This window comes from Salvelinus alpinus, chromosome 29, assembly GCF_045679555.1.
Source record: "Salvelinus alpinus chromosome 29, SLU_Salpinus.1, whole genome shotgun sequence".
Classification (NCBI taxonomy): domain Eukaryota; kingdom Metazoa; phylum Chordata; class Actinopteri; order Salmoniformes; family Salmonidae; genus Salvelinus; species Salvelinus alpinus.
In genome coordinates this window covers 38,411,949-38,482,523 of record NC_092114.1, presented here as the reverse complement: position 1 = coordinate 38,482,523, position 70,575 = coordinate 38,411,949, and the positions used below count along the sequence as shown (strand labels likewise).

At 42.2% G+C, this 70,575-nt stretch overlaps 5 protein-coding genes and 1 pseudogene across 8 annotated transcripts in view; all 6 read left to right on the top strand.

The window, feature by feature from the left end:
- Positions 1-693, top strand: part of LOC139558476 (uncharacterized) — a 7,695-nt pseudogene extending 7,002 nt beyond the window's left edge.
- LOC139558687 (tenascin-like) overlaps positions 1-5,750 on the top strand; it is a 26,673-nt gene extending 20,923 nt beyond the window's left edge. Inside the window, exons 7-17 of the mRNA XM_071373999.1 lie at positions 706-828; positions 928-1,071; positions 1,528-1,647; positions 1,926-2,078; positions 2,223-2,365; positions 2,485-2,617; positions 2,728-2,879; positions 3,313-3,409; positions 3,972-4,133; positions 4,330-4,493; positions 4,629-5,750. Coding sequence (XP_071230100.1) covers positions 706-828; positions 928-1,071; positions 1,528-1,647; positions 1,926-2,078; positions 2,223-2,365; positions 2,485-2,617; positions 2,728-2,879; positions 3,313-3,409; positions 3,972-4,133; positions 4,330-4,493; positions 4,629-4,727 — 1,490 coding nt within the window. The 3' untranslated portion in view covers positions 4,728-5,750. The remainder of the gene's footprint in view (positions 1-705; positions 829-927; positions 1,072-1,527; positions 1,648-1,925; positions 2,079-2,222; positions 2,366-2,484; positions 2,618-2,727; positions 2,880-3,312; positions 3,410-3,971; positions 4,134-4,329; positions 4,494-4,628) is intronic.
- An 8,990-nt stretch (positions 5,751-14,740) lies between these two features.
- On the top strand, positions 14,741-24,389 carry LOC139558685 (proteasome subunit beta type-7-like). Its single transcript, XM_071373997.1, has 8 exons — positions 14,741-15,208; positions 22,416-22,509; positions 22,625-22,722; positions 22,889-23,029; positions 23,285-23,400; positions 23,643-23,701; positions 23,785-23,936; positions 24,056-24,389. Exons 1-8 carry the CDS (start codon positions 15,144-15,146, stop codon positions 24,165-24,167), a joined length of 837 nt encoding a protein of 278 aa, XP_071230098.1. The 5' UTR covers positions 14,741-15,143; the 3' UTR covers positions 24,168-24,389.
- A 1,364-nt stretch (positions 24,390-25,753) lies between these two features.
- Positions 25,754-30,610, top strand: LOC139558686 (histone H3-like centromeric protein A). The gene is made up of 5 exons (XM_071373998.1): positions 25,754-25,863; positions 28,612-28,783; positions 28,974-29,095; positions 29,740-29,814; positions 30,042-30,610. Exons 2-5 carry the CDS (start codon positions 28,657-28,659, stop codon positions 30,168-30,170), a joined length of 453 nt encoding a protein of 150 aa, XP_071230099.1. The 5' UTR covers positions 25,754-25,863; positions 28,612-28,656; the 3' UTR covers positions 30,171-30,610.
- Positions 30,611-31,116: 506 nt separating this feature from the next.
- LOC139558684 (LIM/homeobox protein Lhx9-like) lies at positions 31,117-35,942 on the top strand. 2 transcript variants are annotated; one of them, XM_071373995.1, is made up of 7 exons: positions 31,117-31,256; positions 31,543-31,675; positions 32,517-32,719; positions 33,015-33,123; positions 34,135-34,264; positions 34,342-34,556; positions 34,744-35,942. In XM_071373995.1, the coding sequence occupies exons 2-7, from the start codon at positions 31,550-31,552 to the stop codon at positions 35,110-35,112; spliced, it is 1,152 nt and encodes a 383-aa protein (XP_071230096.1). In that variant the 5' UTR covers positions 31,117-31,256; positions 31,543-31,549; the 3' UTR covers positions 35,113-35,942. The 2 variants fall into 2 exon arrangements, with proteins under 2 accessions (XP_071230096.1, XP_071230097.1); XM_071373996.1 differs by lacking the exon at positions 31,117-31,256 and having other exon boundaries at positions 31,437-31,675.
- A 3,106-nt stretch (positions 35,943-39,048) lies between these two features.
- LOC139558963 (uncharacterized) lies at positions 39,049-62,570 on the top strand. Of its 3 annotated transcripts, XM_071374507.1 has the most exons (18): positions 39,051-39,532; positions 40,913-41,185; positions 41,284-41,577; positions 41,695-41,979; positions 42,967-43,020; positions 43,361-43,405; positions 46,838-46,876; positions 48,366-48,404; positions 48,589-48,666; positions 53,351-53,623; positions 53,722-54,015; positions 54,133-54,417; positions 55,409-55,462; positions 55,803-55,847; positions 59,265-59,303; positions 60,793-60,831; positions 61,014-61,091; positions 61,578-62,570. In XM_071374507.1, the coding sequence occupies exons 1-17, from the start codon at positions 39,469-39,471 to the stop codon at positions 61,088-61,090; spliced, it is 2,277 nt and encodes a 758-aa protein (XP_071230608.1). In that variant the 5' UTR covers positions 39,051-39,468; the 3' UTR covers position 61,091; positions 61,578-62,570. The 3 variants fall into 3 exon arrangements, with proteins under 3 accessions (XP_071230606.1, XP_071230608.1, XP_071230609.1); XM_071374505.1 differs by lacking the exons at positions 60,793-60,831; positions 61,014-61,091; positions 61,578-62,570 and adding an exon at positions 59,596-60,777 and having other exon boundaries at positions 39,049-39,532; XM_071374508.1 differs by lacking the exons at positions 59,265-59,303; positions 60,793-60,831; positions 61,014-61,091; positions 61,578-62,570 and adding an exon at positions 58,039-58,595.
- The last annotated feature ends 8,005 nt before the right edge of the window (positions 62,571-70,575 follow it).

Here is a 70,575-nt window from a genome sequence, read left to right as displayed (position 1 = left end):
GAGGTCTCAAATGGTATTTGGAATCATTATGGCAGAATTCTGCTCACTCATGGTTGAAAATCTGTTGGTCAACACATTTCTTATTCCTTAGAAATTATCCTTATCTTGCTTTATCTCTCCTATTCTTGCATTAAAATAATATGGGGTATGTATTTGTTATCAACATCTCTTCGATTTTTCTTGTCTTCTGTTATAACCATTTAAACTTTTCTCTTTCCTGCCAACTTCTTTTTTTTTCAGGATCAAAAGACCAGCTCAACATTAATATCTCATCCTTTTCCCTTGCTGCTTTCCAGGGTCCAACATCTGCATTTAACAGTGACACCTTTGTCTGTTTTAGTATATGCTGTACTGTGTATACTGTATATATGTTTGCACTGTACATATATACCCAAACTCAATGGAGCACTAATAATAACAGCGTGAGTAAACAAGAAAAGTATGAGTGCACCTACATTTGAAGGTATATTGATCTTTCTTCTCCTCACATGTAGTATGACTTACCTCAAGTCTCCATTTTCTCTTTCTCAAATATATTCTAGCTCTGTTTCCATGTCCATCATTTTTCTCTTGATACTTTTCATTCTTTCTTTTTCTTACAGTTTTTATTTGTTTTCATGCGTCTTTCTGTCTGTGTTCGTCTCTCTATCTTTTGTTTCTCTTTTTCGCTCTCAATCACACTTAATATTCCCGTGCCATGCCCAGGTCCAGAGCCTCCCTCGGGTCTTGTCTTCAGTGAAGTGACTGAGACGTCTCTCTCTGTGTCCTGGACCAAGCCAAAAAGTCCAGTGAGTGGCTTCAAGGTCACCTACACTAACACACAGGAAGGTAGGTGCTTACACTAAAGTCCTGGGGGTCAAAATCCTGGCTGTTGAGTCACGTCAGTTCATTGTGCATTCACATCGGAAGTTGCCCGTTCTATTCCAGGGGAGCCTCTCTCCGCAACGGTGGACTCTGGGGATTCCACTCTGGCACTGTCAAAGCTCTCTCCAGGGTCCTCCTATGAGGTCAGTGTGATATCCGTCCTTGGACTGGACGAGAGCGATGCAATCAAAGACCTGGTTATGACACGTACGTTTACTTCAGTCATACTGTTGACTTTCAATTTTAGGATTAATGCTAATTTACAGGAAGTTGTCAGATTATAAATTATAGGAAGTTAGACTATCAACAGCCACTTTAATTTGGTCCTTGGTGGTGTCTTGGTCAACGAATTTAAGTTAAGCATTAAAAACCACATGTATTTTTTGTTTTGTTTCTTACTTTCGTGTGTATGGTGTTTCCTCTGCATTTTATATGGGGTCTGTGTTCATAATTGTTCTAGCAGGTGCAGGATCTGGGAAAGATCTGTGCATTTTCAAATTTTCTCAAAGGCTCTATTCTGGAGCTGATTCAACTTCAATTTCAAAATACTTTTTTAGCAAGAATGAGATTCAAATCTAATGATATATCGAAAGGATTTGATTTCACATTGTGATAACTAACTTTCTCTTGCCTTCATTTTTTTCAAACCCAAACCGATCTCAGTCCCTGACCCTCCGAGGGATCTCCGGGCCATTAATGTCACAGACACCAAGGCCTTGCTGCTATGGCGACCAGCACTGGCAACAGTCGACCGTTACGTCATAGTGTATGGCTCTGAAAAAGGTAAGGGGTATCAGAAGTTGGATATCCATTACAACAATACCCCGTGGGGCTTTTAAAAGCTCAAGCCGTATTAGAGTCTTTCCTTTCCAGTTGGAGCTTTCACACAGGCCACAGGCAAGATGAGATCATAGTGTTTGTATTGGACAGTCAGTTTATGACCACCCCAACAGCATTACAATATAAACACTGAGAAATAAATTAAATCCTGCTGCCTACCTCTCTCCCCTGCCACTCATCTGCTCTCTCTCCGCTGCTTACTTGTTTCTGTGTCAACCAAGGGTCAGATGATGCCGAGATCACTGTATCGGGCAATGCGGCGGAGCAGCAGCTGAAAGGCCTACAGGGCTCCACTATGTACACCGTCACAGTCACCAGTCAGCTGGGCAACCTGGACAGCTCTGCCGCCATCACTGTCTTCACCACCACCGGTGGTCAGTCCGCACACACACCTTCTCAAACTACCCTAATGCTTAAACCAATCAACTCACCCGAGACCGAGCAGAAAAGGAAGGCTGATGTTTTCATTTCATTTGACAACTGAGCTTCTTGTGATTGTGTCCATGTCCATCTGGCAGGATCCAGGGGAGACGGGGAAGTCCCGCGTGACCTGAAGGCCAGTCAGGTGACTCCTCGCTCAGCGCTGTTGACGTGGAAAGCACCCTCTGCCGCCGTGGGAAGCTACAAGCTGACCTATCAAACGGAGGGACAGGAGATGCAGGTGAGGAGCACTGAGTAAAAGGTGGAGACAGACACACATTCGATTTTATTCAGGACAGTAAATTAGGACAAAATGCTACAAACTCTGGTCTAGACAGATGACCTATTTCTTCTCAACAGGAGGTTACCATTGACTCCACAGTAACAGAGTTCAAATTGATCAGGCTGCATCCCATGTCCAAGTACACCGTGCAGCTACAGGGGGAGAGGGGAGGGAGCTATACTGCTAAAATTTCCACTGAGTTCACCACAGGTAAGTGGTCAAATATATTTGACTTTATAAAGAAACTTTACAAAACGAAATACATACATCGAAAGCACAGTTTCATAAAGTTAAGCTCTCTCTTTGATTTTGTATGTCAGGGAATCTCCGATACCCCTTCCCAAGTGACTGTTCCCAGGAGCTGCTAAACGGGATACATGAGTCTGGAGAGGTGGAGATCTTCCCCAAGGGAAGGCAGGGAAAACCAGTGTTGGTCTACTGCGACCAGGTGACTGATGGAGGCGGCTGGACGGTAAGAGAAGATGATTGTGTCAGGGACCATGTGTCTATACTGTTGGTGAAGGGAGAGATTGCTATTTAAAATGTATTCAGATGTAGACAATAGATTTAGCATAAGTAGTGGCAAATGTAATACATTTGACTGCATAATAGCTATGTCCCTTAAAGGAAAATACCACTCAAAAACTATCTTTTGCTATTTGGTATTTCATTAGTTGATACAGTCCCAAAATGTTTTGCATGTCAGCAATCAAGTTTTCAAGATATCGAACTTTCAAAATAAGTTTATCTTGAAGACATTTTGGGACTGGATCAACATTGGACTAATCAAATACCAAATACAAAAATAGTTTTGGAGTGGTATTTTCCTTTAACTGACATGAGAGGGAGTTAACGGTTGGTTATGGATGGTATATGTCCGCTGTATGAGCGTGTGTGCTTTACAGGTTTTCCAGAGAAGGATGGATGGGAAAACTGACTTCTTCAGAGGCTGGAAAAACTACAGCAAAGGTTTTGGAGAACTGAGTGGGGAATTTTGGCTGGGTGAGAGTCATTCGTCACGCTAAGTTTGTTTTCACCCACTTCAGCAGCAGTGCACCAGCATTACATCACACAGAACTGTTAGAATGACGGCGCAAAAGCTACACTATGTCACTTTTACGTAAACAGTGTAAGCCCTCATGACAGATCAACTCTGTAAATAGACCCGTTGCTGGGCAGATAAATTAAACAGTATAACGCCAGATGAGAAGGATCAATTTAATGTGGAAATTTATGGCAAGACGGTAGGAAAAAAGGGACTACTGGCACTATTGGTGCACAAACAGAAGGACAACCAAGAGCAGTAGCAGAGGGCCTATCACTCTTCAAAACCCTTTAACTTTTTTTGAGCGATTGGCTGAGCATTAACGCCAGTAGCGCACTATCCACTATTCATTCTAACATTGAGAGGCATCATGCTAATTTCTACTGTGTAGATCTGATGAAAATAAGTCTTCAGCGCCCCCTAGAGGCAACACATATAGTTTACTTCAGGAGCTCGGCAGTGAGCAGTTTTTTGTGTGCTCTAACGCCTTGTTTCCCACTCATCTCTGTCCATCTATAGGTAATGAGAACCTACACAATCTAACCAGCATGGCACCAATGACCCTACGTGTGGACCTCCGTGCAGGGGACGAATCAGCGTTTGCCAAGTACTCTGCATTCACAGTGGACACTGTTAGAAGGAACTATGCTCTCAAAGTGTCTGGGTACAGCGGTACAGCAGGTATGAACAGAATCTGTCCACTGAAAATGATTGACCTCTTATTGTGCATACTTCCACATTATCATTAAACCCGTCGCTTATTGTTTTCTCATTATCCCTCTATTCCACACCTACTGTTTCCCTCCTCACACCTGCCATCTGTCTTTCCACTCTACTTCCCTTTTCCCCTTCCTTCCTGACTTTTTCGTCCTTGTAGGTGACTCTATGAGTTACCACAACGCGCGCATGTTCTCTACCAGAGACAGAGACCCCACGCCTTTCATCACCCGCTGTGCCATGTCCTATAAGGGGGGTTGGTGGTACAAGAACTGCCACGAGGCCAACCTTAATGGCCTCTACGACACCAGTGTCAATCACCAGGTAATGCCAGCCAACTTCATACCTCATTTCACTATTTCAGAGTCTATATCACCAAAGTAATCTAAGGCAACTATTCCAGAACAATCAATTACAAGTTCGGGGTGGTTTGCTAACTGAATTGTCTCTGTGTCTCAGGGTGTGATCTGGACTGCCTGGAAAGGCAAGGACTTGTCCATCCCTTTCACTGAGATGAAGCTCCGACCAACATCTTTCACCCCTCCAACTCAGGGATAATGACAAAGTGGTGGACAGAAAATGAGAAGGGGGGAGAGGCACAGTTTATGAACACACACACACATCCAGGTAACTGCTGAAATAAAGGAAACACCAACATAAAGTGTCTCGATAGGACGTTGGGTCACCACGAGCCAGAACAACTTCAATGCACCTTCGCGTAGATTCCACAAGTGTCTGAAACTCTATTGGAGGGAGGTAACACCATTCTTCCATGAGATATTCCATAATTTGGTGTTTTGTTGATGGTGGTGGAAAACGCTGTCTCAGGCGCCGCTCCAGAATCTCCCTTAAGTGTTCAGTTGGGTTGAGATCTGGTGACTGAGACATACACACACACACCCCCTTTAAACCCTCAATTTTCTTTTGAGACCCCTCTTTCAAAGTTACTGAGATCTCTTCTTCTAGCCATGGCAGCCAAATAATAGGCAACTGGCTATTTTTATACCCTAAGCATGATAGAATGTTAACTGCTTAATTAACTCAGGAACCATACCTGTGTGGAAGTACTTGCTTTCAATATACTTCGTATCCCTCATTTACTCAAGTGTTTGCTTTATTTGGGTAGTTACCTGTACATAAGCACACAAGCAAACACACACTCAGTCATGCATGCATACACAGTACTTGCACCTATTAGCTAGTTTGAAAATTTCCCAATGCCTTGCTCTCCAGACTAAAGCAATTAGATTTTTTCAAATGTATAGAGGACAGTTATCTGTATGTTATATTGTACAGTTTCTAGATTATCTTTGAGATTTCCCTTTTCTTTTTTACTCTTAAGTGTTGTGGCACCCCTTGTGTAAGCTGTAAAAATGTATGCACTGTCCCCTGGCTATGACGGTACAACTGTGGAAATGAGCGGTGAATAACGGAGATTTCTGTTTGTACTTGACTGGCAATTATCGAGTTTTGGTATTTGTCCTTTGTTTGTCTTATTTTGTAGTTATATGTCCTGTATTTTCGGTTGCCCCAATTCTCAAATGGTAGCTGCTACACTAATAAAATAATGGTGGAACATGGGCAGCAGAAGCACTGGGTGTTCCGTTTTATGAGCAAGTACTGTACGTAAGGGAGGTTTTCACTGATATAAGCTAGGTGATAGAGTTGGAGGCCTTGAAGATAAACTGTGCAGTGACAAGGCGTGACAATACAGAGTTATTTTTGACGTTGAATACCCAACACTCTACCAAACTCCCCAAATATTCCCAATGCATTGCCAAAGATGACACCTACAGCACTTTTACTCAAATGAAACAGTACCACTACTACAAGGCAATTCATGTCCACAATCAGATCTATTTGAACATTCTATTATTACATATACACTGAGTGTACAAAACATTAGGTACGCCTGCTCTTTCCATGACATAGAGTCTATGTCATAGACTTACCAGGTCACTTGTTAAATCCACTTCAATCAGTGTAGGTGAAATGTCAGAATAATAGTAGAGAGAATGATTTATTTCAGCCATCACATTCCCAGTGGGTCAGAAGTTTACATACACTCAATTAGTATTTGGTAGCATTGCCTTTAAATTGTTTAACTTGTGTCAAACGTTTCGGGTAGCCTTCCACAAGCTTCCCACAATAAGTTGGGTTCATGTTGGCCCATTCCTCCTGACAGAGCTGGTGTAACTGAGTCAGGTTTGTAGGCCTCCTTGCTCGCACACACTTTTTCAGTTCTGCCCACAAATGTTCTATAGGTTTGAGGTCAGGGCTTTGTGATAGCCACTCCAATACCTTGACTTTCTTGTTCTTAAGCCATTTTGCCACAACTTTGGAAGTATGCTTGGGGTCATTGTCCATTTGGAAGACCCATTTGCGACCAAGCTTTAACTTCCTGACTGATGTCTTGAGATGTTGCTTCAATATATCCACATAATTTTCCTGCCTCATGATGCCATCTATTTTGTGAAGTGCACCAGTCCCTCCTGCAGCAAAGCACCCCCACAACATGATGCTGCCACCCCGTGCTTCACAGTTGGGATGGTGTTCTTCGGCTTGCAAGCCTCCCCCTTTTACCTCCAAACATAACGATGGTCATTATGGCCAAACAGTTTTATTTTTGTTTCATCAGACCAGAGGACATGTCTCCAAAAAGTACTATCTTTGTCCCCATGTGCAGTTGCAAACCGTAGTCTGGCTTTTTTATGGCAGTTTTGGAGCAGTGGCTTCTTCCTTGCTGAGCGGCCTTTCAGGTTATGTCGATATAGGACCTGTTTTACTGTGGATATAGATACTTTTGTACCCGTTTCCTCCAGCATCTTCACAAGGCACTTTTCGCACCAAAGTACGTTCATCTCTAGGAGACAGAACGCGTCTCCTTCCTGAGCGGTATGTCGGCTGCGTGGTCCCATGGTGATTATACTTGCATACTATTGTTTGTACAGATGAACGTGGTACCTTCAGGCATTTGGAAATTGCTCCCAAGGATGAACAAGACTTGTGGAGTTCTACAAAAAAAATTGAGGTCTTGGCTAATTTCTTTAGAATTTCCCATGTCAAGCAAAGAGGCACTAAGTGTGAAGGTAGGCCTTGAAATACATCCACAGGTACACCTCCAATTGACTCAAATGTTGTCAATTAGCCTATCATTTTCCAAGCTGTTTAAAGGCACAGTCAATTTAGTGTATGTAAACTTCTGACCCACTGGAATTGTGATACAATGAATTATAAGTGAGATAATCTGTCTGTAAACAATTGTTGGAAAAATTACTTGTGTCATGCACAAAGTAGGTGTCCTAACCGACTTTCCAAAACTATAGTTTGTTAACAAGAAATTTGTGGAGTGGTTGAAAAACGAGTTTTAATGACTCGAAGCTAAGTGTAAACTTCCGACTTCAACTGTATGTACTGTGTTCCATTTAATTTTGTAGACTGAGTTTTAATATTTCATTCTATCAGATTGATACCATTATGACAAAGACCTTCCATTGTTCACTTCAATGTTCATGCAATGTTCCAAGCACACACATTTCCTCAAACTGGTACACATTTCCTTCAGATCCACCATGCTGAGGAGGGGGAGAAAGGTAGGATTTTTAGGTTGTAGAATTATCAAATAAAAAAATTGTAGAAAACATTGATATTACAGAAAATTCTTAAACTATTATCGTTTATTTATGTACTGCTAATGTAAATACGATAAGCTTGTGTTTACAATGTGTACACATTTCTCAGAATACACAGAAGAGAACAAGAATCCCGGCTAAATCTACTGAGGCTCCCAGGTAATGACCTCTATTTCTACCTAACACACACACACAGACAGAGTCCATCTTACCTGGTTATATGGTCAGCTCTTCACAGGGATGCTGTAACACCTCAGGTGGAGATTCCTGTATCAAACCAGGTTTATGATCAGCAAGTCCAAGTGAGGCCAGTGGTGAACCCTGTAGTGACCCTATTGCAAAAGGTAAAAGGTATCCACATTTTGTTATGTTTCAGCCTTATTCTAAAATCGATTTAAAAAAGAATTCTCATCAATCTACACACAATACCCCACTTCTGCAAATGTACAAAAATGTAAAACAGAAATATTGAAATACTCGACATGTTGCTCAGGTGCATCCTGTTTCCATTGATCATCCTTGATGTTTCTACAACTTGATTAGAGTCCACCTGTGGTAAATTCAATTGATTGGTCATGATTTGGAAAGGCACACACCTGTCTATATAAGGTCCCACAGTTGACAGTACATGAGCTCAGAGACGATAGTGTTGAGACACAGATCTGGGGAAGGGTACCAAAACATTTATGCAGCATTGAAGGTCCCCAAGAACACAGTGGCCCCCATCATTCTTAAATGGAGGAAATTTGGAAGCACCAAGACACTTCCTAGAGCTGGCCGCAAAGCCTAACTGAGCAATCGGGGGAGAAGGGTCTTGGTCAAGGAGGTGACCAAGAACCTGATGGTCACTCTGACAGAGCTCCAGATTTCCTCTGTGGAGATGGGAGAACCTTCCAGTTTGACAACCATCTCTGCAGCACTCCACCAATCAGGCCTTTATGGTAGAGTGGCCAGACAGAAGCCACGCCTCAGTAAAAGGCACATGACAGCCCGCTTGGAGTTTGACAAAGGGCACCTAAAGGACAAGATTATCTGCTGATGAAACCAAGACTGAACACTTTTGGCCTGAATACCAAGTGTCACATCTGGAGGAAACCTGGCACCATCCCTACGGTGAAGCATGGTGGTGGCAGCATCATGCTGTGGGGATGTTTTTCAGTGGCAGGGGCAGGGAGACTAGTCAGGATCGAGGGAAATATGAACGGAGCAAAGTACAGAGAGATCCTTGATGAAAACCTGCTCCAGAGCACTCAGGACCTCAGACTGGGGTGAAGGTTCACCTTCCAACAGGACAACGACCTTAAGCACACAGCCAAGACAATACAGGAGAGGCTTCGGGACATGTCTCTGAATGTCCTTGAGTGAACCAGCCAGAGCCCGGACTTGAACCCGAGCGAACATCTCTGGAGAGAGCTGAAAATAGCTGTGCAGCGACGCTCCCCATCCAACCTGACAGACCTTGAGAGGATCTGCAGAGAAGAATGGGAGAAACTTCCCAAATACAGGTGTGCCAAGCTTGTAGCATCCTGTCCAAGAAGACTCTAGGATGTAATCGCTGCCAAAGGTGCTTCAATAAAGTACTGAGTAAAGGGTCTGAATACTTATGTGTCACAGCTGTTGAATGAAGTGGACCAAGGTGCAGCGTGATGACCGTACATTTTCTTTTTATTAGAAATGACGCCGACAAAACAATAAACAATACAAAACAAACCGTGAAGCTTAAGGCTAAGTGCCACAAACAAAGTTAACTTCCCACAAAGACAGGTGTCATGTTTTGTCATTGATCATCATGTCTTGTCCCTGTGGTTCCCTCTGCTGGTCTTATTAGGTTCTTTCCCTCTTTCTATCCCTCTCTCTCTTCCTCCCTCTCTCCCTCTCTCGCTCTCTCTCTCTATCGTTCCGTTCCTGCTCCCAGCTGTTTCTCATTCTCCTAACTACCTCATTTACTCTTTCACACCTGTCCCCTATTTTGCCCTCTGATTAGAGTCCCTATTTCTCCCTCTGTTTTCCGCTTCTGTCCTTGTCGGATCCTTGTTTGATGTTCGCTGTTCTGTGTCCTTGTTCCGCCCTGTCGTGTTTTTGCCTTCTTCAGATGCTGCGTGTGAGCAGGTGTCTATGTCAGCTACGGCCTGTGCCTTCCTGAAGCGACCTGCAGTCTGTGGTCGCGTCTCCAGTCGTTCCTCTCTACTGACGAGAGGATTTCAGTTTCCTGTTTTGGATTTACCTATGATAATATCCAGGAGTATCATTGTTTGTTTAAGACTGGAATAAAGACTCTGTTTCTATTAAGTCGCTTTTGGGTCCTCATTCATCAGCATAACACAGGTGGGAAAAAGGGCTACCTAAGTATGGTTCTCAATCAGAGACAACGAAGACAGCTGTCCCTGATTGAGAACCTTACCCGGCCAAAACATAGGAATACAAATGAAGAAACATAGAATACCCACCCCAACTCACACCCTGACCAAACCAAAATAGAGACATAAAAAGGATCTCTAAGGTCAGGGCGTGACATTATGTAAATGTGATATTTCTGTTTTCTTTATATACCTGTTTTTGCTTTGTAATTATGGGGCATTGTGTGTAGATTGAGGAGTGAAAAAAAACGATTTAATCCATTTTAGAATAAGTCTGTAACGTATTAGGTCTTTTAGGAGTCTAATGTGTTACATAAGAATAATATGTTAAGAGAGTGACAGGATATTCATTCGTATAGCAATCGACAACAACCATGTACTTTCTAAATCCCTGTCAGTTATTGAATTAATTGCAGCAAGCCGTTGCCAACCCATTTGAAGCTGCTAGGCGACATGGCTACAACGTGGACAAATTAGAACAAGTAACCGGAATAACACCCTTCTGGCTCAATGTGGCAGAGAGATTGATCAATGATGTATGCAGGATTACAAGTCTAAAAGATCCCTGTAGATCTCTCTGATTTCACTTCAATTCAAGATGCTGGCGATCAGAGAGGCTTTAAGCAGTGGGAGGTCTACACAACGGACGAGTTTACCTTGATTGTTGGCCGTCTGACTGGGCTCGTCCTCCATAACCTCATGGATAATTTCACGAAGGAGCGCAGGGGGACATCAGTAAGCACGAGTGTCTGACAGACCTGGGTATCAACATGGACGTTTGCAATTTTCTTTGTGGATGGGCGAATTTTGTAGTTAGCATCACCGTAGTAAATGGACAGGGGCCCTTAGTCCTTGGGGCCCTTAGTCTCCAAGAGCCACAGTGAGGTAGCCAGTAGCACACAGAGATGCCCCAAACTGCAGCAGGGACAGAAAGAGATCACAGGTTTATGGTTCCTTTACCAATTAGTCCCGTACACATTATTATTAGTATGTCCAATTATTAACAGTATGGGTGTTAAGATTTGCAGTTGGCCTAAATATTGCAAATTGTCCTTTCTGGAAGCTCTTTTTTGTCATGCTACTGTTATATTACTACATTAGAAATATTTGGTATTTTGTGTTGATTGGAAACTGTTGCCCTCAATGTAGTTGCACAATGGCCTAGTGGAATCACTCTTTCACATGTTTTTCAACTAAACAGTAGCCTGTGAACACTGTGGACACTGTTGCACATGGACAGCTCCCAGTGCTGAATTGCCAAACTCAGAATGTAGACCTGCTTCAACATTAATGAGCTACTAATTGTAATTCTGGAGCAGGGGAAGGAACTGAACATAAAGAGACATACATCAGTGTGGTGTCTTCTGCTTCACGTTCCTTATCAAGCCACTAGAGCAGGGGTACTCAACTACTATTTGAGAAGGTCCAGTGATACACATTTCCTAGATGACAAATGTCCGGATGGATATCGTCCTATATCGGCGCTGTGGTACAGCATGCTCTCAATGGACATCCTGTGGACCCTTAGGGGACAGGCTGAATTTCTTCAACCTCCTGAAGAGTCGCTGTCGTGCCTTCACCACGGTGTCTTTGTGGTTTGACCATTTCAGCTCCCAGCTGATGCGTACGCTTAGGAACTTTAAGTTTTTGACAGTCTCCACGGTGGCCCCATTGATGAGAATGGGGCGCGCCCAGCCTGGTTCCTCCTGAAGTCCACAATCAGCTCCTTTGTTTTGCTGACGTTGAGGGAGGGGTTGTTTACCTGGCACCACGCCATCAGTGCCTACCTCCTCTCTGTAGGCCATCTCGTTGGTAATCAGGCCTACTACTGTTGTGTCATCAGCGAACTTGATGGAGTTGGAACTGCGTGAGGCCATGGAGTCATGGATATACAGGAGGGGACTTAGGATGCACCCCTGTGGGGCCCCCGTTTTGAGGATCAGAATCGAGGAGGTAATGTTGCCTACCTTCACCACTTGGGGACGGCCCGTCATGAAGTCTAGGACCCAGTTGCATTGGGAGGAGTTCAGACCCGCGAACTTTGTGGTGAGCTTAGAGGGCACAATGGTATTGAAGGCCAAGATGTAGTTTATGAACAGCATCCTCACATGCATTCCTTTTTTCCAGGTGGGTGACGGTAGTGTGCAGTGCAATGGCGATACCGTGGATCTGTCGGTGCGGTAGGCGAATTGGAGAAGGTCTAGTGTGTCAGGGATGGAGAAGGTGATGTGGTCTTTGACTAGCCTCTCGAAGCACAGGCAGACAATTCTGGATTATTTTTTCACCAATTGGTCTTTTGACCAATCAGATCAGCTCTGAATAAGATCTGATGTGATTGGTCAAAAGACCAATTTGTGGAAAAATATCAGCATTTGGTTACCTGTATACACGCAGCCAGAGGGGACACATTTTCCCATTTGACCAGTAGTGGGGTATTGTCCTAACCACACAAATAAACCACACCCTAGCTACACATACAGTGCTTTCAGAAAGTGTTCATACCCCTTGACTTATTACAGACAGAATTCAAAATGGATTCAATATTTTTTTTCTCAACCATCTACACACAATACCCCATATTTTTATAAATGTATTGAAAATGAAATACAGATATCTAATTTACATAAGTATTCACACCCCTGAGTCAATACATGTTAGAATCACCTTTGGCAGCGACATGAGTCTTTCTGGGGAAGTCTCTAAGATCTTTGCACACTTGGATTGTACAATATTTCCCCATTCTTTTCAAAATTCTTAAAGTGCTGCCAAATTGGTTGATCATTGCTAGACAACCATTTTCAAGTCTTGCCATAGATTTAAGTCAAAACTGTAACACGGCCACTCCGGGACATTCACTGTCTTCTTGGTAAGCAAATCCAGTGTAGATTTGGCGTTGTGTTTTAGGTTCTTGTCCTGCTGACGGGTGAATTTTTCTCTCAGTGTCTGGTGGAAAGGAGACTGAAACAGGTTGTCCTCTAGGATTTTGCCTGTGATTAGCTCAATTCTGTTTCTTTTTTTTTTAGCTTGAAGAACTCTCCATTCCTTAATGATTACAAGCTCACCCATAACAGATTCAGAGGGGTTGGGTTAAATGCGGAAGACACATTTCACTTGAGTGCATTCAGTTGTACAACTGACTAGGTGTCTCCCTTTCCTTTTCCCATGATGAAGCCACCACTATGCATGAAAATATGGAGAATGGTACTCTAATGTGTTGTATTGAATTTTCCCAAAACATGACATTTTTTATGCAGTATTACTTTAGTGCCTTGTTGCAAACAGGATGCATGTTTTGGAATATGTTTTATTCTGTACAGACTTCCTCCTTTTCACTCTGTTAATTAGGTTAGTATTGTAGGGTAACTACAATGTTGTTGATCCATCCTCAGTTTTCTCCCATCACAGCCATTAAACTCTGTATGTGTTTTGAAGTCACCATTTGCCTCATGCTGAAATCCCTGAGCGGTTTCCTTCCTCTCTGGCAACTGAGTTCAGAAGTACACCTGTATATTTGTTGTGACTGGGTGTATTGATACACCATCCAAAGTATAATTAATAACTTCACCATGCTGAAAGGGTTATTCAATGTTTACTTTTGTAATTTTTTAACCCATCTAGCAATACATGCTCTTTGCGAGGCATTGGAAAACCTCCCTGGTTTTTGTGGTTGAATCTGTTTGAAATGCACTGCTTGACTGAGGGACCTTACAGATTATTGTATGAATGGGGTACAGAGAAGAGGTAGTCATCCAAAAATCACGTTAAACTCTTATTGCACAGAGTGAGGCAAGTGAGGGAAAAAATCTCAACTTAATCCATTTTAAATCAGGCTGTAACACAACAAAATGTGGAATAAGTCAAGGGGTGTGAATATTTTCTGAAGGGACTGTATACCTGCTATGAATCCAAGTCTCCTGAAATATGGGGCTTTCTCCTTGGACTTCTCCCTGCGCAGGATGTTGTTTCCCATGTGTTTCTGCTACCAAACAGGAGAACTGACGCCCATCCTCCCCTGAGCAACATGAAGACCAAGTGCGAGAAAATAGAATGAAAGTTCCCTTTACCCTACATATAATTATGTTGAGAAACTGTTTTGTATTTTAAACTAATACTAAACATCCAGCATATTTACACTGGCCTTGTCATTTCCATAATATGTTCCACACTCCACAAACTGATAATGGTGCAAATGGCCTAGGATATGCCATTGATAGCCTACTGATAGTATGACCGTAGAGGACATTACTTTTTTTTACACGCCATAGACATGCATATAAAAGTAGGCCTATTCACACTCCACCTGTCTTCATTGCTTCTTTCGTTTTATTTTCTATAATGCAATACCTTTTGCACCAATTATGCAGCTGTTCATTTTCCAAACAGATGGTTGTGAACCTACAACGTTAGTGCTATTTGGTATCCTTCGGACATCTCTAAACTTAAGCCGTACCCTAGCCGTAACCCTTACCTAACCTTAACCATAACCCTTAACTAACCGTAACCATTTTAAAACATCCGAGTTGGGACGGCCCAAGGATCCCGTTCCTATCAGCCAACCAGCCATTGAGAATCCATTTTGTTCGGTTTTGACAAGATGGTATACAGCTGGTCAGATTTGACTTTTCGTAGTAGGTTAGAACTTACGCAGCAGGTTAGGAGAATTAGGTTAATGTTAGGAAATGGGTTGCAAAAATGCAACAAAAAAACTACTTTTGACGTTTACTTAACAAAAGCTGTATCCCTTCTAGCCATTACCCTTTTGTTCTCCCTGACCTATACGGTATTTTGATTCGTCTGAGGCTATGATGTGTTAAAATTGAAAGTGAAAGAGTTCTCCCCACTAAACGCTGACACATTTAGCTAACACAGTTTACCTTGACAGCGTTTAACAAAGTAATAGGGGTAGAAAAGTAAAGTGCAGTAAGCTGTCTCACCTTTCACAAGGGGTCTCGGTTTGTGGATTCGTTCGCCCATCTTGATTGAAGATGCTCAATAATTCTCGACCTTGCCAACCTCAAAGCGCTGGTTTTTCCTTCGAAAACACTCGCAGGTGAGTTCATTTCTCTGAGGCCAACATGGTAATTTGAGAAACATTTACTGCAACAACGAAAACATCTTTATAATAATAAGGGCTGTCAACTTTTTAAGAAAGCTTGGAGTGACTTTCATTGCCCTCTAGCACAACCCCTAGACAGGTTTTACAGTTCTAAAGCTAATTTCCTGCAATTCTACGTATTTTGACATGGCTTAGGCCTACTGTATGACCAGGGTGGAAAAGAAAAGAAAACCACAGGTCAGGTGTATTCAAGATGCTTTGAACATTAAATAAACACTCAATTGTATAACTTTGTTACTTTGAGATCTTTGGGATTACATTTAAAGTATCCTAATATTTTTTTTAGGTGGTTTGACACATTATTCAGACAGTAATGAAATGAGATGAGGAGACAGGCAAATGGGAGAAACCGTTGGAAGCAGGGACTGTCTGTTCTCAGATGGAAAGTACGTGACATGTGCCAGGGAGTGTTACCACCACACCAGGGTTCCCCAACTGGCGGGCAAAATTTGGCCCGGGTGTGGTTTTATTTGGCCCCCCAAGTTTTCGGTGCAAAAATAAATAAACATTTGTGTGGAATTTTCATTGTAGGACATAAAAGACTGTAAAAATATCAGGAAATCCTCTCCAAGTTATCTTAATTTAAGAAATCTGTTCCCAAGTATTCCCCGCATAATAGAGAGACACGTGATCGTATACAAATGTAAGCAAGGTTTGAAATTATTATGTTTTAGTCAAACGTATCTGTTTGGGCTTCTTGCTGCCAGTTCGCAGTCTACAAATTATTTGTAATTATTTTCCGGGCCCCTGACCATCCGCTCCAGACAAAAATCGGTCTGAGGCTGCATCTAGTTTTTTATCCCTGCACTACATTAACATGTGCACAATATTAAAATGTCAAAATATATTTGAGGCCTGGAGCATTTAATATCCGATGCTTAATTTGTAGGACTTATTCAAAACTGTCCATGAATGCTTGCAAAAATACATAGCCTCATACTTCATTTTCAAACACTCAAGTAGGCATATTAGATTTCAAATATGTGATTACACTGGCATAGTTACACATCAGGTTCCCCTACCAAACTTCCCTGCTAAAACATACTGGTCTCTGTCTACTGCCCTATCGTTGTCACAGCCTTAATGCCAATCACCAAACGAGGGGACAAATGCAAGTGTGGATTAAATCGACTTTAGTAAACACTGTCAAACAGATGCATTCTGTAATAGGCACGGGAGTAACGCCTTGAATACACCGATAGCGTTATTGCATTTTGGTACACGAGAAGTACATTTATTTCCAATGGAATGCTGCGTTTGCCTTGCAACATTGTGTTGCAGAGGCAGTTGCGGTGCATTCTGTGTGGTGCTTACGTTGGATATATTGAACATATACATAAAACTGTATGCATAGACGGCTTGACAGAAAAGGTAGTAAAAGGTGAATGTTAAACTTTTGTTGCACACATATCCAGATGATGCTGCGTACCATTTAGCGCAATGAAGCTGTCGGTGTGATAGAGGCGTAACAGCAACCTAATTTTGTTGGCATTGTACATAAAACAGTGCTACTGTGCTGCTCTCTCCATCCAGCTCCACTCTGCTCTTGATTAATCCTCTTGATCCCTTACATAACTAGACCAATCATCTTCTTCAAAGTGCCGTGGCTCACAGTGCTGTGATAGAACAATGATAGAGGTTCCGCTCGCGATGTTAAATTGCAGGCGCAGATACTCCGATTTCAAAACGATTTGGAGCACAGTTGAAAAGTCAACGCACTGACTAGGCACTAACTAGTCAGGACGTGACTATAAAAATAAAAGCAGTACTTTTCAATGCGTGAGATATGAGGTGTGGCGTCTTAGCATGAGAAGAGGGTCAAATGCGTCACACGGCCAATGCGTGAGAGTTGGCAGCTCTGTTTAATAAGATGTTATGTTTTTCTACCACAGTGTTGTGACAGATCTTGAGGTCTTGAGGTGGATGTGAGGGGCTCGAGTCAAGACCCAATTCATGCACAATTAAAGGGCAACTCCACCACTTTTCAACCTAATTTTCATTATCTCCAGCACAATACAAGTGTCAACCAGAGGAGGCTAGTGGGAGGCGCTATAGGACTACTGGCTCATTGTAATGGCATGACTAGAACTGTATCAAACATATCTCAACCACATGTTTGACCCAGTTCCATTTAGTCTATTCCAGACATTACAATGAACCCTTCCTCCTATAGCTTCTCCCACCAGCCGCCTCTGTATTGTCAACATATGTGAAAACAGCACATTGGTACGTTTTGTCTGAAAAAAATATAACGTAAAAAAGTTCTACCCGATGACATCGAAAGTTGAAACAGAGATTCACCATGACGTGGGGAGCAAGAATACCCTCCCTTGGGCTAGAAACTCATTGCAGGTTTTGAAAATCACTTTTTTACTTTTAACCCTGCCCTGTGATTAGCAATGTTTTAGGACCTTATCTTTTTAACCACATATCATAGAAACGTGTTGTTTTCACATACAGTGACTACCTCATGAAGCTGGTTGAGAGAAGACTGTGCAAAGCTGTCATCAAGGCAAAGGGTGGATACTTTGAAGAATCTCAAATATAAAATATATTTTGATTTGTTTAAAACATTTTTGGTTACTACATGATTCCATATGTGCTATTTCATAGTTTTGATGTCTTCACAATTATTCTACAATGTATAAAATATTACAAATAAAGAAAAAGCCTTGAATGAGTAGGTGTGTCCAAACTTTTGACTGGTACTGTATGTAGACACTGGTTTTGTGCAGGAGATGAATGAGGTTGAAAAGTGGCGGAATTGTCCTTTAATTACTGTGCCTGTCTGAAATTGTTAAAGAAACTGATATAAAATGTCATTTATTCTGAATATGACACATTTTTGTAAAATTGTGAACCTACAGACAGATTACTAAGAATATAGCACAGTTTAAAGCAGGTTAATTACTGCAAGCCTACATATTGTTACCATGTAAATGCATAGTTTTAGCAGAGACTGTAGAGGAAGCTTTCCTGAATAATCTCTGCTTTTAGTAGGCTTAGGTTTAGAGCCCGACCGACATGTTTTTTGGGGTCCAATTCCGAATGTTAAACTTATGATACCAATATATCTCCTGACATACTATTTTACAGCAGGGAAATTAAGAAGTGCAATTTTTCCACGCTGAATTTTCATAAATTGCCATCCAAACAAGCAATTATCCAATAACTATGCTTCAAATGTTGATTTCATACTTTGTGACAATAATGGCACATCATGAGAATGGCCGCGAGTGTTCAGATGAGCATGAAATTACATTTACATTTAAGTCATTTAGCAGACGCTCTTATCCAGAGCGACTTACAAATTGGTGCATTCACCTTATGATATCCAGTGGAACAACCACTTTACAATAGTGCATCTAACTCTTTTAAGGGGGGGGGGTTAGAAGGATTACTTTATCCTATCCTAGGTATTCCTTAAAGAGGTGGGGTTTCAGGTGTCTCCGGAAGGTGGTGATTGACTCCGCTGACCTGGCGTCGTGAGGGAGTTTGTTCCACCATTGGGGTGCCAGAGCAGCGAACAGTTTTGACTGGGCTGAGCGGGAACTGTACTTCCTCAGAGGTAGGGAGGCGAGCAGGCCAGAGGTGGATGAACGCAGTGCCCTTGTTTGGGTGTAGGGCCTGATCAGAGCCTGAAGGTACGGAGGTGCCGTTCCCCTCACAGCTCCGTAGGCAAGCACCATGGTCTTGTAGCGGATGCGAGCTTCAACTGGAAGCCAGTGGAGAGAGCGGAGGAGCGGGGTGACGTGAGAGAACTTGGGAAAGTTGAACACCAGACGGGCTGCGGCGTTCTGGATGAGTTGTAGGGGTTTAATGGCACAGGCAGGGAGCCCAGCCAACAGCGAGTTGCAGTAATCCAGACGGGAGATGACAAGTGCCTGGATTAGGACCTGCGCCGCTTCCTGCGTGAGGCAGGGTCGTACTCTGCGAATGTTGTAGAGCATGAACCTACAGGAACGGGTCACCGCCTTGATGTTAGTTGAGAACGACAGGGTGTTGTCCAGGATCACGCCAAGGTTCTTAGCACTCTGGGAGGAGGACACAATGGAGTTGTCAACCGTGATGGCGAGATCATGGAACGGGCAGTCCTTCCCCGGGAGGAAGAGCAGCTCCGTCTTGCCGAGGTTCAGCTTGAGGTGGTGATCCGTCATCCACACTGATATGTCTGCCAGACATGCAGAGATGCGATTCACCACCTGGTTATCAGAGGGGGGAAAGGAGAAGATTAATTGTGTGTCGTCTGCATAGCAATGATAGGAGAGACCATGTGAGGATATGACAGAGCCAAGTGACTTGGTGTATAGCGAGAATAGGAGAGGGCCTAGAACAGAGCCCTGGGGGACACCAGTGGTGAGAGCACGTGGTGCGGAGACAGATTCTCGCCACGCCACCTGGTAGGAGCGACCTGTCAGGTAGGACGCAATCCAAGCGTGGGCCGCGCCGGAGATGCCCAGCTCGGAGAGGGTGGAGAGGAGGATCTGATGGTTCACAGTATCAAAGGCAGCCGATAGGTCTAGAAGGATGAGAGCAGAGGAGAGAGAGTTAGCTTTAGCAGTGCGGAGCGCCTCCGTGACACAGAGAAGAGCAGTCTCAGTTGAATGACTAGTCTTGAAACCTGACTGATTTGGATCAAGAAGGTCATTCTGAGAGAGATAGCAGGAGAGCTGGCCAAGGACGGCACGTTCAAGAGTTTTGGAGAGAAAAGAAAGAAGGGATACTGGTCTGTAGTTGTTGACATCGGAGGGATCGAGTGTAGGTTTTTTTCAGAAGGGGTGCAACTCTCGCTCTCTTGAAGACGGAAGGGACGTAGCCAGCGGTCAAGGATGAGTTGATGAGCGAGGTGAGGTAAGGGAGAAGGTCTCCGGAAATGGTCTGGAGAAGAGAGGAGGGGATAGGGTCAAGCGGGCAGGTTGTTGGGCGGCCGGCCGTCACAAGACGCGAGATTTCATCTGGAGAGAGAGGGGAGAAAGAGGTCAAAGCACAGGGTAGGGCAGTGTGAGCAGAACCAGCGGTGTCGTTTGACTTAGCAAACGAGGATCGGATGTCGTCGACCTTCTTTTCAAAATGGTTGACGAAGTCATCAGCAGAGAGGGAGGAGGGGGGAGGAGGGGGAGGAGGATTCAGGAGGGAGGAGAAGGTGGCAAAGAGCTTCCTAGGGTTAGAGGCAGATGCTTGGAATTTAGAGTGGTAGAAATTGGCTTTAGCAGCAGAGACAGAAGAGGAGAATGTAGAGAGGAGGGAGTGAAAGGATGCCAGGTCCGCAGGGAGGCGAGTTTTCCTCCATTTCCGCTCGGCTGCCCGGAGCCCTGTTCTGTGAGCTCGCAATGAGTCGTCGAGCCACGGAGCAGGAGGGGAGGACCGAGCCGGCCTGGAGGATAGGGGACATAGAGAGTCAAAGGATGCAGAAAGGGAGGAGAGGAGGGTTGAGGAGCCAGAATCAGGAGATAGGTTGGAGAAGGTTTGAGCAGAGGGAAGAGATGATAGGATGGAAGAGGAGAGAGTAGCGGGGGAGAGAGAGCGAAGGTTGGGACGGCGCGATACCATCCGAGTAGGGGCAGTGTGGGAAGTGTTGGATGAGAGCGAGAGGGAAAAGGATACAAGGTAGTGGTCGGAGACTTGGAGGGGAGTTGCAATGAGATTAGTGGAAGAACAGCATCTAGTAAAGATGAGGTCAAGCGTATTGCCTGCCTTGTGAGTAGGGGGGGAAGGTGAGAGGGTGAGGTCAAAAGAGGAGAGGAGTGGAAAGAAGGAGGCAGAGAGGAATGAGTCAAAGGTAGACGTGGGGAGGTTAAAGTCACCCAGAACTGTGAGAGGTGAGCCATCCTCAGGAAAGGAACTTATCAGGGCGTCAAGCTCATTGATGAACTCTCCAAGGGAACCTGGAGGGCGATAAATGATAAGGATGTTAAGCTTGAAAGGGCTGGTAACTGTGACAGCATGGAATTCAAAGGAGGCGATAGACAGATGGGTCAGGGGAGAAAGAGAGAATGTCCACTTGGGAGAGATGAGGATCCCAGTGCCACCACCCCGCTGACCAGAAGCTCTCGGGGTGTGCGAGAACACGTGGGCAGACGAGGAGAGAGCAGTAGGAGTAGCAGTGTTATCAGTGGTAATCCATGTTTCCGTCAGTGCCAAGAAGTCGAGGGACTGGAGGGAAGCATAGGCTGAGATGAACTCTGCCTTGTTGGCCGCAGATCGGCAGTTCCAGAGGCTGCCTGAGACCTGGAACTCCACGTGGGTCGTGCGCGCTGGGACCACCAGGTTAGAGTAGCAGCGGCCACGCGGTGTGAAGCGTTTGTATGGTCTGTGCAGAGAGGAGAGAACAGGGATAGACAGACACATAGTTGACAGGCTACAGAAGAGGCTACGCTAATGCAAAGGAGATTGGAATGACAAGTGGACTACACGTCTCGAATGTTCAGAAAGTTAAGCTTACGTTGCAAAAAAATCTTATTGACTAAAATGATATAGTACTGTTGGCTGGTGAAATAGGCTAGCTAGCAGTGGCTGCGTTGTTGACTTTGTTTGAAAGTGTAGCTGGCTAGGTAACCTCTAACTGGCTAGGTAACCTCGACAATTACTCTAGACTACACAATTATCTTGGATACAAAGACGGCTATGTAGCCAGCTAAGATCAAACAAATCAAACTGTTGTACTGTAATGAAATGAAATGTAATACTACCTGTAATACTACCTGTGGAGCAAAGCGGAATGCAACTACTCGCTCCAAACCAAACCGGAAGTGCGTATCGTAGAGGGAGAGGCAATAGAAGTGTTGTTTCTTGTATTATTGTCTTTTGTGTCTTTAGAGGACTGCTTCACCTTAATGTCCCCTTTCCCTTTTCTTCTGTCCTTATTTTGTCCCACTTTGTCCCTTCTTTGTCCCTTCTTCTCTTCTGCCAACTAGACACTCCTTGTTAGCTAGCTAGCTTCTTTCAGGAATAAATTCCCTATTTTCGTTCAATTTATTGAATATCGGTTATCAGTGGAGTTATCGACCGATATAGCGTTAAAAGGCCAATATCGGCAGATAATATCAGTGACTCGATATATCGGTCTGGCTCTACATAGGCTAACACAATGCCAGTTCCTCTAAATATACCCAACATTGCATAAAAAGTGCTCACTTTGCAGGAATGCTGTGTTGGAAGGGAATTTGTCTGAGCTTGGTTACAGTTCTCCTAAGGCAAGGAAGACTGGAACCACCATCGCTGGCATAGTCTTCAAGGTGAGAATCAGTCATTACACATTTTCCGCTTACTGTGATGTAGCTGTTTCAGGGTTGAGCTCAGCACAATCAATACCCTAAGTATGATTATACTTTGGGTTTCCTCCCTCCACAGGATGGGGTGATACTTGGAGCTGACACAAGAGCCACTGATGACATGGTGGTAGCTGACAAGAATTGCATGAAGATCCACTACATTGCACCTAACATTTAGTAAGTGCCACAAAGAATACACCTCGTACAGTATAATAGTGTAGCTTGTGTAACCCCTATGTAGATCAGCATCAGCCCCTGCACAATGGTAGGCACAGACTGGGGCTTTTGTTGAAGTCTATTTGAGCCACCATGCTTCACCCACTAATCTCCGTTTTTATTGTAGCTGTTGTGGAGCAGGTGTGGCTGCAGACGCAGAAGTCACCACTCAGATGATGTCATCCAATATGGAGCTGCACTCACTCAGCACAGGACGCCCTCCCCTTGTTGTCACGGTTACCCGACAACTGAAACAGATGCTCTTTAGGTGAGCGAGAGCATGAATGAGTCTGTGACGATGGGAAAATAAGACCACTACAGTGGCCACTCTCATAACACGGTTTGAATGCTGACAATCCAGTTACTTAATCCAGACCATAATATAAAATAACAGACACAGCAGTGCCTTCGTCAATGATAGCACATCCCTCATTTGATTACAACAACCAGTTTTTATCAAGAACATATTGATGATGCTGTTACATTGTAGCGCTCTACACCTGAATTGTGACTTCCGCTCCAGGTACCAGGGACATATTGGCTCCTCTCTGATTGTTGGAGGTGTGGATGTGACTGGCGCTCACCTCTACAGCGTCTACCCACACGGATCCTACGACAAACTACCATTCCTTACCATGGGTATGCTCTCCATTAGTTTATCTAGTCAATTCTTGACTCTGTCATTTATGGAGATTTTATTTTGCACCATCTGTCCGTGTTTCAGTTCATCATAATCACAGATAGTGTTGTCTGTATTGTTTGTCTTTGGTAATCGTCTATTGCCATCAAATAACTTATCTGGGCCGTGTGAAGAGCTTCTAATGGTATGAAGTTGTATTGAAACATTAGATAAGGTAACATTACTGCCGTTGTTTTTACAGGTTCAGGAGCAGGTGCAGCTATTTCAATATTTGAGGACAGATACAGACCAAACATGGAGGTGAGATGCAGTTATTCTCATTGAACAGTTGTTCATTTCATAAAATGTATTGCTCACCTGTCTTAACTGCCTATCTTGCTCAGCTGGACGAGGCTAAAAAGCTGGTGCGGGATGCCATTGCTGCTGGGATTTTCTGTGACCTGGGCTCTGGCAGCAACGTGGACCTGTGTGTCATCACCCAGGCAGGGGTTCAGTACCTTAGGGGCTATGACCAGCCTGTCCAGAAGGGGAAAAAGTGAGCTATACAAGTTTCTACTGGGCTACAACCAACAACATTTTGTGAATATTACTTGATTATTCATAACGGGAATTTACAATATACTCTCTCTCTTTCCTTTCTCTGTCTGTTTCCAGAGAAGGACAGTACAAGTACAAGCCTGGCACCACTGCAGTTTTGACAAAGACTGTCACACCCCTGCCTCTGGATGTTGTTGATGAATCAATTCAGCTCATGGACACTCAGTGAAATGTATGCTGCAGCAGGAATCATCAAACACACTTGTGAATTCCAACACTCATTAGCAAAAGTATCTACTTTATAGCTAAGATGAACTTGTGAATTGATAATGGCATTGGGTTTTGCATAGCTTATTACACATACTTGGCAGATTAATTTACTTTCAAAACAGTATTGCAGTGTATGAAACATTAAAAGGCAATAAAATATTTCTTACATGCGATAATGGCATTAAGTATCAGCAACAATCATTGGTAATTTGCATTGCGTTCGCCTTACTGGTACTTAATACCAAAATACAATGAATGCATTTAGACATTTTTATTAGACCTACATGTATTAGCAGGTTCTACAAGAACATGCATGCAATAGTACATCACTGAGTACGGTTCCATGCACACAATAATGTGACTATTGTGGCTAGTCAGATTAATGTAATAGTTTGATTAAAACGTTCACATGCTTTGCAAGACAAACGATTTGGACACATTTGAAATCAGGCTAGCTGACGGGACTGATAAATGCGAAAAAATTGCCAATCAAAATAAACGTTCTACCATGTTATTTTTGGGAAGAATATTTGATTCTGAGTTCGGACATATAAAGTTTTAATGTGAAAACTACTTCTAAATGCCGATTTATGCAGAGGGGTTTTAAAAAATAAAATAATGTATTCTTTTTTTGTTTTTGCTCAATCTGATTGGGTGGGCCTGGCAGTGCCTGGCTCCCCAGTGGGCCCACCCATGCCTTCACCCCTGCTTAGAATTCGTTTTCACATATATCCTATATATGTCCAAACTCTGAATCAAATATGCTTCCCAAAAATAAAGTGGTAGAATGTTTATTTTGATTGGCAATTTTCTGCAATTATCAGTTCCATCATGTAGCCTGATTTCAGATGTGTCCATGTAAACAGGATTATTAGGGAAATCGTTCTTCTTGCAAAGCATGTAAACGTTTTCATCAAACTATTATATTCATCTGACTATCCACAATAATCACATTATTGTGTGCGTGTAACCGCACTCACTGTGATAACCCCCCACCCCAAACCATACACACACCTGAATCTAATAATGTTGAATATTTCTGTCTCTATCATTTGTATTACTAGAGTTAATACTGCTAGATATGCTGGGTTCTTTGAACCCGATTTATGCTTGATCTGGCAATGTGTACCCGAAGCCCCATATGGAGGATGTGACACGCAGTTGCGGAACCTCGGGAGGCTTGCATAGGCCAAATCAAGCTCCATACCACATCGTCATTGCTTCCCCCCAAAAAGCGTTTACAATGCAGAGGGCTCTGTATAGCTCCGCATTGACATAACTGGTTGATGGCTCTGCGCTGCTGAGCGAAGCTCAAGAAGTATGAATGCCCTGACTTCTGTAGAGGCCCGGATCGCAGTAAATGCTGTATAGCCAAAACCAGACAGCAAAGTGACCATACATTCGTTTACCTCATGGAAAAGCAGATGCTCGATATGACGGATGATTACTTGTCCACTAAACGAACAGCTTCACTTTCTCCAACACCACCCATTGGAGTAACGGTAAACAGGGCGTTTTTACAAGCCCATCATGAATCTCATTGGCTCTGTAAAGAAAAGGACACCAACGAGCGTCGTTTGAATGTTGAGCTTGTCTTTGTGTCACGGAAAATATGAGTGTCAAAAAGTTATTCGCATAATATTTTGTATCGCCTGGTAAGTGTGCACGTTATAAAGTTATGCTAGCTCTGCATTGTTTGTGTTGTTAGATATGGCATGCTTGCTCAATACAACGTTAGCTACCTAATTGAGTAAATTAGATGCCCAACGTTTTCTGAAGACCTATCGCTAGCTCTCTTTCCTCCCTTAAATGAATTTGTCAGTTAGCTAGCTAAATTTTGTTATTCTTGATTTGCCAAGTTCTTTGCTTTCATACCGATGCCCGTTTACTAGTTAGCTAGCGAACTGGCCACACAACAAGCTATCAGCTATCTTTGAGTGAATGTTGTTTTGCATTGTTTCCAGGTTTCCCCCAGCAAAACAACATTTACTCAAAGGTAGCATTTATTTATTTGATTTATTTCACCTTTATTTAACCAGGTAGGCTAGTTGAGAACACGTTCTCATTTACAATTGCGACCTGGCCAAGATAAAGCAAAGCAGTTCGACACATACAACAACACATAGTTACACATGGAGTAAAACAAACATACAGTCAATAATACAGTGAAAAATAAGTCTATATACAATGTGAGCAAGTGAGGTGAGATAAGGGAGGTGAAGGCAAACAAAATATATAAAATATATATATATAAAAAAGGCCATGGTGGCGAAGTAAATACAATATAGCAAGTAAAAAAAACAAACACTGGAATGGTTGGTTTGCAGTGGAAGAAAGTGTAAAGTAGAGATAGAAATAATGGGGTGCAAAGGAGCAAAATAAATAAATACAGTAGGTAAAGAGGTAGTCGTTTGGGCTAAATTATAGATGGGCTATGTACAGGTGCAGTAATCTATGAGCTGCTCTGACAGCTGGTGCTTAAAGCTAGTGAGGGAGATAAGTGTTTCCAGCATGTGTCACGATTAATCTGGTCTGTGGGTACACCGGACTATGGCCCGTCACGTTATCGAGCGAAAATTGGGGGGAGAAAGTGGTGGGGGGGGCTGCTTGCAGTCTCAAATAGAACAGTAATCTGCGCCTCCGTCATTTTGTCAACAAGGCAGCATGGTGCATCGTCCAGACGCCTCCATTTTTGTGTGCGCAATTTTAGTATTTGTAAGAACTTCCTGCAATTCTCAGAATTTTTCCATGGAGCTCTATTCCAGGGATTCTGCCATGTAGCTGAGGCAACATTTAGCAGTTGCAAAGAATTTCCTGCAATTCTATGCATTTTTCCATGGCTAATGCTGTGTTCTTTTGCTCCAAACTTAATAAATAAAATCAATACTGTTCAATTCATTGGTTTGGAATTTAATTCCCTTGACCGTTTGGCTTTTATTTTTTTGTGATTGTTATTTCTCAAAGATGATAGTGTAACGACCCGGTATTGTGTTCTGTGTTTGTGGGTGTGTTATGGTTCTCATGGCTACTATCAGGGGTTAAATATGTCAGGACAGATGGAAAGGTTGGGGGGGTATGATGGGTAATCCCGCGGGATTTGGAAATGTATAAATAGGGATTACTGTCTCATCTTTCTTTCTGTTCGGGGCCTTGATCTGTTCCTATGAGAGTGACCCTTAACTCGACAGGGTAACATTGTGTACGTTCGGCATTTAGCGGCGTGGGCTGTGGCCGGAACAATAGCCCAGTTTAGGAATAAACCGGTGTTCTGACCTGCACACCTAGAGTCCGTCTCTTTTCCCTTTATGATCCAGCCGGGTCATTACAATAGTATTTTTTTTTTTATAATGTTGTGTTATCTTTTCTACAAACATTGAACAAAAATAAACATGTAAAGTGTTGGTCCCAAGTTTCAGGACCTAAAATAAAATCTCAAACTTTCCATATGCACAAAAAGCTTATTTTTCTCAAATTTAAAAGCCACTTTAAAATGTGCAGTTTTCTAACACAATGTCACAGATGTTTCAAGTTGAGGGAGTGTGCAATTGTCATGCTGACTGCAGGAATGTCCACCAGAGCTGTTACCAGGGGGGGTGCTGGGACGTATTGACTGTAATAAAGCCCTTTTGTCGGGGGAAAACTCATTCTGATTGGGTGGGCCTGGCTAATTAATTTAAATTAATTGATTACTGTAAGTCAGTAAAATCTTTGAAATTGTTGCATTTATATTTTTGTTCCAAGTACTTTATATTTGGTTTTAAGTTAACACTGAAAGCGTTTTTCCATCCCGAAAACATTTTTTTTTATTGGGAAGGCAGATAGAAAACCTTTATCAAATCAATCACTTTTTGCATGTGAAATCCTACTCATTACTACAAGTGCTTATGTAACTTTTAGTTTTGCGCTGACTTCGCCGTCAGCAGAGCGGGGCACCTGGCTCACTTCAAATCGAATGCAATCAACTTTCAGCCAGTGCAAAACACACCTACACTTGCGCCCGCCCAAGATTAATCGAAACCCCTCACTCATTCTATGGAGGGCCGAGTGTCTGCAGGTTTTCACTCCTCCCTTGTACCTGATTAATCAATTTATCATTAATTAGTTAGGAACTCCCCTCACCTGGTTGTCTAAGTCTTAATTGGATACAATTTTGAAAGGAAATAACAAAAACCAGCAGACACTCAGGCCCTCCATGGAATGAGTTTGACACCCTTGTCATAAAGACATATCAATTATGCTTTTTATTTTTTATCTAGTTTGAGTTCAACCCTTTTTACTTATTGGCTTACAGGTCAGGTGTGATGATGACTTGCAAGATTAATGATGAAGTCCAAGAACTTATATGGTCAATACTGGATCAAGTCACTAAATGCATCATTTCTCCATATTCTCTTCGCCATCAGGCAACAGTGTGGTTTTAACGCAGTGTTGTGAACTAGTATTGGAGGATGCCTCGTCGCGATCCTGACAGCTCTTCTGCAAGTCGGCGCAAGGGTGCAACACCCAAGCGTCGGCCTCCAGCCCCAACCGCGCCTGCTTCAACATCACCGGCAGCACGGCTGAGCAGACCATCAGGTGAGGAAGATAGGGAGGAGGGGAAATGTGGGTTGACTCATGCCTTCTCAATCCTGACACTGAAGCAAACTTTTTGTTTAGCTATGTATGTAACCACTAGTAGAAAGTGTTGCAATTTAATAAATATTGTATTATAATAATAAGGTTCTCATTGTTTTAAAGATGATTTGGATCTCTCTAACCCCTGCAGGTCCAGCTCCCTCCATGCAAAAGAAGAGGAGGTTTCGCCCTGGCACCCGAGCTCTTTTGGAAATTCGCAAGTACCAGAAGAGCACTGACTTGCTTTTGCGCAAGGGACCGTTTGCGCGCCTGGTACAATACCACTGGCTTTGTCGCCTCACTGTCTTGCATCGTAGAGGTTGATTAGCACATGGCTCCTGTGGACCGATTTACAACCACCATTTTGTCTATAGGCACCTTACATTCTTAGATGGATGCTGCCACTCTTTAACAATACATTATTTGTTGTTGATGATACATAGTTAATCCTGTAAAGCCCTGTGAACTCTGCTGTGTATGTGGGTAAATCAGTCTCTCTGGGATTTTGTGATTCCATATTTCTTTGCAAAATTGACAATTCCCCACGTATTATGCGAGAGCTTGCATATTTGACCTATCACGGCACTATTACTGCATACAATAGTCAAATCATCTCAATATTATCACATAAAAATGACCAATCACGCACTTCAAAAAAGGGGCTTGCTATTTAGACCAATCAAGACACACGTCAGAATTGCTGCAGCAAAATCAAGCATTTTTCTATATATATATATATATACTGCAAAATCCTGGTGGGACTGGCAAGCTGGTGGTGTCTTAGTTTGGAATAAAAGAAAGATTAACTAAGAGGCTTGTATTTTAGACTTAAAGTTGATACCCAAGTTAATATAACCTATTAGTGATTATTTATCTTCAGCGAATTTCAAGGTTGTTTACTCAGGTTGTTTACTCAGGTTCGGGAGGTGTGCCAGACGTATAGCAGGGACTTCATGAGATGGCAGGTGTATGCTCTTCTGGCATTGCAGGAGGTAGGTTGGTTCCCACTCCTGTGCTTATTTGAAGAACTGTTATATCAATACTCTAAACCCTTCTCTTACAGTTTTAAAATGTTTGATTATAATAACATCATAGTACACTTATTTTGAAAAAGGTTTTATTTACATATCTGCAATAAAAAAAATGGTATCCCTATTAACTGTTGTCAATATGAACGTTTCCTGGTCATCATTTTTTGACACCATTCTTTCTCTTCCAGGCTGCAGAGGCTTTCCTCGTTTTACTGTTTTCCGACGCCTACCTGTGTACCATCCATGCCAAGCGTGTAACGCTGTTCCCCCGTGATATTCAGCTTGCCCGGCGAATTCGAGGAGTGGATAATCTCTGAGAACACTCAGATGAGCCATTGAGGAGCGAGCAATGTGTCTTGGAGTGGGCCTGTTATAGCCTCTTTTTAATATATATTGTTTTAAACCATTGGCCATGGACTATGGGGTGCTGAGGACCTCTAACAATGCTATGTTTTGATGCAAAGCATCAGTGGATCTAATTTGCCCCAAATACACATGCATTATGTTCTTGCCAGTTATAAACTCAGTATATTCTATAACAAAATGCTCACCCAGGCAAGGACTGTTGACCAATGTTTTGATTTTAGAAAAAAGTGTTTTTGTACATTGATGGAAAAACACTGTTGGGTATACTGCTTTAGTTCATCTGTGTTTTGGGCCCTCATGCCACCTAAAACAAGTTAGTATAGTGGTCAAATATGAGATTTACTGTAAATAATGTTGGATTTTAATAAATGTTTTTATTCAGTAGGAAAAACAATTAGAAATGCCTCACATTTGTATACCTGTTCCCATACAGCTGTTGTAGGATTACAGATCCATACTTAGAACCTGGAAATTCATCTTATATTTCATGCCCAAATTTAACATGCATCTGTGGTGTTTGTGTGCATGTGGTTTTATCCATTGCCTTTGTCTCATTGTATTTTCAGCCTATGGTGGTGTTCCCAGATGCCCCTTTTGGCTCTTTTTTTTTTTTTAATTGGTCTCTTGGGACAGCTTTCTGCTGCCTCCTGGCCCCTGATCTACCCGCTTTCCCAGCAGGCAGCGCAGCCAATCCAATCTTCTCACACCTGCCTGAAACGGTTCCTGATGGTCCTGTTTACAGGTGTGCTGAGGCTTCACTTGGGACCGAGAAACACACCGGGCAACATTTAGGGAGTTAGATGTTTAAAGTTAACAGCACACCAGTTGAATGACTACAGAGGAGCGGGAACACTGTTTTAGCGTATTATCACAATAATGGTGTGGACATGAGGATTTTTGGAGTCAAAGAGAAGGGGTTGGACAGAGAATAGTACGGTTTATTCAAGTGCCATAATGCACATTAAGTTGTCATTTTAAAGCGGATATTGTTCAGGGATCCAAAAGAAGTGCATTCTTTCAGGACATCAACACGTCAGGTAAGATCATTTTATGCTTATGGGTCTAGTCAAGCCAATTCATTGAATAGTTATGTTAAGAGCAATGTATTTGTTTGTCAAGATAATCTAAATCAGTTCTATTTCCACATTGTCTACTTGCATCTATTGTAAATGTTTGTAAAAGGTGCATTTTAGGATTGGAGATGGAAGTATCAACTGCAAGGATAGTGTTAGAAATAAACCTAATGAATAAGCAAGAACTCTTTTAAATGTCTTATTGTTATTTGATGTAATCCATATCCATCCTTTTCCCCTCTGTCACAAGGGCAATCATGATGTCACCAGAGGACAGCAGCACCCTGGAGGGCTTATTGTATGGCAGCCTCCATGGTGACGAGGGGGAGGAGTCAGTGAACCAGGGGAGCAGACGATTAGGAGAGGATAATTCAACAGCCAGTGTAAGCCCCAGCTTGCCTGAACCAATGATATGAATTATGCATGTCTGTAGCCTGGTCCCAGACTGTTCTGACGTCCATACATACATGTTATGACATCAATAGAGGAGTTGGCTAAAACCCATACAGTACTGTATATGTGGACTATATAATAGCATATGCCCATATTTTTGTTAACATTCCTAAACAGGCATTGTATCTGTAAAACAAATAATAATATGGAATTGGATAAATTCTTGACTAAATATCTTCACATTTTGATAGTATTTTTTTTTACCATGTAGTCGTGTGAGAACAGTCTCAATGCATGTCCAAGGGCCCTACACTCCATTTGTCTTCTATGGGTTTTTATGAATAGTTCATGACTTCCCATAAAGAGAAGCTTTGCTCCTTTTTTGCACTGCTCCAGTAGCGCATGTCTGAAAACTGTTCCCGGTATAAACTGGGTTCAACATAATGAACGTGCATGTGCACGCTTCAGCTAACAGGCTTCAGTTTGTTTGATAGACCACACAGCCACTAGGTACATAAAGTAAGCAGGAAATCCATGACCTACATTCTGAGTTGCCTTGTTTGATGGAGGTAATGGCGATTGCAGGGAAACCAGGAAATGTGGCTCTATTTTGATACACAGTGGCCTCCACGATCCCCTAAAATGTGTCTTCATGACCCTGTTAAATTATCTAGCGTTAATCATTGATCTGACATGGGTCTGTTTACACCTCTCCAGTCATGTCAAATCAGTGATTACATCAAGTAACGGAGGAAGGAGTGATGCATTTGTAAAGTATTACAATGGAGCCCTTGTGATCCGGAATGACCTTTTTCTATTCTTGCTTTGCAGTCTCCAGCTACAGGCGTAGTAGAGGAGCCGTTGGTGTGTGCCGGCTGCGAGGGTCGTGTTTGCGACCGCTTTGTCCTATTGGCTGCAGGGCGGGCGTGGCACGAGGCGTGTCTCCGCTGTAGCCAATGCCAGTGTGAGCTCCAGACGCACCTCACACTCTACTGCCGTGACGGCAGCATCTACTGTCAGCAGGACTACTGCAGGTGACTACAGTCTTCACCCACTTTAGACACTTATGTTCTGGTTGCTTTGATTCTGCTTCTACCTACTTATCTGCACCAGACTACTCAGTTGGTTGTTTTGGTCCCGTCTTCATTTTCTTGTACGGTAAATCCTCTGCAGGCTACTGACGACATTCTTCTATTTGTACACTTTTCTCTTCTGTCTAAGTGGATTTCCTTTAGTTGAGCATGTTAATGTTGTAAAAGACATGCTCAGTCCTCATATTGTTCAAGAATGATGAGTGTTAACAGAGATCTTATTTCTCCAACTGGCCAGGTTATTCAGTGTGGGACGATGTGCCCGCTGCTCCCAGCCAATCCCGTCGTCAGCAATGGTCATGAGGTCTGGTGATCTGACCTTTCACCCTGAATGCTTTTCCTGCCAGGTTAGCTATTTTGGATCTATAATTAGCACTTACAGTACCTGTCCAATTCTACTTTGACTAACCCCTACACTACCTCCTAGACACTTCTGTATAACTTTTTCAGCTCGAGGCCCAAATGAGAAATTTGCATCCTCCAATGACCCAAATTAAGAAGAAATGGTGTGAGATTATGGATGTCTTTTCATAACTCGCGATCCACCACTCACATGCCGACTTTGACCCATAGTTTAAGAAACCCTGCCTCCCGAGTGGTGCAGTGGTCTATAAGGCACTGCATTGCAGGGATAGCTGTGCCACTAGAGATCCTGGTTCGAGTCCAGGCTCTGTCACAGCCCGGCCGCGAACAGGAGACCAATGGGGCGGCGCACAATTGGTCCAGCGTCGTCCTTGTTAGGGGAGGGTTTGGCCGGCAGGGATGTTCTTGTCCCATCGCGCACTAGCGACTCCTATGACGGGCCAGGCGCAATGCACACTGACACGGTTGCCAGGTGTACGGCGTTTCCTCCGTCGCATTGGTGCGGCTGGCTTCCGGGTTAAGTGGGCATTGTCAAGAAGCAGTGTGGCTTGGCTGGGTTGTGTTTTCGGGGGACGCATGGCGCTCGACATTCGCCTCTCCCGAGTCCGTACCGGAGTTGCAGCGATGAGACAAGACTGTAACTATCAATTGGATAACACAGAATTGGGGAGAAAAAGGGGTAAAAGAAAATAAAGAAACCCTGCCCTAGCCTATCCGAGTATAAGGTGGCGCAATTACCCCTACCATAATCTAGGGGGTAGAATTCTTGTTTATTACTGAAACCTGTGGTAATGGTGACGTGAAATGCATAAAATAAAATAATGAAGTATTAGTCAACCTGGGTACACTCAATTTTCTTTCACTTTTAAAAGCTCTGACGAAGGCCAAGAGGCCCAAACATAAGCTTGAATACACTTTAATAGGAGGCTATTGAAGTCACTCTCTCCAGGCACCGTTTTTAATTACATCAATGGTGGTAATTCTATATTTCATAGGAGTGTGATGTCACCTTGATGCCTGGAAACCTATACTGCCAACAGGGGCAGAGCCTGTACTGTCAATCACATTACCATGATGGCTGCAGTGCTCCACCCTCTCACAAGCTCCACCTCAAGCAGCGAGAAGGTGAGTTATTCAAAGATGACAGATGATATTCACGTTTACAAATGGACAGTCTGCTATATCAACCTACCTTGATACAGGAGAAGGGGAGGAGTCTGTCAGCAGCCCTGAGCCACGACTGGAGGATGGCGTTACAGGTGGCCGGGCCCGCAGGCGGACTAAGCGAATAAGAACATGTTTCCGCAGCGAACAGTTGAGAGCCATGGAGTCCTATTTTGCCCTGAAACACAACCCTGATGGCAAGGATTGGAGCTGTCTGTCTCACAGGACCGGTCTGCCCAAGAGAGTGCTTCAGGTTTGAGACATGAACATAGGATTTTAACTGTGAACAAATTTTGACCGGAGTAGTGATCCCCCAAAAAATCAGTACAGGATTATGCGGACAAACTGTTGCCAATGGACATTGAGGTCATGCTTAAAATGATTGTGATTTCTCATTTCATCTCTATCTCTCTCTTATACATACACACACACACACTCAGGTGTGGTTCCAGAATGCAAGGGCCAAGCTCAGGCGTTCCCTCTCAGCCGACGAGTCGCAGAGCAACTCACCCGCCCCCCAGAGGTTCGACACCATGGCTACAGCCTCCCCGTCCCTAGTGACCTCCCACCAGTCCCAGTCCTTCCAGACCAGCACCATCGACCAACTGGAGCTCTCTCTGCTCACCGCCCCTCTCAGTGACCCGCCCCAAAGCCCCGCCGACCAATCAGCAGGCTTTAAAGACTCGTTCTTCCTGGACTACAATTCCCAGGGTGCACCAAGGCTCTCCCCTTTGATGACCTATGATTTTGGGGAGTCTGGATTGGGGAGAGAAGGCGATTCTGACAAGGTACTTCAACCATATTATTGATCATGTTCACATTATTCTGGTGATCACTACGCTATTTAGTCTTCCAGGACAACAAGTTATGACAGAAGAGAAGCTGCAAGTATCTAACTATAGTTGACAAACAAATGGCCTACCAAATGTCAGAAATGATAATATGGCCTGCAGAAATGTATCTAAATTATGGGTGAAAGTAGCCTAAGCCAGTAGGCTAGTATCAGCAAAACAAATTACTATGGAATTATGATGGATCGAACTGCACAGGTAGCCTATTTTTTTCAAGTGAGTTTGACAATCAGATAAAAACATCACACATGATATGCGAAACTGAGCCTGCGCAGACCGCCAAAAACAACAGTAAACAGGATTCGATGTTTACATGCTACAGTATCCCGTCGAAGATCAGCATGTCCCAGCCTTCTTACCCGGGTGTCTCATAACCAGGATTGAAACTTTTTCGGGTTATTGTAATCGAGATATGATGTTTATATGAGTCAACTCAAAAACAGTATCCTGAATAATAAGTGGATATTGGTGTGCATGTAAACGTGGTCAATGTTAGGCATGTTGATGGTACATCTCTGTGAACTGATAGACTTTTAGTTATAATAATGCTATGGTAAATTAAGCGTTTTATGATCATTCCTCGCTCCTTCTTGTTTTGTTCCACTTTTTGTCATGGCTGTTATGATATCAATATGCGCAAGTAGTTTAGAGATGTATAGATGCTTGTGTTTGTTATGATATTGTACACACTGAGTGCCAGGGAATGTGTGTAAGATCATGTATCTGAATCCCACCACAAATATGACTACGAGCTCTTTGTACTTTAATAAATGGGCTGTATTAACTGATGGATGTATAGGTTGTCTGTTTACTCATTGTCTAAAATAATTTTTCAACAGATAAAATAATACAGTACTTCAGCAATCAGTCATACCTTACTAGATTTTTTTTTACCCCTTTATCTCCTCAATTTCGTGGTATCCAATTGGTAGTTACAGTCTTGTCCCATCGCTGCAACTCCTGTACGGACTCAGGAGAGGCGAAGTTCGAGAGGCGTGCATCCTCTGAAACCCAGCCAAGCCGCACTGCTTCTTGACACAATGCCCGCCTAACCCGGAAGCCAGCCGCACCAATGTGTCACACCTAGCGACGCTGGGCCAGTTGTGCGCCGCCCCATGGGTCTCCCGGGCACGGCCGGCTGTGACAGAGCCTGGACTCGAACCAGGACCTCGTGGCACAGCTAGCACTGCGATGCAATGCCTTAGACCACTCGGGAGGCAGGGTTTCTTATCGTCACTTGGGAGGCACCCTAAATTGGTTTTAACAGACCATGTTAAGGATGAATAGGATGAGGTCCTGTGTAGCTCAGTTGTTAGAGTATGACACTTGCAATGCCAGGGTTGTGGGTTCGATTCCCAGGGGGGACCAGCACGTAAAATTATGAAAATGTACGCACTCACAACTGTAAGTCACTCTGAATAAGTGCGTCTGCTAAACAACCAAAATGTGAAATGGCTACAATCCTCTTAAAATGTCAATTTACAAAGCACACACGACAGTCTGCTATGAAGATGACCGCTCTGTTTAGTAATTAATTTAATCTATAGTGTGACCTCTGGTTATATGATGTTTTTACTTGAATCGTTCAATTGAGAAAAGTGACTGATCCAGAGTATTTATGAATGTCTATAATGATTGTGTGTCAGGAAACCGGACAATGGAATTCTTTCAGGTGCGTCCGTGTCCTCCCTGTGAGATGACCTTAATGACTGAGTCCTTGACAAGGTTTCTTCGAAAGTCCTAAAGAATCACTTCACAATAATTGGACACTTTAGAATCCATCAGTTAAGTGAGGCCTGTTTCCAAGTCAGAAGAATTTAGATGTTGCATTACATGTGCGTCAAAGGCCCGATTAACCAATCGGGGACAGAGGACACGATGCTGTCAGCTGAAACTCTACATTTATGGGGGTATTTAAATGGTCAAGGCAGAAACACATTCTACAAGGTAAGCCAATGGATCCATCAATGCTAATGTGTTTGGTATCAGGTGTGGACGTTGATATTCAGTTTGTCTGTGTACAGCAGGTACACATGATTCAGTGCTTACATACTAAATAGAACCATGTAAATACCTGTAGAAATCTGCATGTTAGGACATGGTGTCTAGCAGTGTAACCGATGTGAAATGGCTAGCTAGTTAGCGGGGGTGCGCGCTAATAGCGTTTCAATCGGGTGACGTCATTCGCTCTGAGACCTGAAGTAGTTGTTCCCTTGCTCTGCAAGTGCAGCGGATTTTGTGGAGCGATGGGTAAACGATGCTTCGTGGGTGTCAGTTGTCTATGTGTGCAGAGGGTCCCTGGTTCGCGCCCGGGTCGGGTCGAGGGGACAGATGAAAGCTATACTGTTACAGCAGCACACCCACTTGGTGCTATTTCAGGGTATTTGTGGGAAGGAGGAATGCTTGCTTGTTGCTCCACACAGTTAATTTAGCCTTTTTCTTGAATGGGGCCCTAAGAATCAGGGCTTTGCGAATATCTGGATGATTTGCAATCTGATGCGTTGAGTCTTTTTCCATTTTGTGATTTATTTCACAACTACTTTATATTTCCAACAACCTATAGATGAGATTTTCCTCGTTCCTTCTCTGTGCCTCTCAGCCGATGCTCACTCTTCTCCCTGGCTCTCCTGGTTCACATCCCGGGGCCACATGGGCACCCCCACTTCCCCCTTGCCATCCTGCCCACGTTGGATAACCCTGAGTGGGAGGCGGCCTTACTCCAGGACTCCCTGGATGTCCCGAGGGCTGTAGCTGCGGCGGGCCTCCGCCCCAGGGGGCCACTTCTGGAGTTTGGGCCAGAGAACCCACGCCCGGGCCTGCTCAGGGAGCTGGTGTCTGAGAACAGCTGGAGACAGGAGGGCATGAGAGGCCAGAGGGGGGATCTGGAGAGGAGGCCCCTGGGTCCCTTCCCCGACCACCCCATGGACACTCTGCACTACCAAAAGGGGGGAGAAGAGGGAGGAGGAAACGGGAACAGGGCTCTTACGTCACCGGCGGGCTTCAGGCTTTCAACAGAGAGAAGGGAGGCTTTGGATTCTGTTTTGGAAGGAAGTAAAAAAGGAGGAGGGACTAAGACTTGTGGAGGGTGGGAAACTAGGAAATGGGTGAGGCAGAGGGATGTGTGGACAGCCGAAGTACTGATTGACACATGTCAGAGCAATCAATTGTGAGATTATGATTAGAAATGTATCATGAAATAGACTTCCAAACTGTTAAACAAAATGTAAAATCTAGTCTATCATAATTGTTACATTATAAAATGATTGAGGGTATGTGAATGAATCTGATGTATTTGATGTCTATGATTGAATTTATCAATGCAAGCCTACAGTGAAAACAGTATTGGCATCGTGTTTATATTTTCTCCAGGTCTGCACAATTAATGAATAGGAATAGAACATACAGCACTACAGAGGGTAGTGCGTAGGGCCCAATACATCACTGGGGCCAAGCTTCCTGCCATCCAGGACTTGTATGCTAGGCGGTGTCAGAGGAAAGCCCAAAGAATTGTCAGACTCCAGTCACCCAAGTCATAGACTATTTCTCTGCTACCACACAGTAAGGGGTACCGGAGCACCAAGTCTAGGACCAAAAGGCTCCTTAACAGCTTCTACCCCCAAGCCAAAAGACGGCTGAACAATTCATCAAATGGCCACCGGACTATTTACATTGACACCCCTCATTTGTTTTGTACACTGCTGCTACTGCTGTTTATTATCTCGAGTAACCTGTACCCTCCGCGCACATTGACCCGGTACCAATTCCCCCTGTATATAGCCTCGTTATTGTTATTGTTACTTTTTATTATTTTTTACTTTAGTTTATTTGGTAAATATTTTTCTCAACTCTTTCTTGAACTGCACTGTGGGTTAAGAGCGTGTAAGTAAGCATTTCACGGTATGGTATACACTTGTTGCATTCGGCGCATGTGACAAGTTTGATTTGACACCAATAAGGGAAACAAATAGGCTTCACAGCAACTGAAACGTACATTCGTCTTTTTTACCTGATAACAGTTTACGTTTTCAGTCCTCAAAAATCATTGGATGAATAAAAGCACTTTGGGCAACGAATTATGCCGCGTTCAAACGCTAGTTGGAAACTGAAATGTCCAATTTGCTAACGTTAAACACGGCACGTTTATAACTACAACCAGTTAAGAGAGGCAGAAAAGTCCTAGTTCTGACTAGTACTTGAACGCGGCAGTAATTGGTTGTAGCAGACCGGACTTTGTTGAAGTTGGAGGTATTCCGTTACTGTACCTCCAACATTTACTGTACCTCTCAAGGAAACTGCAAAAACGTAGTTCACAAGATGTATACGTTTATGTTAATTGTTTTATATTTCGCGACAGAATGTATTGTTCAGAGCCAAAGCGGTAAGTTGTAGACCTACTCGAATGTCAAAAGTAAAAGTTGACTGCTGGATAAAAATAAAAACATAATAAAAATCGTTTACCAACTGATATGAGCGGTCTGTTGTTGTAGCATAGTCTACAATATTTTTTGATTTATTGCGTTTTATAGGCTATGTAGTCAACCTTATGTGAGTTATTCCACTTTATTGATTACCGTTACTTGCTAATGCGCATTTACAGGCCAGCCATAAGGCAAGATGATACAGCTACTTTGTTTAGGCTTATGAAATCCCCCATGATCAACCTTTTGTAAAACACATATGCTGCCCGATCATGTTGTTAGCTGGTATGTTTGACATTTTACATTGTAGATAAATTACTTGTACTGTTTAACAAAAATATGAAACGCTCACAGGAAACAGGAAATTCATTGTTTTAATAGTTTGACGACTTATATGCCTAATCAACAAGTTACGAAAATAGTTTACCTTAATCAATACTGTTAATTGATTAGGTTAATACATTTGTTTTTGATAAATCGCAGAATATGTTCCACTTCACTTCTTCAATAGGCAATGAATGTAATAGCAGAGAGAAGTCATACTATGGCCTTGCATAATGATGTCTAAATGGTAGTTTAGGTTACATTGATGCAGTCCTTATAGGCCCATTAAAAATCTAATCAAATTGTATTTGTCACATGCGCCGAATACAACCGGTGTAACTTGTAAGTAAGCGTTTCGCGGTAAGGTCTACACTTGTTGTATGTGACAAATTTGATTTGATTTGATTAGATTTGTAATAGGCCTGTATGGGCTACATCAATGCAAACTAAACTACCATTTAGACATCATGATGCAAGGCCGTAGTATGACTTCCCTGCTATGATATTTCATAGAAGTTTATTTTTTTACTAGTTGGCCCCTTACAGAGACGATAGACCTAAGTATTTGACAGTGTCTTCCTAGTGGCAACTTTCTGGGCGAGGTGACAAAATTACCATAGAAATGTTAGTTAAAGCTCTATCATTCTAATTGATAGCACTTCTAAGAAGCAGTAGATATGTTCTATGTACTCTATTTCTATGCTTTCTGTTCTTAAGTTTTGTTTTTGCTTCTTTTACTTTTGTTTTTGTACACCAGTCAAACAGCTGAAAATACTGTATTTTTTGTTATGGAAAATATATTTAACAGCAGTTTAGATGGTACAATGATTCTCTACACACTATACAAGCTTATTTTGGCACAAACTGAAATTAGGTTAACTATTAGAGTTTTAGCAACCAGGAAATGGCAGAGCTATTTATGCGTAGTGCAAATTGAATGTTTTACAGCATGGCTGATTAACATGGAGAGAAGGAGAATTGAGACAAATTATCTCAATGTTTCTTTTCCCCTACAGAGATCTACTCGTTGAATTACATCTACACTGCCCTCTCAAAGCCAGTTGAATTGCCTGGTATCCACGAGTTCACTGCCATGGGTCTGTTGAATGACAAACAGATTGATTACTATGACAGTGTGGATAAAAAGAAGATTCCCAAACAGGACTGGATGAGGGAGAAGCTGCCAGCAGACTACTGGGAAAAAGGCACTCAGTCACGCAAGAGCAAGGAGCAGTGGTTCAAAGTCAACATCAACATCCTGATGGACCGCATGGGGCACAACAACACTGGTGAGAAACCACACCTGCATTTTGTCCTACGCTCAGCATTTATATTTTTCTTAAATTGTGGGTAATTAGTTGTCTACCTTTTTCATTTTTCATCTCAGATGTTCATGTCCTTCAGTGGAAACATGGATGTGAGATTGACAAACAGCCAGACGGCACATTGAAATTCATAAAGGGCACTGACCAATACAGCTACGATGGTGATGACTTCTTGGCCTTTGATTTTGCCACTATGCAGTGGGTGGCCTCAGTTGTTCAAGCTGTGCCGACTAAGAGGAAGTGGGACGGGGTGCAGATCCTCAACCAGTACACCAAGGGCTACCTGGAGAAGGAGTGTGTGTACTGGCTGTCCAAATTCATGGAATATGGGGACAAAGAATTCAGTAGCACTGACCGTGAGTACTTATAAATATTAATCTCCTTAAATAGTAGAGCCTAACGATTGGTTTACAGAAAAGGACCTATGAGATCAGAAATTAAATATGAATGTTCTCTGTTTATTCCCTCTTCAGCCCCTCCAAATATCTCTGTTTTTGCTAAAAAAGCCACACCTGCAGGAAATGTCCGCCTGACCTGCATGGCAACAGGTTTCTATCCCAAAGATGTGATAATTCATATTAAGAAGAATGGGGTCCAACTGACCGAAGACGATGGAGTGCAGTCTGACGGAGTCTTACCCAATAATGATGACACCTACCAGATCAGGATTAGTGTGCAGATCCCAGAGGCAGACAAGGAAATGTATGAATGCTCTGTCAGCCATACAACATTGAACGAGTCAATTGTGAAAAAATGGGGTAAGGTTGTCCTAGTATTTAATATACTTTATATATTGTCAACAAACCAGTTATTAGCATGGTTAGCAATTATGGTAAAAATCAATTAGTAAAATGTTTGAGTCTGTTGTAAGGTCACAAATTAAGATTATTTAAATGTGAGTCAACAGTTTCAAGCTCAATGTATAGGATTTTGTTGTTAAAGCTGGAATCTGTTGTTGCTACATCCATTTTTGGACATAAATGAATGATATATACCCATTGCATCTTGAAGAATATAACTTATGAATGCCTCATGAGCTTAGTTCTACTGTCGTACTCCATCAAATCCCAAGATACAGGCTTGTTTTATTCCAGTGTTTTGTAAACAATGTAAATGTAAACAAACACTGTATGGCCTCAGAACGTGGTTAAAACTGTCATTTGAATAACATGGATGGTCAGTCCTTGCATCCATAGCTCTGTCTATGAACTTGGGAGTGGGTACATTTCTCCAAGCCCATCCCACCGCTTTTTACCAAAATACAGGCGGTGTGACCACTTTGTTATTGTTTCTACGGACAGACAAACCTCTACCTACCACGAGCATCACGCTCCCCCTTCACTACCTCAACTACCCCCCCCCATTCCATTACAATAAAATCCTTCAAACTACTATGTTGAAGGTGTGTTCTGTACTTAGTGTGTTCTGTACTTAATCCACAGTTGCTATCATCATCATTGGTGGTGCTGCTGCCATTGGCATAATTATCATGCTGTTTCTTTGGAGGAAAGGCAAAATATCTAAGTTTCTTATATTATGTATGAGAGAAATGGTAGCGATTGTGGTCATTTCTGTACAGAGTAGGTTTTTCAGTGCCCTTTTTGGCATTAGTGCATGACTTTAGTAAATCAAGTCAGGAGGTCAAACTAAGTGAAGTATTGTATAATTATTTTTCCTACCTATGTGTTTCCCCTGTTTTTGTCCACTTTCATAATTGGTTTTAACACCTTGCTCCATTGTTTTAGGTGCTGGTAAATCAGGAGCTCTACCACCTCCTGGGATCCAGACCCCTCTAAATGGTACTGTTGATACAATGTCATGCGTTTTACCCCTAGAAGTCTTTCATGTATAGCAGTAGCACAGCAATACCAATGATCTGGTTGGGATGTGTTCAATAATGGTCCATCTCATGATTGTCGTTTGCATTGATTTAATAACATCTTGAGAGGATTCAATTAATGACAGCCCATCCAATCCATGTTTTTACACATCAATCATGTTCCCATACTGATTAATAGCCCCATATTGTCTACATGTTGTTCTGGACAATACCGATCAGTATATATCATAACATCAATGAATCAGACTTAACCATGTACTTGCAAAAATATTCTGCTCATATGACTCTGTTACTTTCAGGCAATGGGAATGGAGCGACCAATTCGAACTTGACCACCACACCAAGTAAGACATTATTTCAAAACTTGTAGAGGACATATTATGTTTTACTGTTATAATAGTTGCTAAAAGCAGAAAAGCTTACATTTCTTTATTTTCTGAGAAGATTCTAATTACAAATAAGAATTATTGACTTCTAACATTAATTCCTGGCATTTAAGCAAATACGTCTTCAAGGTGTTTTCCAAAGGCAGGTTAAGGAACAATACAATAAGACCTGGCATGTTTGCATTTAATAGCAAAGGTTACTTTTATCACCTTCATCACAAATCATGTGGTACACTCTTAGAAAAATGAGTTCTTCAACTGTCCCCATAAGAGAACACTTTTGAGTTCCAGGTAGAATCCTTTTTGGTTCCAGATAGAACCCTTTTGAGTTTGTTAGGTTCTGAATGAACTGTGTAAAACTCAGACGATTAGTAAAGCTCCAACCAAGTGTATTCACCCACTGGGTCACACAGATGCATAAAACAAAAAACATATTTACACAAGCACTGGTATTTAACCCTTCCTACGTGGAGTCTCCTCCTCACACATATGGTCAGCCAGTACATCTCTGTTGCTAGGCAGAACTCCAGTGATGACTGTTCTTTCTCACTTCATTGGAGCTGACTTGGTTCCGCATTCCTCAATTCTCCCCACTCATAGCTGTCCTGTTGACCTGAGACCAGTCTGTGGCCCCCCTCCTTCCCATAGTATCCCGATGTCTAACAATAACATGTTCTGACAGTATTTACACATCCTGCTTCCCTCTCTCTCCCTCTGTGACATGATTAAGGATGTTTGAAGTTTATAGGTCAAACCCATCAGTTCCATGTAGAACCCTCTGTGGAACCAGAAAGAGTTCTTCAGAGGCTTCTCCTATGGGGACAGGCAAAGAACCCTTTTAGATTCTAGAGTTTTTTTTTTTTCTAAGTGTTTACCTAAAATGAGAGGACTGAGTCATCATCAAGAGCTAGGAGATAACACTAGAACTGCCATAGGCCAACGGCCACTGATGATTGATTTTGTAAGTTAAAAAATTCAGCCTCCCAAAAAAGCTATGTCCTGCTCCTTCCCTGACTCTTCCTGAATGTTTGTATTTTACACTGATCATTTGTCAGAATTTTGAAATTACAAACAGAAAAGTATTTAGAGCCGTTTTACCTGTTTTTTTACAACTATTCCTGACTTAATCTGCCAAGACAATGTGCTGTAGCCAGCCAGGTGCTAATGCGTCTCTCTCTTCTCACTGAATGATTGACAAATGGATGAATTGGCGATAATTGTACAAGTCTCTTCACAATCAAATTCAAATTAGGCCTAAATTGATCCCATTCTTGTTTACATTTTACTTTGTAAAAATACATTCTTATGGGACTGTTTTATTTACTATAACTCTTTTACTAATCAAATGGAAGGGAAAGTAAAACATGCTACATGTTGCAGCCTTTAGAATAATGTTAAACATATCCTTGACTATTATCCAGGTTGATGAGCAGGAAACAAACAATGCCAGTCAGCTGATGCCACACAGCCGGCCCATCGAAACTATACCAAAACTAATTTCATACATAATAAGAGTTAGCCTGTGGACAAGATTCAGTTGACAATAAGGAGGAGAGAGAATATTAGGCCTATCAAATTGTACATGAAGAAATGGCCGCATCTTGTAATTGACAGATGCAGGGAACGGAGCATCGCTTTATCAAATTGTCCTTCAGAGTCACACGCAGGTAAAACATTGATTTTTCTATAGTATCTGAAAGAGCATATTCTGCGACACTTACCTTTTTCAAATAACTCTCAAAATTCAAGAGGTGTAGCTCTTTTTCCAAAGGTCACTTTTTACAAGAATATCTGTGTTGTCCATGCATTCAGCACATGACCACTTGTCAGGCAGCATTGCTCTGGCTGTTAAGCGAAAACTAGTAACATAATAAACGTACAATTTTAATATTCTATTCTGTCGTCAATGGGTGATAGAAACCCGATAAAAAGTGATAATGGTGCATTTGACTTCAGTTAAGTTCTGGTTAGCCACCGATGTCAAAACCAAGTCCTTGCTCAATGGCTTTCCATATCTGAGGAAAGATGAAACCAGGCTAGCGGGTGAGCGACGGTCTGAGACTGTGGTTTTGAGACTCATGGAGCCTTAACATGAGCAAAGGCAGAAATGTGACCATGTTCAAATCAATTTCCCTGGCAGACAAGTTGATTGCAAAGAAGAGTAGCCCGCTCGGAACATAAAACGCCAAGATGGGAGCTACAGCAGCCAAGCAGGCCGCCAAGGAAACAAGTCCTGCTCTCTTTTCCCCAAGCACCACAGTTCCCACTCGGGAAAAATAAGACACAATGTCAAGTCGTCAGGTGAACGAAACAAGGCCCATGAAAACTGTGCAGTGCAACCGATTTGTTTGTGAGGCTTGCTCACACAAAGCCCCGAAGCTGTGTGCTGACTGTGGACCCGAAGCATAAAGAGAAGACACGATTGATTTGTGTGTAAAGGCACAGATATAAGGGCGCAATACAGTGTCTGCTACAATTACTGTTTTTATATCTTGTCATGAATATATTTCCACTAATATTTATTTATGCAATTAATCCTTTACTATTGTTCATGCACTGGTGCTTTTATTTAGAAATACAGCAAATAATTCTGGTTATATTATTATTATTATTATTATTATTATATTTTTAGTTGCTACTTTGTCAAAAGAAGCTGTAACTGGCCTTTATTACTAATCACATCTACAAATAAAGGTGATCAAATGGATTACACTGTCATGTTTTTATTGTAAGGGAAACAAAAATAGACGATAGGCCTACCTTTTATTCTATGACTTTATAGAATTATACAAAATATATCCTTGACTACCCAAACAAAACTATTGTTCTTTTTTTAATATATATTTCCATGAATACTTCTTCATGCAATTAATCCTTTACAATAGTTAATGCACTATTTATCAAGCATTTAATTATCAAGCATTTAATTATCAAGCATGTATTTATCAAGCATGTTTGCGCACCTTGCAGGTTGAAATGCATCTTATGCATATGCTAAACGGGACGCCTGGCAACGTTCTCTATCGGGTACTTATATGCTGAAAGGCCAGGCAGTTCTAGTGTTAAAAGCCCTTACACACTGTCAACAACCTAGTGGGGAACAACATGACACATGAATTCTAACCAATAAATGATCTGTACTGAGTATGATTATTATAACACTGAAGTTAAATGTAAAAAGGGGAAAAAGTAAATGTAACATATTTTACTAGTGTACTTTTCAATTCAGGAAGTGAATTAAATTAATGATCTGGATACTGGTCGTTGTTTACTATGAGGATTTTTCAGTTCATGAATTGAATTTCAATTGGGAATATGCATGCCTTATAGAGGAACAATGATCATCACTATATAGCTTTATCTAACTAAAGATTGATTATCTTTTCCCAGTGACAATGGATGGCGCTAGCGGCATTTCCTCTGACTCAGGTAATGTTATTCAAAAGTATTGCCAGTTACTTTCTTATACAGTGCATTCGGAAAGTTTTCAGACCCCTTGACTTTTTCCACATTTTATTACGTTACAGCCTTATTTTAAAATTGATTAAATCGTTTTTTCCCCCTCATCAATATACATACAATACCCTATAACGACAGAGCAAAAGCAGGTTTTTAGACATTTTTGCAAATGTATAACTCCCACCCCCAGAAATATCACATTTACATCATTATTCAGACCCCTTACCTGTGTTTAGGGAGTTTCTTCCATTCTTCTCTGCAGATCTTCTCAATCTCTGTCAGGTTGGATGGGGGGCGTTGCTGCACAGCTATTTTCAGGTCTCTCCAGAGATGTTAGAAGTCCGGGCTCTGGCTGGGTCACTCAAGGACATTCAGAGATTTGTCCCGAAGCCACTCCTGCGCTGTCTTGGTTGAGGTCCTGAGCGCTATGGAGCAGGTTTTCATCAAAGATCTCTCTGTATTTTGCTCCGTTCATCTTTCCCTCGATTCTGACTAGTCTCCCAGTCCCTGCCGCTGAAAAAACATCCCAACAGCATGATGCTGCCACCACCATGCTTCACCGTAGGGATGATGCCAGCTTTGCTCCAGACATGACGCTTGGCATTCAGGCCAAAGAGTTCAATCGTGGTTTCATTAGACTAGAGAATCTTGTTTCTTATGGTCTGAGAGTCCTTTAGGTGCCTTTTGGCAAACTCCAAGTGGGCTGTCATTTGCCTTTTACTGAGGAGTGGCTTCCATCTGGCCACTCTACCATAAAGGCCTAATTGGTGGAGTGCTGCAGAGATGGTTGTCCTTCTGGAAGTTTCTCCCATCTCCACAGAGGAACTCTGGAGCTCTATCAGAGTGACCATTGGGTTCTTGGTCACCTCCCTGACCAATTCCCTTCTCCCCCGATTGCTCGGTTTGGCTCTAGGAAGAGTCTTGGTGGTTCCAAACTTCTTCTATTTAAGAATGATGGAGGACACAAAAGTTGATTTTGTCCCAGCTCGTGATACCTTCACATTTTTCCCCACACGGCCGGCACACAAATTAGAACAGTGCAATAAATGTTCAAGCGACAAGATTCTCAGGGAGGATCGGATAGAAGGACATCAGACCATGGACCAAACACAAAGGTCTAAAGGTTTATTTCCTTACTCTCAGACACAAGCCCTTTTAGTGTGATTGTAGTCTATTTTATGAGCTGTGTGTCTGATGCATTGTGTTAATTAACATGCAGGGCAACAGACCTGTTAGTTTCAGTATGCCAGAGAAGAGGTTTGTAAAATAAATAAGACAGTACAAAGACACATCACATGCTATGTAAGGCACACATACAGTATGTTGTATGCGGCACTATGAACAACAATATGGAAGAATGGAACCTCTTGTTTATGGTTGTCTTTGTTAGCTTTTGTTTACATTTTTTATTGTCATATTTAAAGTGAAATTAGGGACTGTGTTTTCTCCTTTTTATTAGGCAAATATGAGGATGGAAGTAGCAACTCATCAGACTCTGGTAATCTAATATTCCCTTGACCCATAATAATAATAAATAAAGATAGCAGACATGCTTTTATCCAAAGCGACATTCAGTCAGTCATATGTGTGCATACATAATATCAATCAAAGACTTACATTGTATTTGTTTGCACATTTTTTCGAGACTGTAGAAAGACCGTTTCCCTCTGACACTATTTCAGGTCAAGGCAGCCAGAAGGAAAAGTCTTCAGACGGAGCCAGTGAGGAGGAAGTTAAGATGCCAATGCTGCCTAATGGAAGTAAGTCGATGGATATCAACCCTTCTTTTGTACGCCGCCCCATGGGTCTCCCGGGCACGGCCGGCTGTGACAGAGCCTGGACTCGAACCAGGACCTCGTGGCACAGCTAGCACTGCGATGCAATGCCTTAGACCACTCGGGAGGCAGCGTTTCTTATCGTCACTTGGGAGGCACCCTAAATTGGTTTTAACAGACCATGTTAAGGATGAATAGGATGAGGTCCTGTGTAGCTCAGTTGTTAGAGTATGACACTTGCAATGCCAGGGTTGTGGGTTCGATTCCCAGGGGGGACCAGCACGTAAAATTATGAAAATGTACGCACTCACAACTGTAAGTCACTCTGAATAAGTGCGTCTGCTAAACAACCAAAATGTGAAATGGCTACAATCCTCTTAAAATGTCAATTTACAAAGCACACACGACAGTCTGCTATGAAGATGACCGCTCTGTTTAGTAATTAATTTAATCTATAGTGTGACCTCTGGTTATATGATGTTTTTACTTGAATCGTTCAATTGAGAAAAGTGACTGATCCAGAGTATTTATGAATGTCTATAATGATTGTGTGTCAGGAAACCGGACAATGGAATTCTTTCAGGTGCGTCCGTGTCCTCCCTGTGAGATGACCTTAATGACTGAGTCCTTGACAAGGTTTCTTCGAAAGTCCTAAAGAATCACTTCACAATAATTGGACACTTTAGAATCCATCAGTTAAGTGAGGCCTGTTTCCAAGTCAGAAGAATTTAGATGTTGCATTACATGTGCGTCAAAGGCCCGATTAACCAATCGGGGACAGAGGACACGATGCTGTCAGCTGAAACTCTACATTTATGGGGGTATTTAAATGGTCAAGGCAGAAACACATTCTACAAGGTAAGCCAATGGATCCATCAATGCTAATGTGTTTGGTATCAGGTGTGGACGTTGATATTCAGTTTGTCTGTGTACAGCAGGTACACATGATTCAGTGCTTACATACTAAATAGAACCATGTAAATACCTGTAGAAATCTGCATGTTAGGACATGGTGTCTAGCAGTGTAACCGATGTGAAATGGCTAGCTAGTTAGCGGGGGTGCGCGCTAATAGCGTTTCAATCGGGTGACGTCATTCGCTCTGAGACCTGAAGTAGTTGTTCCCTTGCTCTGCAAGTGCAGCGGATTTTGTGGAGCGATGGGTAAACGATGCTTCGTGGGTGTCAGTTGTCTATGTGTGCAGAGGGTCCCTGGTTCGAGCCCGGGTCGGGCGAGGGGACAGATGAAAGCTATACTGTTACAGCAGCACACCCACTTGGTGCTATTTCAGGGTATTTGTGGGAAGGAGGAATGCTTGCTTGTTGCTCCACACAGTTAATTTAGCCTTTTTCTTGAATGGGGCCCTAAGAATCAGGGCTTTGCGAATATCTGGATAGATTTGCAATCTGATGCGTTGAGTCTTTTTACTTTTTGTGATTTATTTCACAACTACTTTATATTTCCAACAACCTATAGATGAGATTTTCCTCGTTCCTTCTCTGTGCCTCTCAGCCGATGCTCACTCTTCTCCCTGGCTCTCCTGGTTCACATCCCGGGGCCACACGGGCACCCCCACTTCCCCCTTGCCATCCTGCCCACGTTGGATAACCCTGAGTGGGAGGCGGCCTTACTCCAGGACTCCCTGGATGTCCCGAGGGCTGTAGCTGCGGCGGGCCTCCGCCCCAGGGGGCCACTTCTGGAGTTTGGGCCAGAGAACCCACGCCCGGGCCTGCTCAGGGAGCTGGTGTCTGAGAACAGCTGGAGACAGGAGGGCATGAGAGGCCAGAGGGGGGATCTGGAGAGGAGGCCCCTGGGTCCCTTCCCCGACCACCCCATGGACACTCTGCACTACCAAAAGGGGGGAGAAGAGGGAGGAGGAAACGGGAACAGGGCTCTTACGTCACCGGCGGGCTTCAGGCTTTCAACAGAGAGAAGGGAGGCTTTGGATTCTGTTTTGGAAGGAAGTAAAAAAGTAGGAGGGACTAAGACTTGTGGAGGGTGGGAAACTAGGAAATGGGTGAGGCAGAGGGATGAGTGGACAGCCGAAGTACTGATTGACACATGTCAGAGCAATCAATTGTGAGATTATGATTAGAAATGTATCATGAAATAGACTTCCAAACCGTTAAACAAAATGTAAAATCTAGTCTATCATAATTGTTACATTATAAAATGATTGAGGGTATGTGAATGAATCTGATGTATTTGATGTCTATGATTGAATTTATCAATGCAAGCCTACAGTGAAAACAGTATTGGCATCGTGTTTATATTTTCTCCAGGTCTGCACAATTAATGAATAGGAATAGAACATACAGCACTACAGAGGGTAGTGCGTAGGGCCCAATACATCACTGGGGCCAAGCTTCCTGCCATCCAGGACTTGTATACTAGGCGGTGTCAGAGGAAAGCCCAAAGAATTGTCAGACTCCAGTGACCCAAGTCTTAGACTGTTTCTCTGCTACCACACAGTAAGGGGTACCGGAGCACCAAGTCTAGGACCAAAAGGCTCCTTAACAGCTTCTACCCCCAAGCCAAAAGACGGCTGAACAATTCATCAAATGGCCACCGGACTATTTACATTGACACCCCTCATTTGTTTTGTACACTGCTGCTACTGCTGTTTATTATCTCGAGTAACCTGTACCCTCCGCGCACATTGACCCGGTACCAATTCCCCCTGTATATAGCCTCGTTATTGTTATTGTTACTTTTTATTATTTTTTACTTTAGTTTATTTGGTAAATATTTTTCTCAACTCTTTCTTGAACTGCACTGTGGGTTAAGAGCGTGTAAGTAAGCATTTCACGGTATGGTATACACTTGTTGCATTCGGCGCATGTGACAAGTTTGATTTGACACCAATAAGGGAAACAAATAGGCTTCACAGCAACTGAAACGTACATTCGTCTTTTTTACCTGATAACAGTTTACGTTTTCAGTCCTCAAAAATCATTGGATGAATAAAAGCACTTTGGGCAACGAATTATGCCGCGTTCAAACGCTAGTTGGAAACTGAAATGTCCAATTTGCTAACGTTAAACACGGCACGTTTATAACTACAACCAGTTAAGAGAGGCAGAAAAGTCCTAGTTCTGACTAGTACTTGAACGCGGCAGTAATTGGTTGTAGCAGACCGGACTTTGTTGAAGTTGGAGGTATTCCGTTACTGTACCTCCAACATTTACTGTACCTCTCAAGGAAACTGCAAAAACGTAGTTCACAAGATGTATACGTTTATGTTAATTGTTTTATATTTCGCGACAGAATGTATTGTTCAGAGCCAAAGCGGTAAGTTGTAGACCTACTCGAATGTCAAAAGTAAAAGTTGACTGCTGGATAAAAATAAAAACATAATAAAAATCGTTTACCAACTGATATGAGCGGTCTGTTGTTGTAGCATAGTCTACAATATTTTTTGATTTATTGCGTTTTATAGGCTATGTAGTCAACCTTATGTGAGTTATTCCACTTTATTGATTACCGTTACTTGCTAATGCGCATTTACAGGCCAGCCATAAGGCAAGATGATACAGCTACTTTGTTTAGGCTTATGAAATCCCCCATGATCAACCTTTTGTAAAACACATATGCTGCCCGATCATGTTGTTAGCTGGTATGTTTGACATTTTACATTGTAGATAAATTACTTGTACTGTTTAACAAAAATATGAAACGCTCACAGGAAACAGGAAATTCATTGTTTTAATAGTTTGACGACTTATATGCCTAATCAACAAGTTACGAAAATAGTTTACCTTAATCAATACTGTTAATTGATTAGGTTAATACATTTGTTTTTGATAAATCGCAGAATATGTTCCACTTCACTTCTTCAATAGGCAATGAATGTAATAGCAGAGAGAAGTCATACTATGGCCTTGCATAATGATGTCTAAATGGTAGTTTAGGTTACATTGATGTAGTCCTTATAGGCCCATTAAAAATCTAATCAAATTGTATTTGTCACATGCGCCGAATACAACCGGTGTAACTTGTAAGTAAGCGTTTCGCGGTAAGGTCTACACTTGTTGTATGTGACAAATTTGATTTGATTTGATTAGATTTGTAATAGGCCTGTATGGGCTACATCAATGCAAACTAAACTACCATTTAGACATCATGATGCAAGGCCGTAGTATGACTTCCCTGCTATGATATTTCATAGAAGTTTATTTTTTTACTAGTTGGCCCCTTACAGAGACGATAGACCTAAGTATTTGACAGTGTCTTCCTAGTGGCAACTTTCTGGGCGAGGTGACAAAATTACCATAGAAATGTTAGTTAAAGCTCTATCATTCTAATTGATAGAACATATCTACTGCTTCTTAGAAGTGCTATGTACTCTATTTCTATGCTTTCTGTTCTTAAGTTTTGTTTTTGCTTCTTTTACTTTTGTTTTTGTACACCAGTCAAACAGCTGAAAATACTGTATTTTTTGTTATGGAAAATATATTTAACAGCAGTTTAGATGGTACAATGATTCTCTACACACTATACAAGCTTATTTTGGCACAAACTGAAATTAGGTTAACTATTAGAGTTTTAGCAACCAGGAAATGGCAGAGCTATTTATGCGTAGTGCAAATTGAATGTTTTACAGCATGGCTGATTAACATGGAGAGAAGGAGAATTGAGACAAATTATCTCAATGTTTCTTTTCCCCTACAGAGATCTACTCGTTGAATTACATCTACACTGCCCTCTCAAAGCCAGTTGAATTGCCTGGTATCCACGAGTTCACTGCCATGGGTCTGTTGAATGACAAACAGATTGATTACTATGACAGTGTGGATAAAAAGAAGATTCCCAAACAGGACTGGATGAGGGAGAAGCTGCCAGCAGACTACTGGGAAAAAGGCACTCAGTCACGCAAGAGCAAGGAGCAGTGGTTCAAAGTCAACATCAACATCCTGATGGACCGCATGGGGCACAACAACACTGGTGAGAAACCACACCTGCATTTTGTCCTACGCTCAGCATTTATATTTTTCTTAAATTGTGGGTAATTAGTTGTCTACCTTTTTCATTTTTCATCTCAGATGTTCATGTCCTTCAGTGGAAACATGGATGTGAGATTGACAAACAGCCAGACGGCACATTGAAATTCATAAAGGGCACTGACCAATACAGCTACGATGGTGATGACTTCTTGGCCTTTGATTTTGCCACTATGCAGTGGGTGGCCTCAGTTGTTCAAGCTGTGCCGACTAAGAGGAAGTGGGACGGGGTGCAGATCCTCAACCAGTACACCAAGGGCTACCTGGAGAAGGAGTGTGTGTACTGGCTGTCCAAATTCATGGAATATGGGGACAAAGAATTCAGTAGCACTGACCGTGAGTACTTATAAATATTAATCTCCTTAAATAGTAGAGCCTAACGATTGGTTTACAGAAAAGGACCTATGAGATCAGAAATTAAATATGAATGTTCTCTGTTTATTCCCTCTTCAGCCCCTCCAAATATCTCTGTTTTTGCTAAAAAAGCCACACCTGCAGGAAATGTCCACCTGACCTGCATGGCAACAGGTTTCTATCCCAAAGATGTGATAATTCATATTAAGAAGAATGGGGTCCAACTGACCGAAGACGATGGAGTGCAGTCTGACGGAGTCTTACCCAATAATGATGACACCTACCAGATCAGGATTAGTGTGCAGATCCCAGAGGCAGACAAGGAAATGTATGAATGCTCTGTCAGCCATACAACATTGAACGAGTCAATTGTGAAAAAATGGGGTAAGGTTGTCCTAGTATTTAATATACTTTATATATTTTCAACAAACCAGTTATTAGCATGGTTAGCAATTATGGTAAAAATCAATTAGTAAAATGTTTGAGTCTGTTGTAAGGTCACAAATTAAGATTATTTAAATGTGAGTCAACAGTTTCAAGCTCAATGTATAGGATTTTGTTGTTAAAGCTGGAATCTGTTGTTGCTACATCCATTTTTGGACATAAATGAATGATATATACCCATTGCATCTTGAAGAATATAACTTATGAATGCCTCATGAGCTTAGTTCTACTGTCGTACTCCATCAAATCCCAAGATACAGGCTTGTTTTATTCCAGTGTTTTGTAAACAATGTAAATGTAAACAAACACTGTATGGCCTCAGAACGTGGTTAAAACTGTCATTTGAATAACATGGATGGTCAGTCCTTGCATCCATAGCTCTGTCTATGAACTTGGGAGTGGGTACATTTCTCCAAGCCCATCCCACCGCTTTTTACCAAAATACAGGCGGTGTGACCACTTTGTTATTGTTTCTACGGACAGACAAACCTCTACCTACCACGAGCATCACGCTCCCCCTTCACTACCTCAACTACCCCCCCCCCCCCATTCCATTACAATAAAATCCTTCAAACTACTATGTTGAAGGTGTGTTCTGTACTTAGTATGTTCTGTACTTAATCCACAGTTGCTATCATCATCATTGGTGGTGCTGCTGCCATTGGCATAATTATCGTGCTGTTTCTTTGGAGGAAAGGCAAAATATCTAAGTTTCTTATATTATGTATGAGAGAAATGGTAGCGATTGTGGTCATTTCTGTACAGAGTAGGTTTTTCAGTGCCCTTTTTGGCATTAGTGCATGACTTTAGTAAATCAAGTCAGGAGGTCAAACTAAGTGAAGTATTGTATAATTATTTTTCCTACCTATGTGTTTCCCCTGTTTTTGTCCACTTTCATAATTGGTTTTAACACCTTGCTCCATTGTTTTAGGTGCTGGTAAATCAGGAGCTCTACCACCTCCTGGGATCCAGACCCCTCTAAATGGTACTGTTGATACAATGTCATGCGTTTTACCCCTAGAAGTCTTTCATGTATAGCAGTAGCACAGCAATACCAATGATCTGGTTGGGATGTGTTCAATAATGGTCCATCTCATGATTGTCGTTTGCATTGATTTAATAACATCTTGAGAGGATTCAATTAATGACAGCCCATCCAATCCATGTTTTTACACATCAATCATGTTCCCATACTGATTAATAGCCCCATATTGTCTACATGTTGTTCTGGACAATACCGATCAGTATATATCATAACATCAATGAATCAGACTTAACCATGTACTTGCAAAAATATTCTGCTCATATGACTCTGTTACTTTCAGGCAATGGGAATGGAGCGACCAATTCGAACTTGACCACCACACCAAGTAAGACATTATTTCAAAACTTGTAGAGGACATATTATGTTTTACTGTTATAATAGTTGCTAAAAGCAGAAAAGCTTACATTTCTTTATTTTCTGAGAAGATTCTAATTACAAATAAGAATTATTGACTTCTAACATTAATTCCTGGCATTTAAGCAAATACGTCTTCAAGGTGTTTTCCAAAGGCAGGTTAAGGAACAATACAATAAGACCTGGCATGTTTGCATTTAATAGCAAAGGTTACTTTTATCACCTTCATCACAAATCATGTGGTACACTCTTAGAAAAATTAGTTCTTCAACTGTCCCCATAAGAGAACACTTTTGAGTTCCAGGTAGAATCCTTTTTGGTTCCAGATAGAACCCTTTTGAGTTTGTTAGGTTCTAAATGAACTGTGTAAAACTCAGACGATTAGTAAAGCTCCAACCAAGTGTATTCACCCACTGGGTCACACAGATGCACAAGACAAAAAAACATATTTACACAAGCACTGGTATTTAACCCTTCCTACGCGGAGTATCCTCCTCACACATATGGTCAGCCAGTACATCTCTGTTGCTAGGCAGAACTCCAGTGATGACTGTTCTTTCTCACTTCATTGGAGCTGACTTGGTTCCGCATTCCTCAATTCTCCCCACTCATAGCTGTCCTGTTGACTTGTACCAGTCTGTGGCCCCCCTCCTTCCCATAGTATCCCGATGTCTAACAATAACATGTTCTGACAGTATTTACACATCCTGCTTCCCTCTCTCTCCCTCTGTGACATGATTAAGGATGTTTGAAGTTTATAGGTCAAACCCATCAGTTCCATGTAGAACCCTCTGTGGAACCAGAAAGAGTTCTTCAGAGGCTTCTCCTATGGGGACAGGCAAAGAACCCTTTTAGATTCTAGAGTTTTTTTTTTTTTTCTAAGTGTTTACCTAAAATGAGAGGACTGAGTCATCATCAAGAGCTAGGAGATAACACTAGAACTGCCATAGGCCAACGGCCACTGATGATTGATTTTGTAAGTTAAAAAATTCAGCCTCCCAAAAAAGCTATGTCCTGCTCCTTCCCTGACTCTTCCTGAATGTTTGTATTTTACACTGATCATTTGTCAGAATTTTGAAATTACAAGCAGAAAAGTATTTAGAGCCGTTTTACCTGTTTTTTTACAACTATTCCTGACTTAATCTGCCAAGACAATGTGCTGTAGCCAGCCAGGTGCTAATGCGTCTCTCTCTTCTCATTGAATGATTGACAAATGGATGAATTGGCGATAATTGTACAAGTCTCTTCACAATCAAATTAGGCCTAAATTGATCCCATTCTTGTTTACATTTTACTTTGTAAAAATACGCTCTTATGGGACTGTTTTATTTACTATAACTCTTTTACTAATCAAATGGAAGGGAAAGTAAAACATGCTACATGTTGCAGGCTTCAGAATAATGTTAAACATATCCTTGACTATTATCCAGGTTGATGAGCAGGAAACAAACAATGCCAGTCAGCTGATGCCACACAGCCGGCCCATCGAAACTACACCTAAACTGTACCAAAACTAATTTCAAACCTAATAAGAGTTAGCCTGTGGACAAGATTCAGTTGACAATAAGGAGGAGAGAGAATATTAGGCCAATCAAATTGTACATGAAGAAATGGCCGCATCTTGTAATTGACAGATGCAGGGAACGGAGCATCGCTTTATTAAATTGTCCTTCAGAGTCACACGCAGGTAAAACATTGTGATTTTTATATAGTATCTGAAAGAGCATATTCTGCGACACTTACCTTTTTCAAATAACTCTCAAAATTCAAGAGGTGCAGCTCTTTTTCCAAAGGTCACTTTTTACAAGAATATCTGTGTTGTCTATGCATTCAGCACATGACCACTTGTCAGGCAGCATTGCTCTGGCTGTTAAGCGAAAACTAGTAACATAATAAACGTACAATTTTAATATTCTATTCTGTCGTCAATGGGTGATAGAAACCCGATAGAAAGTGATAATGGTGCATTTGACTTCAGTTAAGTTCTGGTTAGCCACCGATGTCAAAACCAAGTCCTTGCTCAATGGCTTTCCATATCTGAGGAAAGATGAAACCAGGCTAGCGGGTGAGCGACAATCTGAGACTGTGGTTTTGAGACTCATGGAGCCTTAACATGAGCAAAGGCAGAAATGTGACCATGTTCACATCAATTTCCCTGGCAGACAAGTTGATTGCAAAGAAGAGTAGCCCGCTCGGAACATAAAACGCCAAGATGGGAGCTACAGCAGCCAAGCAGGCCGCCAAGGAAACAAGTCCTGCTCTCTTTTCCCCAAGCACCACAGTTCCCACTCGGGAAAAATAAGACACAATGTCAAGTCGTCAGGTGCACGAAACAAGGCCCATAAATTGTGCAGTGCAACCGATTTGTTTGTGAGGCTTGCTCACACAAAGCCCCGAAGCTGTGTGCTGACTGTGGACCCGAAGCATAAAGAGAAGACACGATTGATTTGTGTGTAAAGGCACAGATATAAGGGCGCAATACAGTGTCTGCTACAATTACTGTTTTTATATCTTGTCATGAATATATTTCCACTAATATTTATTTATGCAATTAATCCTTTACTATTGTTCATGCACTGGTGCTTTTATTTAGAAATACAGCAAATAATTCTGGTTATTATTATTATTATTATTATATTTTTAGTTGCTACTTTGTCAAAAGAAGCTGTAACTGGCCTTTATTACTAATCACATCTACAAATAAAGGTGATCAAATGGATTACACTGTCATGTTTTTATTGTAAGGGAAACAAAAATAGACGATAGGCCTACCTTTTATTCTATGACTTTATAGAATTATACAAAATATATCCTTGACTACCCAAACAAAACTATTGTTCTTTTTTTAATATATATTTCCATGAATACTTCTTCATGCAATTCATGCAATTAATCCTTTTATCAAGCATTTAATTATCAAGCTATTTATCAAGCATGTATTTATCAAGCATGTTTGCGCACCTTGCAGGTTGAAATGCATCTTATGCATATGCTAAACGGGACGCCTGGCAACGTTCTCTATCTGGTACTTATATGCTGAAAGGCCAGGCAGTTCTAGTGTTAAAAGCCCTTACACACTGTCAACAACCTAGTGGGGAACAACATGACACATGAATTCTAACCAATAAATGATCTGTACTGAGTATGATTATTATAACACTGAAGTTAAATGTAAAAAGGGGAAAAAGTAAATGTAACATATTTTACTAGTGTACTTTTCAATTCAGGAAGTGAATTAAATTAATGATCTGGATACTGGTCGTTGTTTACTATGAGGATTTTTCAGTTCATGAATTGAATTTCAATTGGGAATATGCATGCCTTATAGAGGAACAATGATCATCACTATATAGCTTTATCTAACTAAAGATTGATTATCTTTTCCCAGTGACAATGGATGGCGCTAGCGGAATTTCCTCTGACTCAGGTAATGTTATTCAAAAGTATTGCCAGTTACTTTCTTATACAGTGCATTCGGAAAGTTTTCAGACCCCTTGACTTTTTCCACATTTTATTACGTTACAGCCTTATTTTAAAATTGATTAAATCGTTTTTTCCCCCTCATCAATATACATACAATACCCTATAACGACAGAGCAAAAGCAGGTTTTTAGACATTTTTGCAAATGTATAACTCCCACCCCCAGAAATATCACATTTACATCATTATTCAGACCCCTTACCTGTGTTTAGGGAGTTTCTTCCATTCTTCTCTGCAGATCTTCTCAATCTCTGTCAGGTTGGATGGGGGGCGTTGCTGCACAGCTATTTTCAGGTCTCTCCAGAGATGTTAGAAGTCCGGGCTCTGGCTGGGTCACTCAAGGACATTCAGAGATTTGTCCCGAAGCCACTCCTGCGCTGTCTTGGTTGAGGTCCTGAGCGCTATGGAGCAGGTTTTCATCAAAGATCTCTCTGTATTTTGCTCCGTTCATCTTTCCCTCGATTCTGACTAGTCTCCCAGTCCCTGCCGCTGAAAAAACATCCCAACAGCATGATGCTGCCACCACCATGCTTCACCGTAGGGATGATGCCAGCTTTGCTCCAGACATGACGCTTGGCATTCAGGCCAAAGAGTTCAATCGTGGTTTCATTAGACTAGAGAATCTTGTTTCTTATGGTCTGAGAGTCCTTTAGGTGCCTTTTGGCAAACTCCAAGTGGGCTGTCATTTGCCTTTTACTGAGGAGTGGCTTCCATCTGGCCACTCTACCATAAAGGCCTAATTGGTGGAGTGCTGCAGAGATGGTTGTCCTTCTGGAAGTTTCTCCCATCTCCACAGAGGAACTCTGGAGCTCTATCAGAGTGACCATTGGGTTCTTGGTCACCTCCCTGACCAATTCCCTTCTCCCCCGATTGCTCGGTTTGGCTCTAGGAAGAGTCTTGGTGGTTCCAAACTTCTTCTATTTAAGAATGATGGAGGACACAAAAGTTGATTTTGTCCCAACTCGTGATACCTTCACATTTTTCCCCACACGGCCGGCACACAAATTAGAACAGTGCAATAAATGTTCAAGCGACAAGATTCTCAGGGAGGATCGGATAGAAGGACATCAGACCATGGACCAAACACAAAGGTCTAAAGGTTTATTTCCTTACTCTCAGACACAAGCCCTTTTAGTGTGATTGTAGTCTCTTTTATGAGCTGTGTGTCTGATGCATTGTGTTAATTAACATGCAGGGCAACAGATCTGTTAGTTTCAGTATGCCAGAGAAGAGGTTTGTAAAATAAATAAGACAGTACAAAGACACATCACGTGCTATGTAAGGCACACATATAGTATGTTGTATGCGGCACTATGAACAACAATATGGAAGAATGGAACCTCTTGTTTATGGTTGTCTTTGTTAGCTTTTGTTTACATTTTTTATTGTCATATTTAAAGTGAAATTAGGGACTGTGTTTTCTCCTTTTTATTAGGCAAATATGAGGATGGAAGTAGCAACTCATCAGACTCTGGTAATCTAATATTCCCTTGACCCATAATAATAATAAATAAAGATAGCAGACATGCTTTTATCCAAAGCGACATTCAGTCAGTCATATGTGTGCATACATAATATCAATCAAAGACTTACATTGTATTTGTTAGCAAATTTTTTCGAGACTAGATAGACAGTTTCCCTCTGCCACTATTTCAGGTCAAGGCAGCCAGAAGGAAAAGTCTTCAGACGGAGCCAGTGAGGAGGAAGTTAAGATGCCAATGCTGCCTAATTGAAGTAAGTCGATGGATATCAACCCTTCTTTCACCTCTTCTCCAACTGTCCCAGTTTATTACAGAAATGATTTACTGTGGTAATTATGAAGATAGACTAAAATAACTAGGAATTACATGCTGCATTAGTTTGCCGCCGTAGAATTGGTTACTTTTATGTAAAACATGTATTCCCTCTGTTTATCCTCTAAAGTTGGCATGTTCGATAAATAGACAGTTCTGAACATAAGGAACATCGGTTTTAAAATGTCAACGGGCAACACTTTTGTTTTATCACTAAAAGAGAAAGTTAAAGATCCTAACTGATTGGTTCATGTGAGGCCAAGCCATCGGCAGTATTTGACACCATCTATTTGTAATTAGAGCTGACTTATGTGTTATTCATGTCATTTATTGTTATACATAAGAAAATATTTTACAACATTGCGCTGTAACGTATGTGTTCAATCTAATAATGCACATCTTTTCCATGTTGCGTATTTATGTGCAGGTGGCTAGATGACTATTGGTGGGCAAACTTCCTGACGGGACCAGTCAATGAATTTCATAGTATGCCTATTGATAATGCTTGTTATTCAGTTACACTGCTCAATTCTTATAAGCTTGTGATGGAAATGATAGTTACTTTGTGTTTGTTAGCTGTTCTTGAGTAAGGTTCTGTACTTCCAAATACACTACAGTTCAATGTGTCCCTTTCTCCTCAACGAATTTATTCTGTCGTACATTTCATGTTTTACTGTTACGCTGGATGTTACTGTATGGAGAGAGGTTAACACACAATGAAAAGTCATCTTTACAGTATTTGTATCAGTCTTCAGGGATTGTAACTAGACCTGTACTAGATCAGGGTTATATAGGCCTAGAAGGATACTATATGTTGGTATGTTTTCATACCTCCGGTCTCTGCCCAATCGGTGACAAACTCTTCTTTTAAGTAACATATCAAAATAGTTATCGTACATTTTCAGTAACAAAAAAGCATTGTTAATCCTTTGGGTATTTGCAGTATCATTTGTTATGATTGTTTATTTCAACCTAGGGCCCATTTTCAAAACCGTTCACTGGGTTTCTAATCTAAGACAAAGCTACTCTCTTGAATGAATATGTACTGGATTTTCTGTTTCTATCACATGTTAACATTGTTTTATGGAGGACACAAATAATCCCAACATGTAGTCTTGAAGCGATGGTAAAAAATATTTTTTCTCTTATCCCAAAAACCTTTTTTTTTTGATTATGGCCTCCTTGTGTTATGTATGCTACGTGTGGACAAAATTATTTCGGCGAATGATTTCAATAATTTTGCATGGCATTGCTCTGTTACTATGTACTAACCAGTATGCTACATTACTTATCAATTATTGTGCCCGCAGATGCACTCAGAAACACACACGCGCACATTGTTTATAACCTGTACATGCTTTTCAAAATCTCCTGTATGATTTTATGTTTTTGTGACCAAAAAATAAATTATAAAATACTATATTTTTTGCACATTCTATCATTCAAAATAGAGTCTACCATACATTGTGTGTGTGTGTGTGTGTGTGTGTGTGTGTGTGTGTGTGTGTGTGTGTGTGTGTGTGTGTGTGTGTGTGTGTGTGTGTGTGTGTGTGTGTGTGTGTGTGTGTGTGTGTGTGTGTGTGTGTGTGTGTGTGTGTGTGTGTGTGTGTGTGTGTATACATACATACAGTTGAAGTCAGAAGTTTACATACACCTTAGCCAAATACATTTAAACTCCGTTTTTCACAATTCCTGACATTTAATCCCAAGTAAAAATTCCCTGTTTTAGGTCAGTTAGGATCACCACTTTATTTTAAGAATGTGAAATGTCAGAATAATAGTAGAGAGAATGATTTATTTCAGCCTTTATTTCTTTCATCACATTCCCAGTGGGTCAGAAGTTTACATGCACTCAATTAGTATTTGGTAACATTGCATTTAAATTGTTTAACTTGGGTCAAATGTTTCAGGTTGCCTTCCACAAGCTTCCCACAATAAATTGGGTGAATCTTGCCCCATTCCTCCTGACAGAGCTGGTCTGAGTCAGGTTTGTAGACCTCCTTGCTTGCACACGCTTTTTCAGTTCTGCCCACACATTTTCTATAGGATTGAGGTCAGGGCTTTGTGATGGCCACTCCAATACCTTGACTTTGTTGTCCTTAAGCCATTTTGCCACAACTTTGGAAGTATGCTTGGGGTCATTGTCCATTTGGAAGACCCATTTGCGACCAAGCTTTAACTTCCTGACTGATGTCTTGAGATATTGCTTCAATATATCCACATAATTTTCCTCCCTCGTGATCCCATCTATTTTGTGAAGTGCACCATTCCTTCAACCTCATGGCTTGGTTTTTTCTCTGACATGCACTGTCAACTGTGGGACCTTTATATAGACAGGTGTTTGACTTTCCAAATCATGTCCAATTGAATTTACCACAGGTAGACTCCAATCAGGTTGTAGAAACATCAAGGATGATCAATGGAAACAGGATGCACCTGAGCTCAATTTCGAGTCTCATAGCAAAGTTTCTGAAGGAATTACTTTTTGTATAAATACAGTACAAGTCAAAAGTTTGGACACACCTACTCATTCAAGGGTTTTTCTTTATTTTTACTATTTTCTACATTGTAGAATAATAGTGAAGACATCAAAACTATGAAATAACACATGGAATCATGTAGTTAGCAAAAAAGTGTTAAACAAATGAAAATAGATTTTAGATTCTTCAAAGTAGCCACCCTCTGCCTTGATGACAGCGTTGCACAGTCACATTCTCTCAACCAGCTTCACCTGGAATGCTTTCCCCACAGTCTTGAAGGAGTTCCCACATATACTGAGCACTTGTTGGCTGCTTTTCCTTCACTCTGCGGTCCAACTCATCCCAAACCATCTCAATTTGGTTGAGGTTGGGTGATTGTGGAGGCCAGGTCATCTGATGCAGCACTCCATCACTCTCCTTCTTGGTCAAATACCCTTTACACAGCCTAGAAGTGTGTTGGGTCATTATCATGTTGTAAACAAATGATAGTCCCACTAAGCGCAAACCAGATATGATGGCGTATTGCTGCAGAATCCTGTGGTAGCCATGCTGGTTAAGTGTGCCTTGAATTCTATATAAATCACCATCACACCTGCTCTAACATGCTTCACGGTGGGAACCACACATGCGGAGATCATTCGTTCACCTGCTCTGCGTCTCATAAAGACACAGTGGTTGGAACCCACAATCTCAAATATGGACTCATCAGACCAAAGGACAGATTTCCACCGGTCTATTGTCCATTGCTCGTGTTTCTTGGCCCAGGCAAGTCTCTTCTTATTGGTGTCCTTTGGTAGTGGTTTCTTTGCAGCAATTTGAGCAAGAAGGCCTGATGCACGCAGTCTCCTCTGAACAGGTGATGTTGATGTGTCTCTGTTACTTGAACTCTGTGAAGCATTTATTAGGGCTGCAATTTCTGAGGTTAGTAACTAATGAACTTATCCTCTGCAGCAGAGGTAACTCTGGGTCTTCCTTTCCTGTGGCGGTCCTCATGAGCCAGTTTCATCATAGCACTGGATGGTATTTGCGACTGCACTTGAAGAAACTTTCAAAGTTCTTGAAACTTTCCGGATTGACTGACCTTCATATCTTAAAGTAATGATGGACTGCCATTTCTCTTTGCTTATTTTAGCTGTTCTTGCCATATTATGGACTTGGTATTTTACCAAATAGGTCTATCTTCTGTATACCACCCCTACCTTGTCACAACGAAACAGATTGTCTCAAATACATTAAGAAAGCTGGAAATTCCACAGATTAACTTTTAACAAGGCACACCAGTTAATTGACATGCATTCCAGGTGACTACCTCATGAAGCTGGTTGAAAGAATGCTAAGAGTGTGCAAAGCTGTCATCAAGGCAAAGGGTGGCTACTTTTATGAATCTCAAATATATATTTATTTGTTTAACACTTTTGGTTATGAATCCATATGTGTTATTTCATATTGTTGATGTCTTCACTATTATTCTGCAATGTAAAAATAAAGAAACATCTTTAAATGATTAGGTGCAGTGGCGATTTTAGCATGTTAACCTTGGTCGGGCAAACTCCAACATTCTTTTTAGATGCTTGCCAGCAAAGCCCATACACAACACTAAACAATACATTAATTGCACTATTACGGCGACAAGGGGTGCCCACAAACTGTCCTACATAAAGCTGTCCTAACAGCAGAGCTTTCTTTCCAGCACAATTGAGTGAATCCTTACCACCGCTACACCTGGCTATCAGTGGAGCCTTGTCTGGCAGTGAAACAATTAATTCAGCCTCGTTTACTGTCTTTTTTAAAAAACATAGCTGATATGGCTGACCATATCTCCCTGGCATATTGCAGCATTTAGGAAATTTTTGAACTCACCTTGTTGTGCGCGGCGGTCCTTCGTTGGCAAAGTTTATCATCAAAGAAAGAGAAAGATTTACAATTCTGAGTTGCCACTGTCACCGATTCCTTCCAAACAACTCTTTGTTGAATTTGCGATTTCCTGCTTGTGTAATGTTTATGGCCAATGGCCGATGAGCACCGATGCACTTTATCTATCATTTATCTTCATTATTTATTTTCATATGACAAGTGTTAGGATTTATGTTTATGCACTATAGCCTGTTAGCATATTGTTTGAAGATGAATATTGTTTTGTTACACACACACACAAACAATACAGATAGGTGTGTAAGGACTGACCAACACAGGCCATAAAAGCTGTGGTCAGTCTGGAGAGGGGTGTATCTCTCTAGGCCAACCAGAGGTTAGATTACTGGACAATACCATATTAGGAACTGTTTCAATGTAGAATCGACAGACACAAGACGGACCTAATCTACCCAGCAACCAGATGTGGACAAAGGAAAGCGCCAAGGGGCTTGGACAAGTCCGAGGGCCAGCAAAGGCGGGGCAAAGTCTAAACCGCGCCCAGCCTCTACTGTGATAGGCCAACAGACGCGTTGGAACTACGTCATCACGGTATAAGAACAGCTGTTTACGTACTTCCTGCCAGTTCCCTGTTTACCCTGCGTGGTGATACAGCGAACCCGTATATACGAAAATTGCATTTGCCATTCATTGTTTGCGGTAATTAAACATAATTAAAGAAAGTTAGCAGACCTTGCTTTTTATTTATCCTGACACCGGATGTGTTACACGCAGCGTTCACACAAGGACTAAAAAGGATTTGCCAGTAGACTGTCTACTTGATTCATGATGACCGCAAGCTAAGATTTTGAAAGTAAGATATTGACAGTCCAGTCAAAGCTACTGTAGATATAACATGATTTGATGCCATTTTATCTGTGGCCAATGACCTTGATTCTTCTTGGAAGGGCACTTCTAATCTAAGTCTATGGCAAGACCCAACGGGCTCACATTCTTGATGTCTACCCTTACTAAAGGCGGGTGATGTAGTGTCCCTATGAGTGACAGAACACTGAGCCAATTACAGTGCAATGTTGAGCCAATCACGGTGCAATGCTCCTATTTTCTGTTGGCCTGCCCCACCACCACAGAAAGCACTGAGCTAGGCTGAAACACCTGCGTTTCGGAGCTGCCTGTTTGTATGCGGGTTTATTAACTCAATGCAAACTGATATGTGACACGTGTTAATGCCAAAATAACATTCTAAACAGGCAAGCCCCCCCCCAAAACAAATGTGGGGCCACTGAGTAGGTGTGTACAAACATTTGACTGGAATTTATCCTGCTACTGGTCACAATTACTCCTGTTTACATGTAAATGAAATAAAATAAAATTTTATTAGTCACATGCGCCGAATACAACACCTTACAGTGAAATGCTTACTTACGAGCCCCTAACCAACAATGCAGTTTCAAAAAAATACAGATAAGAATAAGAAATAAAACAAGTAATTAAAGAGCAGCAGTAAAATAACAATAGCGAGACTATATACAGGGGTGTACCGATACAGAGTCAATGTGCGGGGGCACCGGTTAGTTGAGGTAGTATGTACATGTAGGTAGAGTTATTAAAGTGACTATATATAGATGACAACAGAGAGTAGCAGTGGTGTAAAGAATGGGGGCAATGCAAATAGTTTGGGTAGCCATTTGACTAGATGCTCAGGAGTCTTATGGCTTGGGGGTAGAAGCTGTTTAGAAGCTTCTTGGACCTAGATTTGGCGCTACGGTACCGCTAGCAGAGAGAATGGTCTATGACTAGGGTGGCTGGAGTCTTTGACAATTTTTAGTACATTCCTCTGACACCACCTGGTATAGAGGTCCTGGATGGCAGGAAGCTTGGCCCCAGTGATGTACTGGGCCTTGCGGTCGGAAGCGGAGCAGTTGCCATACCAGGCAGTGATGCAACCAGTCAGGATGCTCTCAATGGTGCAGTTGTAGAACCTTTTGAGGATCTGAGGACCCATGCCAAGTCTTTTCAGTCTCCTGAGGGGGGATAGGTTTTGTCGTGCACTCTTCACGACTGTCTTGGTGTGCTTGGACCATGTTTGTTTGTAATGTGGACACCAAGGAACTTGAAGCTCTCAACCTGCTGCACTGCAGCCCTGTCGATGAGAATGGGGCGTGTTCGGTCCTCTTCCTGTAGTCCACAATCATCTCCTTTGTCTTGATCACGTTGAGGGAGAGGTTGTTGTCCTGGCTCAACACGGCCAGGTCTCTGACCTTCTCCCTATTGGCTGTCTCGTCGTTGTTGGTGATCAGGCCTACCACTGTTGTGTCATCTGCAAATTTAATTATGGTGTTGGAGTCGTGCCTGGCCATGTAGTCATGAGTGAACAGGGAGTACTGAGCATGCACCGCTGAGGGGCCCCAGTGTAGAGGATCAGCGTGGCGGATGTGTTGTTACCTACCCTTACCACCTGGGGGTGGCCCGTCAGGAAGTCCAGGATCCAGTTGCAGAGGGAGGTGTTTAGTCCCAGGGTCCTTAGCTTATTGATGAGCTTTGAGTGCACTATGTTGTTGTACGCTGAGCTGTCGTCAATGAATAGCATTCTCACATACAGTGGGGAGAACAAGTATTTGATGCCTTCCAATTTTGCTTTTCCTACTTACAAAGCATGTAGAGGTCTGTAATTTTTTATCATAGGTACACTTCAACTGTGAGAGATGGAATCTAAAACAAAAATCCAGAAAATCACATTGTATGATTTTTAAGTAATTAATTTGCATTTTATTGCATGACATAAGTATTTGATCACCTACCAACCAGTAATAATTCCGGCTCTCACAGACCTGTTAGTTTTTCTTTAAGAAGCCCTCCTGTTCTCCACTCATTACCTGTATTAACTGCACCTGTTTGAACTCGTTACCTGTATAAAAGACACCTGTCCACACACTCAATCATACAGACTCCAACCTCTCCACAATGGCCAAGACCAGAGAGCTGTGTAAGGACATCAGGGTTTAAAATTGTAGACCTGCACAAGGCTGGGATGTGCTACAGGACAATAGGCAAGCAGCTTGGTGAGAAGGCAACAACTGTTGGCGCAATTATTAGAAAATGGAAGAAGTTCAAGATGACGGTCAATCACCCTCGGTCTGGGGCTCCATGCAAGATCTCACCTCGTGGGGCATCAATGATCATGAGGAAGGTGAGGGATCAGCCCAGAACTACACGGCAGGACCTGGTCAATGACCTGAAGAGAGCTGGGAACACAGTCTTAAAGAAAACCATTAGAAACACACTACGCCGTCATGGATTAAAATCCTGCAGCACACGCTAGGTCCCCCTGCTCAAGCCAGCGCATGTCCAGGCCTGTCTGAAGTTTTGTCAATGACTATCTGGATGATCCAGAGGAGGAATGGGAGAAGGTCATGTGGTCTGATGAGACAAAAATAGAGCTTTTTGGTCTAAACTCCACTCACCGTGTTTGGAGGAAGAAGAAGGATGAGTTCAACCCCAAGAACACCATCCCAACCGTGAAGCATGGAGGTGGAAACATCATTCTTTGGGGATGCTTTTCTGCAAAGGGGACAGGACGACTGCACCGTATTGAGGGGAGGATGGATGGGGCCATATATCGCGAGATCTTGGCCAACAACCTCCTTCCCTCAGTAAGAGCATTGAAGATGGGTTGTGGCTGGGTCTTCCAGCATGACAACGACCCGAAACACACAGCCAGGGCAACTAAGGAGTGGCTCCGTAAGAAGCATCTCAAGGTCCTGGAGTGGCCTAGCCAGTCTCCAGACCTGAACCCAATAGAAAATCTTTGGAGGGAGCTGAAAGTCCGTATTGCCCAGCGACAGACCCGAAACCTGAAGGATCTGGAGAAGGTCTGTATGGAGGAGTGGGCCAAAATCCCTGCTGCAGTGTGTGCAAACCTGGTCAAGAACTACAGGAAACGTATGATCTCTGTAATTGCAAACAAAGGTTTCTGTACCAAATATTAAGTTCTGCTTTTCTGATGTATCAAATACTTATGTCATGCAATAAAATGCAAATGAATTACTTAAAAATCATAGAATAAAGGCCTCCCGGGTGGCGCAGTGGTCTAGGGCACTGCATCGCAGCGCTAGCTGTGCCACCAGAGACTCTGGGTTCGCGCCCAGGCTCTGTCGCAGCCGGCCGCGACCGGGAGGTCCGTGGGGCGACGCACAATTTGCATAGCGTCGTCCGGGTTTGGCCGGTAGGGATATCCTTGTCTCACCGCGCACCAGCGACTCCTGTGGCGGGCCGGGCGCAGTGCGTGCTAACCAAGGGGGCCAGGTGCACGGTGTTTCCTCCGACACATTGGTGCGGCTGGCTTCCGGGTTGGAGGTGCACTGTGTTAAGAAGCAGTGCGGCTTGGTTGGGTTGTGCTTCGGAGGACGCATGGCTTTCGACCTTTTTCTCTCCCGAGCCCGTACGGGAGTTGTAGCGATGAGACAAGATAGTAATTACTAGTGGGATTCTGGGTTAGAGTCCCGCTCCTTGAAAGCGGCAGCTCTAGCCTTTAGCTCACTGTGGATGCTGCCTGTAATCCATGGCTTCTGGTTGGGGTATGTACGTACGGTCACTGTGGGGATGACGTTATCGATGCACTTACTGATGAAGCCAATGACTGATGTGGTGTACTCCTCAATGCCATCAGAGGAATCCCGGAACATATTCCAGTCTGTGCTAGCAAAACAGCCCTGTAGCTTAGCATCTGCTTCATCTGATCACTTATTTATTGATGTAGTCACAGGTGATTTCTGCTTTAATTTTTGCTTGTAAGCAGGAATCAGGAGGATAGAATTATGGTCAGATTTGCCAAATGGAGGGCAAGGGAGAGCTTTGTATGCATCTCTGTGTGTGGAGTAAAGGTGGTCCAGAGTTTCTTTTCTTCTCTGGTTGCACATTTAACATGCTGATAGAAATTTGGTAAAACAGATTTAAGTTTCCCTGCATTAAAGTCCCCGGCTACTAGGAGTGCCGCCTCTGGGTGAGCGTTTTCTTTGTTTGCTTATGGCGGAATACAGCTCATTCAATGCTGTCTTAGTGCCAGCTTCTGAC

Coding starts and splice junctions, on each gene's coding strand:
- LOC139558685 (XM_071373997.1), top strand. CDS start 15,144: ATGCTCAATAATTCTCGACCTTGCCAACCTCAAAGCGCTGGTTTTTCC. Junction 22,510..22,624: donor TCGCTGGCATAGTCTTCAAG/GTGAGAATCAGT, acceptor CTCCCTCCACAG/GATGGGGTGATACTTGGAGC. Junction 23,937..24,055: donor CCTGTCCAGAAGGGGAAAAA/GTGAGCTATACA, acceptor GTCTGTTTCCAG/AGAAGGACAGTACAAGTACA.
- LOC139558686 (XM_071373998.1), top strand. CDS start 28,657: ATGCCTCGTCGCGATCCTGACAGCTCTTCTGCAAGTCGGCGCAAGGGT. Junction 28,784..28,973: donor ACGGCTGAGCAGACCATCAG/GTGAGGAAGATA, acceptor TAACCCCTGCAG/GTCCAGCTCCCTCCATGCAA. Junction 29,096..29,739: donor AGGGACCGTTTGCGCGCCTG/GTACAATACCAC, acceptor TTGTTTACTCAG/GTTCGGGAGGTGTGCCAGAC.
- LOC139558963 (XM_071374505.1), top strand. CDS start 39,469: ATGTATACGTTTATGTTAATTGTTTTATATTTCGCGACAGAATGTATT. Junction 41,980..42,966: donor GTCAATTGTGAAAAAATGGG/GTAAGGTTGTCC, acceptor CCATTGTTTTAG/GTGCTGGTAAATCAGGAGCT. Junction 43,406..46,837: donor GAACTTGACCACCACACCAA/GTAAGACATTAT, acceptor ATCTTTTCCCAG/TGACAATGGATGGCGCTAGC.
- LOC139558684 (XM_071373995.1), top strand. CDS start 31,550: ATGATGTCACCAGAGGACAGCAGCACCCTGGAGGGCTTATTGTATGGC. Junction 31,676..32,516: donor AGGATAATTCAACAGCCAGT/GTAAGCCCCAGC, acceptor CTTGCTTTGCAG/TCTCCAGCTACAGGCGTAGT. Junction 34,265..34,341: donor CCACCTCAAGCAGCGAGAAG/GTGAGTTATTCA, acceptor ACCTTGATACAG/GAGAAGGGGAGGAGTCTGTC.